The sequence below is a fragment of the Dipteris shenzhenensis genome, chromosome 23 (genome assembly GCF_047967505.1).
Source record: "Dipteris shenzhenensis isolate YYH24624 ecotype China chromosome 23, Dip_SZ_1.0, whole genome shotgun sequence".
In the NCBI taxonomy this organism is placed as follows: Eukaryota; Viridiplantae; Streptophyta; class Polypodiopsida; order Gleicheniales; family Dipteridaceae; genus Dipteris; species Dipteris shenzhenensis.
In genome coordinates this window covers 40,341,989-40,414,077 of record NC_141618.1, presented here as the reverse complement: position 1 = coordinate 40,414,077, position 72,089 = coordinate 40,341,989, and the positions used below count along the sequence as shown (strand labels likewise).

At 40.0% G+C, this 72,089-nt stretch overlaps 1 protein-coding gene and 1 pseudogene across 1 annotated transcript; both read left to right on the top strand.

Annotated features, from left to right (window-relative positions):
* Nucleotides 1-2,120: 2,120 nt before the first annotated feature.
* LOC147887373 (aldehyde oxidase GLOX pseudogene) lies at nt 2,121-3,637 on the top strand (annotated as a pseudogene).
* Nucleotides 3,638-36,487: 32,850 nt separating this feature from the next.
* LOC147887372 (fe(II)/2-oxoglutarate-dependent dioxygenase 1-like) lies at nt 36,488-65,341 on the top strand. The gene is made up of 3 exons (XM_087394637.1): nt 36,488-36,932; nt 37,034-37,358; nt 64,868-65,341. The coding sequence occupies exons 1-3, from the start codon at nt 36,490-36,492 to the stop codon at nt 65,138-65,140; spliced, it is 1,041 nt and encodes a 346-aa protein (XP_087250763.1). The 5' UTR covers nt 36,488-36,489; the 3' UTR covers nt 65,141-65,341.
* Nucleotides 65,342-72,089: the final 6,748 nt, after the last annotated feature.

The window sequence follows — 72,089 nt, the reverse complement described above, 5'->3', positions numbered from 1 at the left end:
GAGGTCGCCCATCAAGTAGGCAGCTGGAAAATTTCATCCGCGAATAGTGCTGAGTGGGGATTGAACCCACATAGCCTGGCACAAAATATTTCAACTATCCACTCCATCAATCAGGCGTTGGTGTAATCGAATGGAGCCCTCTCATAAAACTTGACCATTGGATCGTGTGAGCTAGCTCACTTGATGGCCATCCTCCAAAAAAGTTTCTTTCTCCATGGGCGAGTGGGTGGCCTAAACCCACCCTTATTGTGTTTGGAGGGTATCAAAGGATCGTAAAGGTTTGCAGTCGCATGTAAGACAAGGTGAACCGTACGATATCAAGAAGTCTCCACCTGCATATTTGCAAGTGGCTATCTCCCAATTGAACATCACTATGAAAATTAATGCAAAGGTGTTGCCTAAAAGATTGGTCTCAAGTCGCTTTCATACAACAGCAACCTCTTATGGGACCTAAACATCCTAGAAATGCATCTCCCTATGGAGTGAGGGGGGGGGTCACACCACGCGTCCGGCTGTCCATAAAAGGAGATGGGGAGGGTCATCGCCAGACGTGGACCAATAGAAACTGTGGGCTCGAGTTAAGTCTTGAAAGAAATCCGTTCGACATGTAGAGGCTGCCCATCTGATTGGGCGGGTGGACATTTTGCCGCAGCGAATTGCAGCGATGGCCATGGAACCCAAGGTGCGTGACATGGAATGAGTCATCCATCCACTCCATTAGTGCAAATAAATGCGAGCAATTCTACTATAATATGTTAGCAGAGTGGTATGAACCAAAGAGAACCGTTAGCACTGTTGGCAAGTGATGCAAAGGAGCTATCATCTACGCCCAGGAGCCGGGTCTTCGGAGGCAACCTCCGAGTCTCCCGAGGCAAGGTTTCTTGGGAATACATGATCACGATTGCTGCCTTATCATTCCGTTGCCTTATCATTATGTTGCCTTATCATTCCGTCACATTACGTTCTTCATCTGCTTGCAACTTCACTACTGCTTGCTTGAACCACTTCCGCTGCCTTATAAGTGAGCTGCCTGCTGCAACATTAGTTCCTTCGAATTACGTGCTCCATCTCCTTGCAACATCAATTCAAGTCCAATGCGCTTCGACCTCGTGATATATTTATCGTGCAAGGCATTCGTCCTCCACACTTACATGCAGTGTCCATGATGATCTATCCGTCCATCTCGACATATTTTTTTTTATTTTTATTGAAAGTGGTTTGCTCTTGTATTACATAAAAGATCCCAAAGGATATCTCATACAAAGTGCTCTGTAAGCGACATCTGGCAACTTTATCAGGCCAACACACCAGTAACCAACCAACTTGTGAGGAAATCTCCAAAGTAGCTGTTTTACATGGTAGATCAAAAACATTAGGACTGGTAATCGACGCCTCATATCGGGCAGCCCAGATCCGGTGAAGAGTAGCATATCTAATGATATCCCATAGGACAGACATATCTGAGCCAAGGTCGTGTCCAAAGATGGCAGCACCTTTGGATATGTACTCCATTCCCAAGCTCTTAGCAGGGTCCATCTCGACAGATTTTCACTGCTGCTTCATCGACGTCAGTTGCCTTACAATTCCGTCATTGCACCTTCACCTGCATTAATTCCACGATCCATCCATCTGATCTCCGATTTTCAGCACGGCTTGATCAACGTCTGTTGCCTTTGTTCTGTCCAATTACGTGCATGATCTGCTTGCAACGTCCGTTCCATCGAATTACGTGCTTGATATGCTTGCAGATCAGTTGCTTAATTCAAGTCCAATAGCCTCGACGTGAAATTTTACCGTCATTTGGATGCGTCTATGATCCATCCATCTTTCACATTTTCACTACTGTTTGAACAACGTCAATTGCATTAAATCCGTCTAATTACGTGCAGCTTGTTCCGTGATCCATCTCTCCCATTTTCAGTACTGCCTGATCAACGTCAGGTCCTGCCTTAATTCCGCCCAATTTTAAGTGCTGGATCTGCTTGCGACATCAGTTGCCTTAATTCAATGTCAGCTGCCTTAAATCTGTCAAATTACGTGCTTAATCTGCATGCAACCCCATTTGTCTTGATTCAAGTCCAATAGGTGGAATTATGGAAAGACAGAGATATATCTTGGCTATGGCTACTCCTTCCATGAATCAACGCCTTCGTTCCTTAGTCATCGTCTTTGTCTTCTTAGTCATCCTCTTCATCTGTCATTTCTTCTTCCATCTTGTCACTCCCAAGACCATCTCATCCGGAACCTGGCACCTTCTTGTCCGGTGTCTCTGCCATGCACATGACTCTCACTCACCAAAACACTGTTATTATGTTTGATCGCACTGACTATGGGCCTTCTCAGCTCAAGCTCCCCAACGGTACATGTCGCCTTGACTCCAAAGACTTGGCTCTCACGGTCGACTGCTATGCTCATGCTATCGAGTACACCATCGCTACCAATACCATCCGGCCACTGGAGCTGCTCACCGATGCCTGGTGCTCTTCCGGAGCCTTCTTAGCAAACGGGACGCTCGTTTCCACCGGTGGATACAACGATGGCAAGAAAGCAGCTCCACACTTTGTTCCCTGCTCGAATAACGCCTGTGATTGGAACGAGTCCCATCCCAGCCTGTCTCGCATGATCGTGGTCGGTGGTAGACGTGCCTTCAGCTATGAATTCGTACCACCCCGCGTTCGTGCTACCGCTTTTAGATTTCTTTTCGAGACTAATGTCCCCAAAGTGGAGAACAATCTATATCCGTTTCTACATCTTTGCTCGGACGGTAACTTGCTCATCTTCGCGAACAACCGAACCATTCTCTTCGATTACAGATACGACAAGGTCCTCAAGACTTTCCCAAATCTACTTGGTGGTGGCCGGAAGTATCCGTCATCAGGCTCCTCTATCTTGCTAGCTCTCTCTGCCTCAGATGGTTTTTTGAGAACAGAGATACTCATTTGTGGCGGATCCCCTGATGGTGCATTCTTGCAAGCCCAAAATTACAACGTCCAAGTAACGGCTCTTCAAACTTGCGAGAGGATGGTGATAACAGATGCTAATCCCAGCTGGGCGTTAGAGAACATGCCGTCGCCCAGAGTGCTGGGTGACATGTTGATCCTTCCTACTGGTGAAGTCCTCCTTATAAACGGAGCTCATACGGGAACAGCAGGATGGCACAAAGCAGCCAATCCCAACCTTGCTCCTCTCCTGTACAGACTGCCTAATGGACGCATTCTCGTCGGTGGAAGTAATCCTAATGTTGGCTATGTCTTCTCTGGCGTGCCTTTCCCGACCGAGCTAAGACTTGAGGCCTACTATCTCGATGATGCATATATCCCTCGACGCCCTAAGATCACTTACCTCTCCAACAATTCCATTGGCTATAGCTCCAATTTCAGAGTTGAATTTTCTGTGAGCACCACTCCCACAAATGTTCAATACAGAATCTATTCTCCACCCTTCACCACACACAGCTTCTCTATGCATCAACGGCAGTTGATCCTTGGGGCAACCACAGTGCAATGTTTTGGGCCGCGATATTATTCCACAGTGATAGCCCCTCCAAGCTCCATTACTGCTCCAGCAGGGCTATTATCTTCTATTCGTTGTGAATACAGGTATTCCAAGCGTAGGCACTTGGGTGCGATTCGGCTAATCTCTTAAGTACCGTCACCGCAGTATCACCATGCGTAACTATCCCTACCCTTCGCATCACTTTCCCTTAGCTGCCCATCTTCTCTCACTTCGGTGCAGCTCCTCCTTCCAATTCAACAGAAGAGTAGTGGCCTTGGGACGTCTTCCCGTCTTTTCCAAAACCCCTAAATCTATTATAATCTTCTTGGGATTTGTTGTGATCACCTAAGGTCTCCCAACTTTGTTGTTTGTCTTGGTCTTTGTTAAGGATTGGTTAGCAATATGCCACCCTTGGTTAGTGTTGTGATTTGATGGACACTCGGCAAGTCTATAGAGATAGGATTATGTCTTGGAGCTAGATGGGCCCAAGAGGATGGTAAAAGAATGAGAAGAGAGAGTGGTATAAAGAAATTAGGATTGGCCCTCCCTTCAAAAGGTGGCATGCATAAAAGGCTAAGTGGTTGACTTTGGTCTTCATTATTGGATGCACAAGTTTGGAATACAAGCTCTCTCTTCTCTTTCAAGAGTGTTTTTGGGTGTACTCTTGTTTCTCTTGCAGTGCCTTTGTGTCTTCCACTCCATCTCCCTTTCTTCTCCTCTTCTCCTCCCTTTCTCCCTCTCTTCTCCCATCTCCCCTTTCCCTCTTTCTCTTGTGGAAACACATTGCAAAAATCTGAGAGTTGCTTCAGTGACACTTGTGGATGGCTCATGCTTTGTATTGCTCTCACAAGGAGTAGCTTGGGATGGAGGCTCCATCGGCATTCCTTCAAGATCCCCACAACAAGTGAGTCACCATTGAGACTACACATCTTTGGCGCCATTGTTGGGGAGTTCAAGGTATGCTTTTACATTGCACTTGCCTTCTCTTGTCATCTACCCATTGCTTATTGTTTCAAGCTTAACTTGAGCTTTATTAGTGGAGTTGTAAGAGTGGAATGAGTGAAGAAGTGTGAGTTTTGGAAGGCAAAAGAAGAAGCTATCAATTTCTGATAGAAAGCATTTTGGATCATCTGAAGCTAGCTTTTTATGTTTTTTAGTGTTTTGAGTTGATAGGAAGATAGTTTGGAAGATTTCTAAGGAGTGAAGGCATGGTTTTCACTATGGTTTCCCCTAGTTTTGTGGAGGACATTCCTTGGTAGCTCCAAAAAAATCTCGCTATGATTGTTGCTCAATTGTCTCTCTTCTGTCACACTTATAGCTAATGTCTCATTACCAAAGTACAGAGAAGAGCTCTCGTTCCTTCCTTGGTTTCTTTTGTGAAGCATTGAAGCATGCCTTACTTTTGTAAGATCCTCTAAGAAGCCGTGTAGGGATGAGGAGGATCTTTGATTCTTGATATCCTTTCTTGTCAATATGCTATAATAGATTCTAGCTTATTCCATCTTTTTATTGCTCTCGGCTGTTTTTTTGGGTACTTCGTGTGTGCGTGTAGTGTACAAAATAATTTCAACAACACTTACCATAGTAGTACTCCCTTTATATCACCATGTGTGCTTTAATATCATTTTGCATTAAGTAACATGAAGGCATTCCTAGTTAACTAGATATGCCACAAACCTATCCTTTTTAAATAATGAAAGAATAATAAGTATTGCTTTGGGTTATCTAGCCCATTTGGAACCTTGCTAAAAGCCCAGTATTTAACCTTTGTAGGCCTATCAAATCAATAGACTATAGACGCAAGAAATGAAATCCCACACATTCTTTGCCATCGAACATGAAATGAAAAGATGTGCATAGGTTTCCAAGCATGTAGTACAAACACACAATCACTAGAAGAATATGTTGCATTTGCAACTATGTCCCACAATAGGAGGCCTTAACATGTTCTAAACAGATACCTTCCCTTCATATGGAATCTTTTTTTCCCAAAAAAAGGAAGCTTCTATTAATGCTTGAAAAACAACATACAACTCAGCTGCCAAAAGGAGATAAGGGAGCTAAGAATAAGAGAAACAACTAGGTACCAGAAGGAGCTGAGGAAAGTAAGTATAAGAGAAACAACTGGCTATCATAAAATAAAATATTATGATGTTTAGGGAATCTTCGAAATAGGGGCTAACAACCAGGGTGGTGGTCTATACATCCAGTAGATATCCATCATGAAAAGACTATAGAAGATACCTATTGGCCAAGCCTTATAGAACCACTCCTGTCTTTCAACAATCGCTCTCGATCTTGGAGTATAAAGGGTGTGATGCAACATAAAGATAATGTCCTACCAGGTGGAAACAAGGATAGCCAATGGACTAATTTGTTGACCTCCCATCAGCAGACTGCACCGCCCGACCCATATGTTCTAGGCAGTGATGTTGGATACCATCTCCCAAACATTGTCCTCTAGTGAGTGTGTCGAGCTGACAGGAGAAGGCAGTGATGCATCATTAGTCTCTATCTAGAAGACCTACTAGCCTTAGACCCTATACACTGGTGAGACTAGGTCAATCAAGAAGGCATGCCCTCCTTCCATGAGCCATGCGACCATCCCCCAAATGAAGTATCACTTCAGGAGGGTTGCTATGTATAAACCCTCTATATCACATGCGTTCAAGGCCTATTTGTAAAATTTCTTATCTGTAAAAAAATTCTTAATAAAAAGTACCCTTTTTTTATACAAATCTATAATTAGATTTTCCAAAATTATTTTAAATATTCCCTTATGTAGATTAACTTTTGTAAGATTTAGGAAGTTAAAATAACCTTTTGTTGAACTCACGTGATAGGGTTACATATGATGAGTGACCCCCCCAAGAGCCTCACTATATCCGCTACATGTGGGCCACGATCCTAAAGGCCAGTAGCCAAATCCTCTAAGCTATACGACATCCCATAGGGAACTCGGGGGGGTCACTCATAATATGTAACCCTATCACGTGAGTTCAATAGAAGGATATTTTCTATTTCTAAAATTTACAAAAATAAATATACATAAGGGACTATTTAAAATAGTTTTGGAAAAAATTTACAGATTTGTATAGAAAAGGGGTACATTTTATTAATGAAAAATTTACAGATAAGGGATTTTAGAAATAGGCCTTGAATGCATGTGATATAGAGGGTTTATACATAGTGACCCCCCTGAGATAGGGAATGGGGTGTCATCTCCAGAACTCCCTCTTTGCAACAAAACCATCTATCATCTACATGCATCTACTCTAGCCAAGGGCTGATAGGCAATCCCCTATATGCCAAAAACTAGAAGAAATAGGAGATCATGGTAGTCTAGAGAGGAGCCAGAACCAAGAGATGACCTCCAGAGGAAGCTCTTGCTTGACCCAATGGAACTCCCTCGAGGGTATCCTAGTAGCTGTCTCCTAATAGGTGGATAATATTTGAATAGTATTTTAATATGTTTTAGTATAACTGAATGCTTACAGACACGAGGGGTGACCACATGTCACGTGTGCCCCTTTAATTAATTCTTAAGAATGTAAGAGAATTAGGAATGTATTGTTCCGAAAAGAGATGATTCTGGAGAGAGTTTTTGAATCTGCTATTGTAGGCATTTTGTAGTCTAAAATGTCTATTAGAGTCTTTTGTCTCTGTTGATCTATTTCGAGCAGTTCAAATGGTGTTGTGAGTTTTTTATTTTCATAATGTATTCCTAGCATTATCCGCAATGATATTTTGCATTCTGTATATGAACTATACATTGCACTTTAAGTTTTTGTTATTCTAGAATACTTTTGCGGGTTTTGAATGAACCCAAAAACACTGGCAATCCTATTGTACGTGTACGCTACCAACTCCAAGACCGTAGTGATGAAAGAAATAAATGTTTTGGGCAAATGAGGAAGGATAACAGGCAAAGTTCTGTGGCAGAATCATTTCTACTCTAGAATTGATCAATGAAGATTTCATATGAAAAAAAAGGAGGAGAATTCATGAAAAGAAGTTCAAAAACAGGTGGAATGGAAAGTAACAGGCAACAGTCTGCATGTTAGATTTCATGGATCCAATCAAGACCCATTATGTCCCCTACATGGATATGGCAGTAGCAGTTGCAAGAACTAGATGTAGAACTGTTACTACTGAAACAACAGTAAGAGTAGAACCCTCCATGGCAGATGGTAATGTCCCAATGGCCCTCTTAGGATGATGCTAGTATGGCTTTGCTAGACGAAAAGTTGCAATGCTCTTTGATTTTGGTTATTGAAACTATGGCATTGGCATAGTGGCAAACCAACCGTCGCTAATGGTATGACCCATTTAGAGTCAAAGGGACTAGACAAAGGAATTTGACCATAGAATTTGAAGATAAGGAAAATCATATGCCGGTAGTAGTAGAGGGATTGGAAACCATGGTCAAGGAAGTAGCCAAAGAATCTGATGATGATCAATAGTTTAGTAGCACTCACGGTAGTTCGCAATACCCAAATCTAGCATTAGCCACTGGAACTAGGCTAGTACAAAAGCCAACATATGCGATACCAGAAGACTTGGCAAGACCCAATATCGAACTGAACCTACTTAAGGAGTCCACTTCAAAATTTTCAAGTTTATTCAATTCGAATAACCAGAAAGATCTGGTAAGTCAATTCTTCTCACCAAAAAATTTTAATCCGCTACTAGTAATCCTAGTGGGCCAGGAAAACCTAGCTGCTCCATGGAATTATATGAAAGATTTCATAAATCCAACAATACCAATCAATCCAGTATCATCACAAGCGGCGCCAGTAGTGCTAGCACTGCCACAAGTGCCAGTAGTGCCAGTAGTTCCAGCAGTGCCACAAGTGCCAATAGTACCAGTAGTACCACCAATTCCACTAGCTAACCCAATAAATCCGAATGTAGCAATTTGAAGTGCAAGTTTGCTGAGTTTAGGGGTCGAAAAAAGCACAACCCGGATAACCACGTAGCACAATTTGAGACCTGATGGTGGGAGAGTGGTTTTAACACAATGTTTGGGGATTTAGGGAAATTACAATAGTTTGTAGGTACCCTGAGTGGCAGGGCGATGAGTTGGTTCAGCCCGTATGGCCTTCCACAATTCATGGATTATTTGGATCTAAAGACAGCTTTCGTGCATAGGTTTCCTGATATCCACAAAAATTTTTGGAAACTCCAATAGAAGAAAATGATGGTAAAGGATTACGCACGAAAATTTTGGAACCTCAATGCCAGGTTAGACGCATAGAAAGGACCCACAACTGAGACATTGGCAGAATATTTTGGCAAAGAAATAAGACAAGAGATATGTAGTGCAATAAGTGAACTAGAAATCCAAGGTGTTAACGGCTTCAATGATTTGATAGACACCACAAAGAGAAGAACGGTGGTCCAAGTGTGATGATTCAAATAGTGAGACTAATTCTAACACAGATGAATCCAGAAGTGATATGGACGAGGATACAGAATTCGAAAGTGAAGATTTAGAAAGTGATTCAGAGGATGAGGATGAAAAGTCCATTGGAAACATAAGAAAAATAAGTCCAGCAAGAAAGATACAAACAAGTAAATTAGAAAGGAGAAGAAGAACTCAAAAATGAAAACAAGTGATATAAACTCTTGGATGAGAAACTGAAGGGTTTGGGTGCATTGAAGTTAGCAGGGCTTAGCCAAAGTGTGAGATATACACAAAGAATCACCCAACTAGGGTATGGTTGTATAACCCCAATGCTCAACTGAATCTGACACAATAGGTATGCCAACCACCAACAATAATCAAGTAGCTATCGACCACCAACAATCAAGTATGGTTGTATAACCCCAATGTTCAAATGAATCCGACACAATAGGTACACCGACCACCAACAATCGATGCTAATCAAGTAGCTATCAACCCAGCAGTGGCACAGAACATGATCCAAACTCAGTAAAGGAATAATTGGAATCAAAGATGAAACTGGAACCATATAGGAAATTGGAACCCGCGGGTGGTTTGGGGCCAACAAAATTTTGGCATAGATAAAGATTTTAGGCATTGTTTAGAGAGCAAACACAAAAAAGGCTCGGACTGCCCACTATGGTGTGAACATAGAATGGAGCAAGGTTTCGAGATTACACAATGGCCACCAAGGTGAGGACCACCTGGACAAGACCAACCATCGGCACACAAAAATGTAGTACTTATTAAAGAATGGGGGGATAGCTTCATATGTCGAATGAAATCCACAGCACAAGTTTATGAATGGCAACAGTGCGACTACTCAACATGCATGAAGCAAGGAAGATTTCCATAGAAGGAAATAGAGAATACGTACCTTTGGAAGGCATCTTGAATGATTTACCAAATGCAGAGTTGTTTGCAATTGAGCCTATTTGAGGAATATATTAGTATGATAACATGATACAGTTTTTAATGGATGGGGTTTTCTTGAAAGAAATGTCTCAATATCAGAGGAAGAGGATGGCATTAAAGAGCTTGAACATCATCAACTTCAATGTGAAAGATATGATGATCCCTCTTCTTTGTGTGGGTAGACTTCAGCTGTACTTGTTTGGAAGGCTTTGGAAAGGAGGTACAATGCCAACAACACGTCACATATTCTTTTGTTGAAGAATCAACTAAACAACAATTTGATAGTTCCAAATGAATCAGGTCCTGACTTCTTACTTAGATTGAATGACCTTGGCAATCAGCTCACATCACTTGGGCACAAGGTCAAACTAGAGAGAGACAACCATCATCAATGGTAATCTGCCCACCATGCCTATGATGAAGACAACTCTCAAGACTATCAACACAAAGTTCTCATATTGCAATCTACATCTCAGACTCAAAAGGATTACACATGGTGGTTTGACTTTGGTGCGAGCAACCACATGATGCCTAAGAAAGAATGGTTCTCTTATCTTCATCCCAATCGAAACCCAAGAGAGAATGTTGTGATGGGAGATGACACACCCCACAAAATCGAAGGGATCAGTAGCATACCATTACACAGTAATGCAAGCACCGTAGGGAGCATTGGAGACACATTCTACAATGGCAAAGAACCTTGTCCTCGTTGGACAGATGAGACTGCGAGTGATATGGAAGTCATCTTCAACAAGTATGGACGCACCATGAGAGAGCTCAAGGGTCTCGAATCCATCATTTCTTAAGGTGTCAAGATTGGAAGAATGTTCAAGATTTCTTCTATCATTTCGATCCAGAGAGCCCTAGCAGCTCATCATCAAAATCAAGATGCTTATTTGAGTACCTTGTGGCACAAAATGTATGGTCACCTCAACTTCATATGCCTTGTATCCCTCAAAAAGACAAACATGGTATAGGGACATCCACAATTGTATTTTGAAAAAGATGTATGTGAGCACTGAGGCTTGTTGCATGGGTAAGCAACACAGATGGCCCTTTTTGACATCTTCAACTCAAAGTACTCACATTCTTCAGATCATTCATTTAGATCTATGGGGTGACACTACTATATCATCTCTTGGTAAGGCTTTGTACTTCATGACCTTCATCGATGATTACTCATGGAATACTTGGATCTAGTTCCTAAAACAGAAATCTGATGCATTTAACACTTTCAAAGTCTTCAAAGCCTAGGTATAAAAGCAGATTGGAAAGTGCCTAAAGATCCTCCATTGTGACAATGTAGGTGAATACAAGTCCATATAGTTTAATGCCTTTTCCAGACATCATGGCATCACACATCCGTTCACATGCAGATATACTCCTCACCAAAATGGGGTTGGTGAACAAAAGAATAGGGTGATTGCAGAGTCATCTAGATGCATGCTCAATGAGAAGAATGTTCCAAGATAGTATTGGGAGGCATGTGACACAGCTATGTACTTGATCAACAAGAGTCCCACTACTTCATTGCAGTGGATTAGCAACCACCACAGTCACCATCGAGATTCTTGAAAGTTCCACTTCTAATCTCAAAAGATGTGCTCATGATCGACAGACACCCGAGAGGTGGACCTACAAGAGCAACTATGCTTTCATGGCCAAAGTGATGGAGCCAAGCTCCTTCAAAGATGAAATGCTAGTCACTAAGTGGCAACATGCCATGGATGAAGAATGCAATGCTCTGCTCAAAAACTAGACTTGGACCTTAATAGATCTTCCTGCAAAGAATCCCATAGGATGCAAATGGGTTTACAAAGTCAAACTCAACTTAAATGCTGGTGAAGTTGACAAATACAAGGCTAGGTTGGCAGCCAAGGGATGTTCCAAAGATTATGGTATAGATTGTGAGGAGATGTTTGCACCAGCTGCAAAGATGGCTATCATCAAGATAACCATAGCTCTTGCGCATCTCACTTTGATTGGCCCATCCACCAAATGGATGTAAAGAATTTCTTCCTCAATAATTTTCTAGATGAGGATAATACGGCAACTAGCACAACAAAGTTTATATATATAAATATCATCACAAGATTTGGGTGCCCAATTGAATAGTATCAGATCAAGGAACTCATTTTCTGAACACCACAACAAAGCAATTAACAAAGGTGCACATGGTAGTGCATAAATGGCCATGATTCATCAAGAAACAGAGAGGTGGAGAGTAGCAACAAGACCATGAAGCAGATTTTGAATAGTGACTGTATCAAAAAACTGGAAGGACTAGGATACAAAGCTTGATTCAACACTATGGGCATACATAATGGCATTTAAAGTAACTACAGGCATGACACCATTTCGGTTTCAGAGGCAATTGTCTTAATTGAGTTTATCGCATCAAGTTTGTGGATTTCCGTGGAAAAAATGACCCCAGAGGAATCCATACAATTTCAGTAAGAACAATACTTTGCTTGGAGGAAGACTGGATTCAGATTCAATATATGGTTCAAGTCATTTAATAACGGTGTAAGGCATGGGTAAACTAGAACATTCTATTTGCAATATTGGTACCATTCACATAATACTCTGTAGGTGGTGGGCTCAAGGATTCCTATTCCATGTATTTTTGCAATTTTAGAGTGGGAGATCTGGTCTTGGTGTATAATTCTAGATTGGGAAGATTCTCGGGCAAACTTAAATTGAGGTATTAGGGCCCATACCGGATTGTGAAGGACCTCAAACAAGGGACTTTCCAGATCATGGATCTACATGGCAAGAGGTTTCCAACAATGGTTAATGGATTCCACATGAAGCCATTTATGAGGGTATGGGAATCGATGAATTAATTGGAGGATCTGAAAGCAAAAGTCTTGCATGGGGCAGTATCTAGGTATAATACAAAAGAGGCAACAGCATGTATTTACTAGAGTGATAGTTTGCACGTGTGGGTCAAATCACACAATTGATTCCTTGTATCAATTTACCATCATCTCAGTCCTTCAAATCAGTGGGAACGTTGCACAATCAACTTCAATAAATAGAAATGCAACATGTGAGGCCTATTATGCACAAATAAACCATTTCCTACAACAGACACTACAAGTGCTACTTCAAAAGCTCAGGCAAACTTAGATTCTCAGATGCAATCAGAAAGTATGGGAAAGACAAAGGTGTCTTTTGGACCATCTAGAACACTACATTCTTAAGCCCAAAGGTTGGAAGACCTCAAGGAGCAAGAGGTGGAGTTGGACCTGAAGTAGACAAAGAGAGTAAGTCAATATGTTGTCATTGATTCATCTCCATTTGTGGATTTCAAATTTTATATAGATGAAGATGTCTCCAAAAAGTTAGTATGGTTAAAGAAGATGGATCTAGAAGGGTACCACAACTACCATTAGTGGAGGTGGCAATTAATACACATGCCGACACTTGCAGTTTGCTCAATTAAAAGAATCAAGGGTTATGTAGCACCAAGAGTACAGGTGACTGAGTAGGTGGTGTTATAGGTATTTAACTTACCATGGTACCTACTACAAGGCTAGAATGAAATGCACTTCACAACAGATGGTTATGGAATTCCGGATGCCTGAGACCACTAGATTTTAATATATGATTTAAAATTATAGAAACAGAGTTCAATAGATTAAAATTTTATGGTTTCTAGAGCGCATTATGTTTCTTACAAAATATGACTACATGTTGGAATCAAATTATTCACTCATTCTTTTAGCAAAAAGTGGATCTAAGTATAACTGGGCAGGGATAGTACATGCCAAAATAATGGGAGGAGCTTTGGGAAAGGAAAAATGCAAAAGTGTTACACACAATTAAAGCTCAGACAGATGTTGGCAAGAATTTTTGAGTATGCAAACATAGTTACACATCCAGAACAACCTTTTGAAAGGAGGGGATGATACTACCAACCTAGACAGGGTTCCACTCATACAAGAGGAAAGGGCCAAGTTGAAAGAAACTAGATACATGGACAAGGATATTGAGGAGTCCTATAAGAGGGTTAAATTTGTTGAGGATATGTTGCCATCTCTACCCCGGAGTACTAATCCTACAAGAAGATTAATGAAGTTGAGATTCAACAGGGAAATGCTAAATCAAAAACAAAGGAGGACAAGGGATTGGAAATCCCTGATTCAGTAACTAAAGAAAAGGAGGTATCATTATTAGAGCAAGGAAATGATAAAGAAAATGCAAATCAATAGGAAGAGAAACCAATTGGAGTAATGGGATAGAGGAACCATTTAATAAATGCAAAGAGTTTATCTTAATACCATCACCAGGAAGGGAAGAAGGATAGCATCATCAAATTCCTATTTTGAATTGTCCAGTATGCCTTTAGCATCATGGGCACCTGAAGAAATTTTTGAGCAGCAAGCCAACTAGGCAGTAAATCAAATTATATCTTCTATTAATATTTTGACTAAATTCCATCAACAACAAAGGCTAAGATCTCAAAATGAATAGATGTTGCTAGAGGAATTGGAAATAGAAAAATAGATGCATAAGAGCTACAGGGAAGGTCATGAGAAATCTACAATTCATATGCATATTAAGGTGACAAGATTAAACACGGGTTAAATAGCTTATAGATGAAAAGGCAAGGTTGATTCAAGAGAAAGATCATTTGCTACAATAGCAAAAGGAGGTGCAAGAAAGAGAAACAACTAATATGTTGATGATGGAAAAATTGCCAAAAAAAATTGTACAAATTAAGGAGAAGACTGAGAAGTTGCAAAGTTTATTAGTTGCCAAAACCACTATGGTTGAATCTATAAAAATATGGCTAGTGGATGTCGAAATCACCCTGACTGAAGAGTCAAATATTTTGATGAAGGGAAATTCAAAACTATCCACAAAGAATACAATATTATAGGCAAGGGTGGATGCTTTAACAAAGGTTGAGGCCCAGATTAAAGTTATGAATGATGAGAACACTCTTGAGGTAGAAGGCATGTTCATGAGCCACGAGAGTGTAGAAGAGTTGTAGAGAAGATTGTTTAACTACATGACTAAAATGTGGATGAACATCAAACCAAAACTATTTATGACACTTGAACAGCCATTTGGTGAGCATATCAAAACTATAGAATCAATCAGGGTGAATATACTACAAGAGCAATTGGAGGTATTGCAAAGAGACTTGTATGAAGAGAAAAAGTCAAAACAAATAATATTAGTAGCCTCTAATTTTGAGGTGGGAGAGAACCAATTCACAGAAGAAATAGAGAGAATGTCTAAGGAACATGAGGTGGTTAGTGCACTAGTTACTACAGTGGGATTAGACATGGCCACTGAAGAAGAGGAATGGGATGACCAAACTGAGCTAACCATGCATACTCGATTCAATGATGAGTAGGAAGAGATGGATCTACACTCATTTGCAACACAAACTCTTTCAAAGTTGGTGGACAGGATTTGTGACATATCAAAACAAAGGAAGTAGTAAGAATACTGGATTACAGGGAAGGTTGGAAAGAGATGCATATCATGGGCCAGTTCCTTTGAGTAAATAATTTAAAAATTAGCAGCTTGAGCTATAGAACCATGTTCAGCACCCACATTTTCATCCAAACTAGTCTTTTAGAGATCAGTATATATTTTCTTCTTTCAAACCATTACCAATTGTGTCTTTAACACAACACAAGAAAAAGCAGCTGTGTTTTTCAACACAAAAATAGATTTATAGTAATGTTTATATTTCATATATAGTTTCAATTTTTTCTATCAAATAGAATAAAATTGGATTCAGAATATTTGTTCATACACTGGTGGAAGCTATGTGTACTCTATTTCCAGCAGTCTTGGATTGATGTGATGGTGGTTAAATCATGAAGGGAGATTCTATGGGAAGCACCAAGATATTATGATGAAAACATTTCGGTGGGTTTAGGTCCAAAAATTTGTTCCAAATCCCTACCCATTGGGTGTGCTACTGATAGGTAGATATTATTCCGATAATATTTGGATAATTTTGGTGGGTTTAGGTCCAGAAATTTGTTCCAAATTCCTACCCACTGGGTGTACCAGTAATAGGTGAATATTATCTGAATCATATTTTAGATATATTTTAGTAACTTAATGCTTACAAATATGAGGGGTCACCACCTATCACGTGTGCCTCTTCAATCCATGCTTAAAAATGTAAAAGAACCAGGAATGTCTTATTCTGGAGAGAGATGATTGTGGAGAGACTTTATGAATCTGCTATTGTAAGCATTTTGCATTCTGAAATGTCTATCACTTCTTTTGTCTCTATTGATCTATTTCGAATAGTTCAAATGGTGTTGTGAGTTTTTAATTTCCATAATGTATTCCATGCATTATCCACAATGATGTTCTGCATTCTCTATATGAATTGTAAATTGTGCTTTGAGATTCTTTTATTCTGGAATTCTTTTTCGGGTATCGGATGAACCCCAAAACACCTCCACCTGAAGACGATGGCCAATGTGAGCGAGCGGGTGGTCTAAACCCACCCTTATTGTGTTTGAGGTGACCATACATTTTCCCGAAAATGTATGGTCACCTCAACTTCATATGCCTTGTATCCCTCAAAAAGACAAACATGGTATAGGGACATCCACAATTGTACTTTGAAAAAGATGTATGTGAGCACTGAGGCTTGTTGCATGGGTAAGCAACACAGATGGCCCTTTTTGACATCTTCGACTCAAAGTACTCACATTCTTCAGATCATTCATTCAGATCTATGGGGTGAGACTACTATATCATCTCTTGGTAAGGCTTTGTACTTCATGACCTTCATCGATGATTACTCATGGAATACTTGGATCTAGTTCCTAAAACAGAAATCTGATGCATTTAACACTTTCAAAGTCTTCAAAGCCTTGGTATAAAAGCAGACTGGCAAGTGCCTAAAGATCCTCCATTGTGACAATGTAGGTGAATACAAGTCCATATAGTTTAATGCCTTTTCCAGACATCATGGCATCACACATCCGTTCACATGCAGATATACTCCTCACCAAAATGGGGTTGGTGAACAAAAGAATAGGGTGATTGCAGAGTCATCTAGATGCATGCTCAATGAGAAGAATGTTCCAAGATAGTATTGGGCCATCGAGGCATGTGACACAGCTATGTACTTGATGAACAAGAGTCCCACTACTTCATTGCAGTGGATTAGCAACCACCACAGTCACCATCGAGATTCTTGAAAGTTCCACTTCTAATCTCAAAAGATGTGCTCATGATCGAAAGACACCCGAGAGGTGGACCTACAAGAGCAACTATGCTTTCATGGCCAAAGTGATGGAGCCAACCTCCTTCAAAGATGAAATGCTAGTCACTAAGTGGCTCCTAAGTGGCAACATGCCATGGATAAAGAATGCAATGCTCTACTCAAAAACTAGACTTGGAACTTGATAGATCTTCCTGCAAAGAATCCCATAGTGTGCAAATGGGTTTACAAAGTCAAACTCAACTCAGTTCCTGGTGAAGTTGACAAATACAAGGCTGGGTTGGCAGCCAAGGCGTGTTCCAAAGATTATGGTATAGATTGTGAGGAGATGTTTGCACCAGCTGCAAAGATGACTATCATCAAGATAACCATAGCTCTTGCGCATCTCACTTTGATTGGCCCATCCACCAAATGGATGTAAAGAATTTCTTCCTCAATAATTTTCTAGATGAGGATAATACGGCAACTAGCACAACAAAGTTTATATATATAAATATCATCACAACATTCGGGTGCCCAATTGAATAGTATCAGATCAAGGAACTTATTTTCTGAACACCACAACAAAGCAATTAACAGAGGTGCACATGGTAGTGCATAAATGGCCATGATTCATCAAGAAACAGAGAGGTGGAGAGTAGCAACAAGACCATGAAGCAGATTTTGAATAGTGAATGTATCAAAAAACTGGAAGGACTAGGATACAAAGCTTGATTCAACACTATGGGCATACATAATGGCATTTAAAGTAACTACAGGCATGACACCATTCCGGTTTCAGAGGCAATTTTCTTAATTGAGTTTATCGCATCAAGTTTGTGGATTTTTGTGGAAAAAATGACCCCAAAGGAATCCATACAATTTCGGTAAGAACAATACTTTGCTTGGAGGAAGACTGGATTCAGATTCAATATATGGTTCAAGTCATTTAATAACGGTGTAAGGCATGGGTAAACTGGAACATTCTATTTGCAATATTGGTACCATTCACATAATACTCTGTAGGTGGTGGGCTCAAGGATTCCTATTCCATGTATTTTTGCAATTTTAGAGTGGGAGATCTGGTCTTGGTGTATAATTCTAGATTGGGAAGATTCTTGGACAAACTTAAATTGAGGTATTAGGGCCCATACCGGATTGTGAGGGACCTCAAACAAGGGACTTTCCAGATCATGGATCTACATGGCAAGAGGTTTCCAACAATGGTTAATGGATTCCACATGAAGCCATTTATGAGGGTATGGGAATCGATGAATTAATTGGAGGATCTGAAAGCAAAAGTCTTGCATCGGTCAGTAATACAAAAGAGGCAACAGCATGTATTTACTAGATTGATAGTTTGCACGTGTGGGTCAAATCACACAATTGATTCCTGTATCAATTTACCATCATCTCAGTCCTTCAAATCGGTGGGAACATGTGCACAATCAACTTCAATAATTAGAAATGCAACATGTGAGGCCTATTATGCACAAATAAACCATTTCCTACAACAGACACTGCAAGTGCTACTTCAAAAGCTCAGGCAAACTTAGATTCTCAGATGCAATCGAAAAGTATGGGAAAGACAAAGGTGTCTTTTGGACCATCTAGAACACTACATTCTTAAGCCCAAAGGTTGGAAGACCTCAAGGAGCAAGTGGTGGAGTTGGACTTGAAGTAGACAAAGAGAGTAAGTCAATATGTTGTCGTTGATTCATCTTCATTTGTGGATTTCAAATTTTATATAGATGAAGATGTCTCCAAAAAGTTAGTATGGTTAAACAAGATGGATCTAGAAGGGTACCACAACTACCATTGGTGGAGGTGGCAATTAATACACATGCCGACACTTGCAGTTTGCTCAATTAAAAGAATCAAGGGTTATGTAGCACCAAGAGTACAGGTGACTGAGTAGGTGGTGTTGTAGGTATTTAACTTACCATGGTACCTACTACAAGGCTAGAAATGAAATGCACTTCACAATAGATGGTTATGGAATTCGGGATGCCTGAGACCACTAGATTTTAATATATGATTTAAAATTATAGAAACGCAGTTCAACAGAAGAAAATTTTATGGTTTCTAGAGCGCATTATGTTTCTTACAAAATATGACTACATGTTGGAATCAAATTATTCACTCATTCTTTTAGCAAAAAGTGGATCTAAGTATAACTGGGCAGGGATAGTACATGCCAAAATAATGGGAGGAGCTTTGGGAAAGGAAAAATGCAAAAGTGTTACACAATTAAAGCTCAGACAGATGTTGGCAAGAATTTTTGAGTATGCAAACATAGTTACACATCCAGAACAACCTTTTGAAAGGAGGGGATGATACTACCAACCTAGACAGGGTTCCACTCATACAAGAGGAAAGGGCCAAGTTGAAAGAAACTAGATACATGGACAAGGATATTGAGGAGTCCTATAAGAGGGTTAAATTTGTTGAGGATATGTTGCCATCTCCACCCCGGAGTACTAATCCTACAAGAAGATTAATGAAGTTGAGATTCAACAAGGAAATGCTAAATCAAAAACAAAGGAGGACAAGGGATTGGAAATCCCTGATTCACTAACTAAAGAAAAGGAGGTATTGTTATTAGAGCAAGGAAATGATAAAGAAAATGCAAATCAAAAGGAAGAGAAACCAATTGGAGTAATGGGATAGAGGAACCATTTAATAAATGCAAAGAGTTTATCTTAATACCATCACCAGGAAGGGAAGAAGGATAGCATCATCAAATTGCTATTTTGAATCGTCCTAAGGTGAATGATCTGAGTACGCCTTTAGCATCATGGACACCTGAAGAAATTTTTGAGCAACAAGCCAACTAGGCAGTAAATCAAATTATATCTTCTATTAATATTTTGACTAAATTTCATCAACAACAAAGGCTAAGATCTCAAAATGAATAGATGTTGCTAGAGGAATTGGAAATAGAAAAATAGATGCGTAAGAGCTACAGGGAAGGTCATGAGAAATCTACAATTCATATGCATATTAAGGTGACAAGATTAAACACGGGTTAAATAGCTTATAGATGAAAAGGCAAGGTTGATTCAAGAGAAAGATCATTTGCTACAATAGCAAAAGGAGGTGCACGAAAGAGAAACAACTAATATGTTGATGATCGAAAAATTGCAAAAAAAAATTGTACAAATTAAGGAGAAGACTGAGAAGTTGCAAAGTTTATTAGTTGCCAAAACCACTATGGTTGAATATATAAAAATATGGCTAGTGGATGTCGAAATCACCCTGACTGAAGAGTCAAATATTTTGATGAAGGGAAATTCAAAACTATCCACAAAGAATACAATATTATAGGCAAGGGTGGATGCTTTAACAAAGGTTGAGGCCCAGATTAAAGTTATGAATGATGAGAACACTCTTGAGGTAGAAGGCATGTTCATGAGCCACGAGAGTGTAGAAGAGTTGTAGAGAAGATTGTTTAACTACATGACTAAAATGTGGATGAACATCAAACCAAAACTATTTATGACACTTGAACAGCCATTTGGTGAGCATATCAAAACTATAGAATCAATCAGGGTGAATATACTACAAGAGCAATTGGAGGTATTGCAAAGAGGCTTGTATGAAGAGAAAAAGTCAAAACAAATAATATTAGTAGCCTCTAATTTTGAGGTGGGAGAGAACCAATTCACAGAAGAAATAGAGAGAATGTCTGAGGAACATGAGGTGGTTAGTGCACTAGTTACTACAGTGGGATGGGATTAGACAGTGGGATTAGACATGGCCACTGAAGAAGAGGAATGGGATGACCAAACTGAGCTAACCATGCATACTCGATTCAATGATGAGTAGGAAGAGATGGATCTACACTCATGGATCTACACTCATTTGCAACACAAACTCTTTCAAAGTTGGTGGACAGGATTTGTGACATATCAAAACAAAGGAAGTAGTAAGAATACTGGATTACAGGGAAGGCTGGAAAGAGATGCATATCATGGGCCAGTTCCTTTGAGTAAATAATTTAAAAATTAGCAGCTTGAGCTGTAGAACCATGTTTAGCACCCACATTTTCATCCAAACTAGTCTTTTAGAGATCAATATATATTTTCTTCTTCCAAACCATTACCAATTGTGTCTTTAACACAACATAAGAAAAACCAGCTGTGTTTTTCAACACAAAAATAGATTTATAGTAATGTTTATATTTCATATATAGTTTCAATTTTTGCTATCAAATAGAATAAAACTGGATTCAGAATATTTGTTCATACACCAGTGGAAGCTATGTGTACTCTATTTCTAGCATAGTCTTGGATTTATGTGATGGTGGTTAAATCATGAAGGGAGATTCTATGGGAAGCACCAAGGTATTATGATGAAAACATTTCGGTGGGTTTAGGTCCAAAAATTTGTTCCAAATCCCTACCCATTGGGTGTGCTACTGATAGGCGGATATTATTTCGATAATATTTGGATAATTTTGGTGGGTTTAGGTCCAGAAATTTGTTCCAAATTCCTACCCACTGGGTGTACCAGTAATAGGTGAATATTATCTAAATCATATTTTAGATATATTTTAGTAACTTAATGCTTACAAATATGAGGGGTCACCACCTATCACGTGTGCCTCTTCAATCCATGCTTAAAAATGTAAAAGAACCAGGAATGTCTTGTTCTAGAGAGAGATGATTGTGGAGAGACTTTTTGAATCTGCTATTGTAAGCATTTTGCATTCTGAAATGTCTATCACTTCTTTGTTCTCTATTGATCTATTTCGAATAGTTCAAATGGTGTTGTGAGTTTTTAATTTCCATAATGTGTTCCATGCATTATCCACAATGATGTTCTGCATTATGGAGTCCATAGGGACCCTCTCTTTTCCATATGTCCACATCCTCCTTATTCCACATAGGAATTCTAGAAGGATTCCTTTTAACTCCACACTCCTCCACATGCCTTCCACACGCTTGGCATGTGGCCTCTCTTAAATTATTGGAAAACATGGACATGAGCCCACCTCTTTATATGACTCACTCTTCCTATTTTCTAAAAACCCCATAATATCCCATACACAAATAACTCTCACCCCATACCAGGGTATTTATCATTCATACACATGGTATTTACAATGATCCATTCCATTCATCCTCTTAATCCCATACAATATCTTAGAAAATAGAAATAAGTGAGAGCTGCTAGGCTATCACCTGATACTCAAACTCTTATCAAACATAGAGAAAAACAATACCAATGCCAAATAAGAAATATCAATTTTTGGCATCACAATATCACAAAGGGGCCACGCCACCCAGAGCCACATATGCCGAACTGCTCCCTCCGAGGAAAACAAAATTGTGTTTGGATTGATGTGCCATCCCTTGCCTAAGCAGCCCACTATTCTGATCTTCTTCCACTCGAAACTATTCAAGGCCGCTTCATCTAGACCATCTCTTGCTGTCTAAACTTGCAAATAGCCTTTAGGCCTCACCTTGTAAAACATGTGGTGAAAGGAAACAAGGGTCTCCCAAAAAAAGCAAACCGAGGGGAGGGAGAGGGAGAGGGAGAGGGAGAGGGAGAGTAAGGAGAGGAAAAAGGGGGAGTGGAGAGGAGGGGAGAGGGAAGATGAGGGAGGGGAAGTACGCAAGGAGGGGAAGCCGAGCTGAGAGGAGGGGAGGGAGAGGTTGACTTGAGAGAGGTGGGGTGGGGTGACATGAGAGAGGGGAGGGCGACTTGCCTGGCCTATGCAAAACATCCTTGTGGCATTTTGGGACTTGTCGCTTTCATACTTTTTGCTTCTTTTTTTGAATTGTTTTTGCATCTTGTCCTCTTACCATCCATGCATCTCACTCTGTGCTCCTAAGACTCTTTAAGCTCTCTTTGCATGAGAGAGGGGAGAGGGGTGGTGAGGGGTGATGTGAGAAACAGGAGTGAGGGGAGGATAAAGATTTCTACAAAAAATTTCCCACCATCCGTGTCTTCCCTAATTTGAAACCTATGGCAGGATAAGGAGAAAGGGGAGGACAGTCAAGGAGAGGGAACACATATATATAGGGAAGGGAGGATAATCATTTCAAAAACTATTTTTAAAAATTTCCCACCATACCTCTCTTCTCTCTCCTTGACTTCCCTCCCCTCTCTCCTTTGTCCTCCCTCCTTGCCTCTCTCTCAACTCCCATCACTCACCTCTCCTCTCCTCCTCCTCCCCTCTCCCCTCCCATCCTCTCCCCTCCTCTCTCTCATGTCACACGTCCCCTCTCCCCTCCCCTCTTCTCCTCCCTTCCTCTCTCTCATGTAGTTCACCTCTCCCCTCTTTCTCATGTCGCTCACCTCTCCCCTCCTCTCTTTCCCTTTGCTCACCTCTCTCCTCCTCTCATGTCACCCCTCCCCTATCCCCTCCTCTCTCTCGCATTTCCCCTCGCCTCCCCTCATCTCCTCCCCTCCTCTCTCTCATGTCACCCACCTCTCCCATCCTCTCTCTCACATCACTCACCTCTCCACCCTCTCTCATGTCAATCACCTTTGCCCTCCTCTCTCTCACGTCGCCCCTCCCCTCTCTCACATTGCTCCTCCCCTCTCCCCTCCCCTCCTCTCTCTCATTTCGCTCACCCCTCCCCTGCTCTCCCTCTTATGTTGCCTCTCCCTTCCCCTCCTCTCGCTCCTCCTCTCTCTCGTTGCCTCTCCTCTCCCCTCATCTCCCCTACCCACCTCTCTCTCTCTCTCTCATCGCCAATCCCCTCCCCTCCTCTCTCTCACGTCGCTCACCTCTCCCCTCCCCCCCTCTCCCTTTTTCTCCACCTCCTCTTGCGACATCTGGTGTTGGTGAGGGGGAGAGGGAGGGAGTGAGGGGCGAGTAGGGATAGGGAGAGAGGAAGGAGGGGAGGGGGTAGAAATAAAGGGGAGAGGGAGGGAGTGAGGGGGGGTAGAGAGGGAGAGGGAGAGTGGATAACGGAGAGGAGGGGAGAGGGAAGGTGAGGGAGTGGGGAGTTGGGAGAGGGAGAGGGAGAGGGAGAGGGGAAGTGAGGGGGGGGGGTTTCAACTAGAGAGAGAGAGAGAGAGAGAGAGAAACCCTCCCCACACTTCCCTCCTGTTAAGTTGAGAGTTTTATATTGCATGCAGATATTTCTTTGTAATTACAAGACACATACAAAATATATGCACATATTATCAAAACTTCAAGCTCAAATACTCTGCGACTAAGGCTACAAGATATATGAGGAAGAGAACCTCTCGACACTTCAATTTATCATGACCAAAATGAAAACGACTCAAAGCTTTAGACAATGGACCTCCTACTCATAGTGACTGGTTTTGTCTCACAGGTTACAAGACTTTGGACTCTCTACCGACCCTATAGAGCAGCTACTCTAATTGACACTTGATAGACTAAGCCTTGAATGCTTGGACAAAGAGATAGATTTCTTTACATCTTTGTGTTTAAATAGAATGTCGATTAGCCGCTTCATTATGCATTCCAACCTCCAACCACATACATAAGTACTACATTCACTTGTCTAGGTTCATATAAAAAAGACGTTCAAAATTGAAACTCCCTAAAACATGAAACTTAAGTGGCTTTTCAATCGACTCAGGCAGTTCTACAACACTCTATATCTTTGTTTAGGATCACATCACTTGGTCCCTTACATGTTCTACATCATTCACAGTTCATTTCTACAAAATCATTGGCTATGGCAAGCAATGGAAGCTCAAAAATGGAGGTGAGAAGGAGAAAAACGAGATGTTGTATTGAAAATGCTACAACTACAAGTGGAGGCTCAAGAGAGAGCAAATATGACAAACCCTAGGGCTAAATGCCCTAACCATATTCACATAAAAATGTGTTTTGTCCTGTCGAAACGTGATGAAATGTTTCATCACGAAACCTTTCAAAACAAGACAAAACGCTCTGCACGAAACATTGTTTCGCCCAAATCTCACACCGCCATGTATACGGGAAATTGCTAGAACTGCGCATGTAGAAGAGCTTGGTCGAAGGATATAGAGGCATCATGTGTCGCCCATGTACTCACACCACCACAGAGTCACACCCTCATACATATCTCGGCCAATCAGCTTCTTTGGCTTTGCATGGATCAATCACAAACCATGCTAGATAACCCTTAGGTCATGAAAATCCACTCCCCTTTGAGTATGTGCCCCTAATGAACATTCCAACAATCCCCCCCTTAGCCGAATGGGGAGGAAACATAAAGGAATATCAATAAAGAGAGACTTCTATCGACCAAATGGAGAACAAGAACTTTTGAACAAACTAATATGATCTACTTTATGAAAAGCCTAGATCATCTAAATCAATTGCATGCTTACGAAAAGCCTACGCAATTCTGAGTTCTGTTCGTGACTTAAAATGCTCATTCCTATCTCCAAAGTCCGTCTCCACCAAGCCCCCCATCTCCTCCTTAGATGAAGAGTCTTCAGCTATGCATGCTTTATCAACTTTGGAATTACCTTTCAAAAGATCATGGCATAACAATGAATTTGTAGTGATGACTGGTTTGGGTCCTAAAACCAATCTTGAAAATATAGGGTTCGGTCACTCTCACTTATGATATCCTAACTTAAGATTGATTTTGCTAAGTATTGTGGCTCCTTTCAACTTGTCAAGAAGGTCATCTACTCTTGGAGTCGGGTATCAATTCTTCAATGTTATTTTATTTAAGGCACAGTGATCAATGCACATCCGAAAAGTCCCATTTTTCTTCTTGACAAGAAGAATAGTTGGATTATGTCTATATGGTGCTTTGCATGGTGGAGCACTACCTCGGATAAGATCAATCTTATGGTCCTCAGGTCTAGACTAAGAAAGGCTAGGGTAATTCTTCCATAAAACAATCAGCATAGGTAGCTAGAAAAGGATCAAGAGGCTCTTGTTTAGGTTTTTCCGTCGCGGGACTAGCCTCGACCTTGTTGACCATAACAAGATATGTTTTTTCATGTTTGCGCATAGCTCTTTTAGCTTGGTTATGCGATAATAAAGGCCAAGAGGGAAGGCTCTTGTTGCATTCCAAAATCATGGACTCAGCATCCTGAGTCATGGTAATACTATGCTTAAGATAACTAGGTTTGGCATTGTGATCGATTCACCAAGGCATCCCAAGAATAAGATCTTGCTCATGCAAAGGAGCAACTAAAAAATCATGCCTATCAGCTAATGGCCCTATAATCACCTCAAGATCCTTCACCATTTGCAAACAATTGTTATAATGTGATCCTTGAAAAGCTAATTTGACTTTGTATTTTGCTTTTTGTAACAGTGTTTTTCAATATGACCTCGTCCACAGTAATGACAAACGCGTGTATCCTTCTTTGACATCTCTTTCTTGTCCTTGATTACATATGTTGTATCACCATAGGAGTGTAGCAAATCCTCACGTTTTTCCTTGCTTAACAATAGGCCCACACACTCGAGATAATCTGCATCATCATTAAGTCTGAGTATGCGTTTAGTTTCTCCATACCTCAATGGTAGAGCCTTCAGGAGGATAGCCTTTTTGTCTTTTGCCTCTTCACCAGAGCCAAGATCATGTAGCTGTTTTAGAATAGACTGCATCCGATAAAGAAAGACGCCAAGGCTCTCACCTTCTCCCATCTTTAGATCAAAGAGATCCTACTTCAGAATTGCCTTGGAATGCTTCATTCATAGATCGAACAAGGTCTCCAAATGATGAAAATAATCAGATCCCAAAGCTCTACCAAACAATAAACCCAATCGCAAGTTATCATTCTTTTGCGACCATGTCATTAGATCCCGTTCATTATCTAGCTTTTTTTCTGTCCCATCGATTAAACTTTAGAGGCCTTTTTGCATGAGATAAAGTCGGGTTGATAACTGCCACGACAGAAAATTACGACTGGTAAACGTTACGAGAGAGTTGTCAGTCGACTTTGCCTTCTTCTCCATGATGGCGTCCATGAACCTTCCACAATTGCTCTAAAGCAAGCTTCCGCCAACCAATCTATTGCTTCGCATCTTCTTCTGTGCACTCGACTGCGAGGACGTCGACAAGCTCGAGGAAAGAAACTCCTTGTGTGCTTGAGGGAAGAAGTTTCTTTCGACATGAAAACTCTACACACTCACTAAACCACCTCCCACGATCTTCTAAACCTAGCTCTGATACCACTATTAGGTTGAGGGTTTTATATTGCATGCACAGATTTCTTCGTAATCACAAGCCACATATGAAATATATGCACATATTATCAAAACTTCAAGCTCAAATAATCTATGACTAAGGCTACAAGATATATGAGAAAGAGAACCTCTCGACACTTCAATTTATCGACCAAAATGAAAACGACTCAAAGCTTCAAACAATGACACTCCTACTCACACCGATTGGTTTTGTCACAGGTTACAAGACTTTCGACTCTCTACCAACCCCTATAGAGCAACTGCTCTAATGGACACTAGATAGACTAAGCCTTGAACGCTTGGAAAAAGAGATGGATCTCTTTACATCTTTGTGTATTAATAGAATGTCGATTAACCACTTTAGAACACTGCCATGCATACAGGAACTCGCTAGAACTGCACATGTAGAAGAGCCTGGTGGAAGTATATAGAGGCATCACGTGTCGCCCATGTACTCACACCACCACAGAGTCACACCCTCATACGTATCTTAGCCAATCAACTTCTTTGGCTTTGCATGGACTAATCACAAACCATGCTAGATAACCCTTAGGTCAAAATCATGCTTCATGAAAATCCACTCCCCTATGAAAATGTGCCCCTAATGAACATTCTAACACCTCCCCCCTCCTCTTCGCTCCCCCCTCTCCCTCTCCTACTCCCTAGTACTCCCCCTCTCCCTCTCCCTCTTCCCCCTCCCTCCCACTTCCCCTTCCCTCCTCTCTAAATTTTTTTAAAATATCACATTTCTACTTTTAAATCAAATACATACCATAAAAAGAGAGTTTTTAAAACATGTCCCATTTTGGATTTTTTTTCAAATTATAGCAAAAAAGTAGGGTTTTTCAAAATAGATTTTTATTTTTTTTTTATTTCCTCAAAAAACATATTTCCACATTTGATTTTTTTTCATTTTGTATCTCAAAATGGGGGTTTTTTAGAAATATTGTTCACGTTTTGATTTTTTTTATAAATTAACACAAAAAAATGGGGGTTTTCTTAAAAAATGCTTGTAGAATTTGATTTTTTTCCCTAAATTTTTACCATTACATTTGGGTTTAGGGTTTAGATCTTATACAAAGTAATGTGTTTTATATTTAAGGTCCTAGGGTTTGGCATTTTAGGATTTAGGGTTTATCATTTAGGGTTTAGGGTTTAACGTTTAGGATTTAGGGTTCAGGTACAACCATGAAAATGGTATCCGATGGGTATGATGCCTTGCACAGGCCTTAATATAACTTAGATTAAGGCTTGTGTAAAGTATTATGCCCAACAAAGATGGATACATATGCTAGAAGTACACTGATGCATATTTTTTTAAAACTCATGCATGATTCATGGTACGAAACTAGGAAATATGCACGTCCAACCAACAAATAACAATGGATATGATACTTTGTACAAACCTTAATCTCACTTACATTAATGCTTATGCAAAGTATCATGCCCATTAGAGACACACACATAAGCCATGAATATTTTGTTTTGTTTCCTATTTTGAGGGACCTTTGCTTGTCAAGTAAATTATTTTAGAAGCAATTAAACTCTACTTTCCATTTCCATTGCTAATATTTGTTTCTTTGAATACAAGATTTCACTTTACATGAGGGTTTAGGTGTGCATCAATGGGTTGTTAAGTTTCCAATTGTGCATCCACAGGCTGCAACAAAGTCTAATGACTATGGAAGAGCTTTAGAGGCATAAGAAAAGTTACCTTAGGCATCGTTTTTGAAAAAATGGTGATGTTTACACCACTTGTATGTTGATACCAACAATCCTTGGATTATCATATACAAGTTATCTAATTTATTTACTATTCAATAAATAAATAATAATAAATTCATTAAAAAATAGTTAAGATTTATTTAATATAATTATGGAGGCATTTAGCAATAAAATTTGTATAACAACTATTTTGACAATTAATTAACAATTCATAAAATTTTGTAAAGAAGTTGAGTAGTAAATATTATTAATTAGAAAATTGATTGATAATTAATTAAAATTTTAATGAGAAAATAAAATTGATTGAAACTTATGCTTCTCTTTGAGCTTATTTACTTTGTGGTTAAATAGGACATCCCATTCAATTTGGTTTCAAATGATGGATGACAATTTTGGCTGCATGTGGGACGTGCCAATCTATGAATGCGCAATCAATGCATTTGATGACAAAATATTGAAGTTGGCAGCCAGACAACAGTAGGCTTTTATATCACAAAGGAGTGCCATCGCCCATCACTTGATCAATAACCCACCTGAACTACCCTCTCATTCTGCTCAACTCCTATGATTCATGGAATGGCTTCTCAAGAATGCCCTGTTAGAGGCCAAGACATTTTCATCATATAGAGTCCCTATGGTATCCGTCTTATGCCAAGTGGATTATGCTCCAAGTGTAAGTTTTATGCCAATATAATACTATGTTCGAATTTAGAACTTGGATGTGCCTAGAACTTAGATAATTATTGCATGATAGGACAGATCCTTGGAAAAGATCATTAGTACATGACTAGATAGATGTTGAATATATAACACTATGCTCGAATCTAGAACTTGAACAACTAGTGCATGATTGGATAGATGCTTGGGAAAGGCCCCTTGAAGCTCATCCAATCAACATTAAAGGCATTTATACTTGGTACTCAAGTCTCCATCTTGGCAATGTGAGGCTGGATGGTGAATCTCGGGAGTGTCCCCATGGGGCATAGACTCGCCCTTTATTGATGAGTTCAGTCAGCCCAAGATTACCCCATCGGTTGTAGCTAAAGAACTTGAGGTCAAAGGTTAGGCAATGTTGGTCACTACAAAGGAACTCCTCCCTCAAATTTTTAACTTCCCCTTTCTTTCATCATAACTTTCACTTGAAATTTGAGAATGTAGTCATGTTTGTAGTCAAAATGATTGGAAAAGGGACAATGAGTCCATTCATGATGTCAAATGTGCATAATACTATACTAGAAAAGAAATTTCCTTTCCCTCACATTCTGTTCCTACCCATTTTTGTTTAGTAGGCTAGTTCCAAACACACCCATTTTTTAGTGTACTAGGAGGCAGCGAGAGAGAAAATAAAAGGATAGAGGGGGGAAGGGGGTGGGGTGGATAGAAAAGGGGGTTGGGAGTGGACAAAAATGGGGGTAGAAGGGGGGGATGAGAAGGGGGGAGAGAGAGTGGAAGGGGTGGAGGGCGAAAGGGGTGGGATGGATGGAGAAAAGAGGGGGACAATCGACAGAAAACAAAATAAGTTATAAAAAGAAGGGAGAGTATACCTTAATTGGATGGAAACTGAGGTGGTGCTAGAGGAGATCAATGGAAAAAAGGGTGGTCAAGGGGAGGAGATTGACAAAAAAAGTGGTGGTGGATGGCATGGAAATGATGGATAGTGGTGGAGATGATGGACAAAAAGTGGAAGTGGGAGAAAGGACACTGATAGAAAAAATAATGGTGGAGGGGGTGAGGTGATGAACTAAAATTAGAGGATGGACAAAAATTAGAGGTGGAGGAGCAAAAGTGAATGGGGAAGGATTGAGGGCTAGGGGTGTTGCTTGTGGGGGTTTAGAGGTTAACTTTTGGGATTAGTTGTTAATTTTCTAATGCAAGTCACCATTGTAATTAAGACAAAATCACATAATTTAGCAAGCATTTTGGCACTCCTTTGCCTTGAGAGATGTACCATTGATAGTTTTCAAAGGGTGTTTTTTCTCATGCCAGCAAACATGTGATTTGCTTTTGCATTAGGTGCTAATCTCCCAGCAGACAACGCCACCAAAATATTGTCCTTTTTCTCTCATTTCCAAATTTGAGGGTGTTGGTCACTTATAGTTATGTCATTGCTCATTGTAGCATAGGTGTTCATGAATGATAGCTTAAGTCCTCAGATTGTATTTTAGCGAGAGGCGTAGGCCAAGGCATGGAAAGCATTTCCGGGTTACAATTGGGTAAAAAAGAGGGGTTGATCACAAAGTTTGATGGAGAATTTACCTTCATTGGGGTTCAAGGGTTTAGGAAAGGTTTATAGGGTTGACAAGGAGCATAGGGTTGATAAATCTACCTAGGGGTTTAAGGTTGAGAGAGGGTTACAAGTTGACGACTAGAGAGCTACTCTCCTTCCCGCATTCATGAGGTTAAGGGTTGTGAAGGAGTGAACAATGTTGAGGAGGAGGACAGACATCAATATGTGAGGAACTCCTTCCATTCACAGTGTTAATGTTGACTACAAGAATTTCTAGTAGCCAAGCTATGATGCCATGTTAGAAGAACTATTCTTGAAACATGGAACAAAATCTTTGCTGATGGTATGAATGTCAAAACCTCTTGATACCATGACAAAATAGACAATGCAATTCACACTGAGAACTTTGTTGGATTCAATGAACCAAGAGATCATACCAAACCAATACTTAACTATACACAACTCGATGAGGAGATTTAAAATCCAAGGAACGCCAAGCTATCCCCTATCACAAATTGGTTGCACTCTATGACTACTCAAGAGGGAATGGGTGAAGATCATGCATGCCTCCTATGGGCGGTTCACAATGGAATCCTTGTGCCTTGCTTCTTTGCCTTATAACCATGACCCTCTAGTGTGTCACCTTGCCACCTCTTACCTTGTGACTACTTTTCATTGCCTTAGCCTTGTGTATCGTTACTCACTTTATTGTGACTCACCTTGCAATTTACCCCTTTGCATGAACTTCCAATGTTTTTTGGGCCCTGCATGGGTCCTAAGGGATGTATGCGCTTATTTTTTGCTAATCAGGTCCAAGTTGTAAATGTTAGCTCATTTGATCAAGTTGACCATCTTAAATGTTGCGTAATCATAGGGTTAGTGGTTGTTTTTGGCTTTCTAATGTGTTGTTAGGGTCAAATTTTTGTCCTTGTGTGAAGGTCCTAAATGCTTTTGTCTTTTTGTTGGGTATTTCTCTCTAGAGATGGAAGGTCTCTTTGTCTCATTGCTATGCTGGATTATTGTTAGTTTAGGTCATTGTAATGAGTTTTAAGTTTAGGTTTTTGTCTCTTTGTGAGGGTCTTAAGTGACTTTGCCACTTTGTGTGGCTTAAGGTTTTGACTTTACATGAGGGGTACTGAATTATTTAGTCTTTTGGCTTGTATGTCACCACCTTTATTAAACATTATTTAAATGAGGGTCTCTAGCCAAAATGGCCACATCCCCACTCATATTTAATGGCCCATCCCCTCTTTCACCTCTTTTCTCCCGTCTCTTTTCAGGCATCACCTTTCCTCATATTCATTCACCTTCACTTGCTTTTTTCTCTTTCCCTTTCCTTCCAATTTACACCTTTTGTTTCCCTTTGACAAGTTATTGGAAATATTTATCCAGCTATTTTACACCTTGTTTAAAAGGTAATTTTAGAGAATTAGGCACTACTTTAGGTTTCGGACAAAAAGCTAGGTGACCATGGCATTTGTCGTATTTTAAAAGATCTATGTGGATTGCCAAAAATAGCCACATTTTGACAACCTATATCTTTATATTATTGAAATCCAAATCGGTTCATGTAGCATATCAAATAAAATGGCAAGACATGGTTTAGATATTTATCATTTTTTTGCGTCATTTAGTAAAGTTACATTCGTAGAAATAAGCATTTTACGAAATTATAGCTAGATTTCTTGACCAAGTTTAGAGCATAGTGTTGCCCATTTTAGGCTATCATTTCTCAAGGGCGAAAATGTTACAATACCCAAGGATACCCCACTCAGGTTCTCTTTTTGTAAGGGGGGTCTCCCAAATATTTGCAAGGCTAAATTGAGAATAAGGTGTTGCATTTTATCAAGGGGAGAATGGTAGGATAGCCCACTTAAATGCCCCTTTTCCAAGGTGAGAATGGTAGGATAGCCCACTTAGATGCTCCTTTTTCAAGGGTGAGAATGGTAGGACAGCCCAGTTAGGTGCTTCTTTTTCAAGGATAGCCCACTTAAGTGGTCCTTTTTCATCGAGAAGTAGTTGGTCCATACTATTCTTTAGAATCCTATCTGGGCTATCACTTAAAATCCAATCTAGCCTAGTATCAAAAAACTACTCCAGTTACCATCTAGAATCCGACTTCATTGAAAACTCTGGATCCAATTTATTCCATCATCTTCCTCATTATCCTCCTCATATGGGGCTCCAATTTATTCCATCATCTTCCTCATTATCCTCCTCATATGGGGCTCACATGGGGGCAGGTTAACTTAATGTAATTGAAGGATTTGTTAAGTTTACTAACATGACATATTAGTAGGTTGGAAAAGGCTATAACTAAGCTTTCTTGTTATTAAGTTCTCAAAGTAAGAAGTGCAAGTTTAGTTTTTTCCCTCCTTGTTAAATAGTTGGATCTAAAGGATCCATAGGTATTAAGTAGTGCATAATGATTTGTTGAATCGGGAGATATGGAAGACTTGTATAGTAAGTGTAGTCAATGGATCCATAGGCATCAAAGTAAAACTAACAACAATAAACTAGTTGACCATGGGATGATCTTCTATGTTTTGTAATTTGGTCACTCCAAATAAATGCATTGTACAAGTTTAGAAGCGATAGATATAGCAAAGGAGAAAACTTGTTTGGCATCAAGTGCCACGTGAAGATATTTTCAAGTACCAACAATTTCTTGTGTTTCAGTGCTACAACAAATATAAGTAGATGAAGATATATTATGCACCTACTTCTCATTCCCCAAAAATTGAAGAGAATCTTTTAGATCGCTCTTTTGTACTTTTCTTTCTTTGTACTCGATTCAAGTCTATTTACAAAATATAAACTCCTTTCAAGGCACATTGAAGATATCTAAACTTATTAAGATCTCCCACATGCATAAGTTGTCAAGCAAGAGCTTGCCCCGTGAGAAAATGCTTAAGCCTAACTGCACTTAAACTAACCACAAGTTTAAAACTTTCCTTGGAAAAAAATGACATGTATTTCCTAAGACCCCTTGGTAGGGTAAAAAAGGTTTCAGATTTTCCTTAAGTAAACCTTGCAAAAGAAGAAGGATATATTGATTAACGGCGATGGTGGTTAGCCCATATTTATACAAGTTAAATGGGGTTGACTGCATGTGGCCGGATGTGCACACTTTCCAAGCAAAAACCTACGAGCAGAAAAGTCCGAGCGATAATTTTTGACACCAACCATGCTTGTATATTTCTCAAAGGAATATATAATTCTTTCTTAATTTCTCATTTATGGAAGCATATACTTACTTATTTTTCATTATAACCCTCCTTTTAGAGAACATCATCTATATATGAACAAATAGTGAACACTTTAGAAACTCCTTTAAATACCTCCCTACCATACTCTCTTTTGAGGATTATGGTAATTAAATCAATTTAAAAGAGTTTCCCTAATCTTTAGCAATCCCATATTTGAAGGTCTCATATAACAATGTATACCGTATTCCTTGGATGAGTAGGAAAAAGATATTGGAAACCTCATACTTGAGGCCATTATAATCGATCATAAATTAATCTCTAATACATTATCAAATATGGGAAGGCAAGGAATGGATTTTTAAAATATTCCCAATTCTCTAAACCTAAGTACTTTTAAGGAAATGTGGTCTCTACTGAACTCCTTCCTACCATAATATGAATTAGGGAGAAGTTGTAACTCTCATATACATCTTGAAATTTTTACTTTTTCTCTTTTATAATTATAAAAAGTATAATTTTAAGCCTACCTTTGCATAGATCATGAAATTTTGAACATTTTTCCTTTTTACAGCTCCTCAATCTTAGATAAGGAGCAAAAGTTATGACCCCTTCTGCGTAGGCTCTCCAAGGGTATTCTGCCGGCGGAATAGGGTTGGGGCAAGCTCTTCAAACCATATTCCTCTGAAAAAACACTTAGAGGGTCTATTAAAAAAGTATTATATTATTTTCTTAGGTCGTCCTAAGGAACTATAAAGAGGATATTTGCTCAAATTTTCATGATCCAACCAATGGTGAAAGGAAAAGAATGGACTTTTGAAAGTGATAAAATAAGTCACCACTTGGACATTATATATGTATATTATATAAGGTATATTTATATCTATATCGATTTATCAGTATTTCATATTTACTTACATATTCCTTGACATAATTTGGATTTTTTTGCTCCCCAAAACTGACTTGAGCCTATATATTTTGACTCCTCCTACCTTTTGTCCGCTCGTCGCTCGGGGGTTTTTGCTCGAAAAATGGAAACCCCCCATGTGACCTACACTGTAAATTAGGATTTGATATATTTGTTAAGATGGAGGGCTAGCCCTTTAAATATATATGTTTATTAATTAGTTCTTAAAAAGGAAGAAGAAGGATATATTTATTAAGGGGGATGGTCAGCCCATAAAAAATAGCAAATAGAAGGTACAAATGGGGTGGACTGCACATGGCCTACACTACACAGTAGTAGTGCTTAGGGTCTTATGCATTAGGAAATAGGTATTTTAGTTATGTTGTGCAAAAGCACATGGGAAATAGAGTGAAAATACTTTGTTGTGCAAAAGCACATGGGAAATAGGTATTTTAGTTATGTTGTGCAAAAGCACATGGGAAATAGAGCGAAAATATATGGAAGATGGGAGGGGTCATGGAAATGGTGGTGCATCGCTACATCTTGGCATGGCGGTCTCCATGGCAACAAAGGGAAAGAGTATAAGCATTCCAAATTATTGCCAAAAAGTGGCATTTCTGCTCGGCAAGTACTCTAAGAGGATGTTCCCACCTTCCGCCAGTCCAGTGGAAATGCTCACTCAAGTCTCACTACTGGACAGGCGTGGGAATGATCTGAAAGGAGGTGTAAATGCTCACACAACTGACACAAGCATGGCTCAATTCTTACAGCAGAAGAGAAAAAATAGGACCTTACGATTGGCAGGAGCAAAGGTACGACCAAGGTTCTAGAACGATCCAACGGGGGCGGTGGAATGCTAGGTTGAGATGTAGCTTTTCAGCTGTGGTGGCGATTCGTGGCAAAGGATGTTTTTCTGGCGAGGTTGGGTGTTGGCATCGACGGTGGGGGACGTTAGCAAGTCTGACAAAAAAATTTTGTCTGGCGATGGTGGGTGGTCGAGTGTTCATAGAAAACATTTTTCTCAACAAATCACAGAACTTGGGGTTTCAAATTTTGAAGATTATTCTTGAGAATTTATCGATTTTTTAGCTAAAATATAACTAGATTGCCTAAAATTTTGCAGATTTTACAAAATTGAGAGAATATTTTTTAAAGGTGGTTCATTGTTGTGAACATTGGGGCAAAACCACGAGTGAGGCTTGAGAAATCAAAAGTGGTCCTTAAACTCTTTATTGGTAGTGATGGAAATGGAAGCTTCATTTTTGCCACAAAATCTCACTGTGGACGATTTCGTTTTGCCTCACCATCAGCTTCCTCACTCTCCTGCTGGCTATGGCGATCATCCCTTCCCCGACATCGACCTCTCCCTTCCTCACTCTCTCCTCTTGCCCCTCATCCGCTCTGCTGCCTCCTCTTTCGGATTCTTTCGCGCCTTCAATCACTCCGTCCCCCAGTCCCTCCTCGACAAGATCTCCTCCCATTCCCTTCGCTTCTTCCAGCTCCCCCTCGCGCACAAGCTTGGCCTCTCCAAGACCTCTGACTTGCCTCTGGGGTACGTCGGCAGCCCCCAGAATGCCGCTATCAAGGCCTGGAGCGAGTCGTTGAACGTGATGCCCCGCGCAGACAGGTTCCGCAACTTGATGGAACGGATCTGGTCCTGCGACGAGGAACGTGAGGAAATCAGGTGAGAAAATGCTCCGCTTGAAAAGGATTTTCCTGATGGCCTGTCGAAAATTGCATTGGGATTGCTGAACGATAGCCCTTCGTTCTTGTCCATGAAAACAGTGCAGATCTGAACGAGTACCTGAGCCGGATGCGCGACTTAGCACACCGTATTCTGGGGATTTTGTTCAGTGCACTTGGCGTTGATCCTGACGAGGTGACGAGGCTTTTTGAGGCGAACGATTCGTCGGTTTTAAGGATGAACTATTATCCTCGTTGCTCAGCGGCAGATCTCACATGGGGTTTGCCTCCCCATAAAGATTACGGAGGGTTGGCTATCCTCTATCAGGATGATGTAGGAGGCTTGCAGGTATTCAAGGATGGGCAGTGGGTCGGTGTGAAACCTGAAAAAGGGTACTTGGTTGTGAACGTGGGAGATATCATACAGGTATGCACGTACCTTCTTTGCTATGTCTCGAAAGATCCCATTAGCATGTCTTTAGTTAATTGTTTAGATGTGTACAAGGTTTCATGACTACCCTCTTTGGGGCTCATTGACTCCTCACGGGTTTGGGCCTTAAGAGAAAACTCACAATAGAGAAACAGAGGACTGAACTGCGAACCGAAAGGCAGCAATCATAGACCCCTGGGCCCTAGCAAAGGTGGTAAGTCACGAGAGTCCATGCAAAGGTGAATTTTTCAAAATAGAAGGAATTAAGCTATATTATTAGGAATCAATAAAAACTTTTGGACCATTTAAGAGGATGAAGAAAATAGTGTTCCTTGAATTTGAAGGGAAATACAAAACTTGCTTTGAATGAACCCATAGATCCTTAGTAGAGTCGAAAAATAGTATGGTATGACATATTAGCCCTTCTCGGCTCCCCTTTATGATTGGACTTCTTCGTTGGAAAAGATGTGGTTCTCCACTGGGAAAAGTTCTTGTTAGAGATCGCTGCCTCAAATGTGAGCCCTCATATGAGGAGGACAAAGAGGCAAGTGATAGAGTAGGCCGGATATCGACTCCTTTGTGAAACCAAATTTTGGATAGGTGATGGAATCTTGAAGGTAAGAGTCTGGGGTTGGACCCAGATTACACATAAATATAATCCGGATGTGATCTGGATAGAAACTTAGACTTGGTTCCGGTAGGTAGCTCGGATGTGGTGTAGAAGTCAAGAGTCTTGGGTTGATTCAAGGGTTGACCAACCCACTAGAAATGAGGAGCTATCTCCATGATTGCGGGGACTTATTTGAGGCCTCTATCATGGACTAACACCATGGCCATTTGCAGGACGGTAGGCAAGGGAAGGAATTTGACTCTAACCAAGCATGCTCAAGGAGCTATCGGTAGTAGCTAGGGAGATGAGGCTTGGCAGCATGGATGAGTCCTAAGTCTGAGTAGAGCCAAGAAGTAGGAGCTGCATGGAGAAGTTGCACTCTTGGTGCAAGAAGAGTGTGAAGAAGGCAGATTTTGAGATCCCTTGTGGAGGCGAGCATGAGCGAGCACACAGGATTCCATGGAAGCCCTCTGAGGTAGCATGCAGGCTCCACACCTTTGCAGAAAAGTTGTTTCTGCTGCATGTTTGGAGGTAGGTATGGCCATGATCTTTCCTAGGATTTTCGATTATCCTACACTAGAAAATCCTCACATAAAAGGGCGGCTGGTCACCCTATGACTTGCATATATTCCCACCTAATCTCTAAGCACAAGCTGCAAGCAACATGTCATCAATCGTGGTCAATTGACGGAACGGGCCCTTCTGTTGCTTTTGACAATTCAAAGCCAGTATGTCCACCTACTAAACAAATAATGAGTTAGCCAATATAGATGATGTCTACCCATACATTGACGATTGTGGCTGTAGGCCGAATCTGCTGCCCCCCTTCACTTACTGCAATGTGCTACTCAAATCCCATGTATACATTGATAAACACAATCACACATATAAAGTGCTTGCATACATTATGTTTGTATACGACATAGGCATGCACGCATATGCTCCCATGCACACTTGTTGGCCTATTTTTCATGCTATTTGTTCAGGATATATTTGCGTATGTATTTTGGGCCTCATACATGTAAATGCTATCTTAACTGACATCACTATTCATTATGGTGTGAATGTGCTTATAATCTTCATGTAGAGGACATGCATTAAAATATATGATGTTAGGTATTTATGACAAGGCTTAGGGTATTGTTAGTCTCCATTTTTCTAGACTTAAACATGCATTGCAAAGGTACTGTGCACATTTCACTTTATGGGCCCGTATATGGTAGTGAAACCATAGTGCCAACTAAGTATGAGATACAATTTGTTTGAGCTCAATTACAATCTTATATGGGACCTCCTCCAGATTGTGTAACTACATCAACTGGAGAGAACTTGAATAACCATGAGTCAATAGATGGAGAAGGCTCGGATAAAGATTAATGAAACTTTTGAGTTGAAGCTAAAAAAGAGAAATCGATGCAGATACACTATTTTCAATTCTTTAAGTGTGACATTTATCGGGAATACGCATTTGAAATTCTCAGTAGTTATAATGAATCTAGCCTCCATAAGTTTTTGTACCATCTTAGGGGCCTCGCATTACATGAAAGCCAAGTATTGTCACTTCTTGTCTTTCTTTTGAAGTCAATTCTAATCATAGCAGCTTGTCTTTCAAGTCAAGAAGTGGAAGATCCACAATTTCCATAAGCCAATGTTTTGTACAAGGAATGGAATTCCTCCACTCGTAGGGACATAAATTTGGCTTTGATGTTTCATTCTTCAATGGTGCGCTCTATTATGTTTGTGAAGTCTATAAATTCATAGGTTAGATCTTTCACTTCAGTTTTTATTATCTGGAGTTGTATTGGAATGTTCACTCAAGTGTCTAATGAAGCCATATGCCCATTGACCCAATAGCTTACAAAATTTATTTTACGTAGCTAAGGTTCACCTAAGACAAGGGAGTAATCACTAGAGGCTTCATTCAGGTCAAGCACTTCTACTTGAGCTATTACCCCACTTACAGGATTGATACATCTTTGACACCCTCGTGGGTGGTATAGGATGACCATCAATGATGCTAATTTTAAGCTATCTTTTTGTTGAAATGGAGGTCCGAGTAGTGTTGGCATGACATTGTAGGAGGCCCCTCCATCCAAACATGCGATTAATTTTGGCATCCATCGAGGAAGCAATTCACCTTAAAAGGTAATTGCTTGTCTTCAACATCCTTTGTTCATTTTTTACGACAAGGTAGGTGGTGTAAGATCCCTTAACATCTTCCATTGTGGTTGGGGTGTAAGACCCCCTTAACATTTTTCATTGTATTGATGGATTTAGTGCCATTAAATAAAGAAAATATATTGAAACTTGACAACTCTTCAAATATGCAAGATCAGCTTTGTTACTTTTTTAGGTTTGTATTATGAATCATTGTATTAGACCTTTGAGTCAACCCTCATCTTTTTGGAGAAGTATTAGTATGTCATGCTATTTTTGTAGTAAACACTCGTAGGTCAATATTTGGATCTTCTTGAAACTCCAAGGGGTGTAGTCAGGATTCTAGTGTGGTGCATGCATGCCAATAATATTTGTTCTTGCCACTTTTGTGGCAAGTGACATTAGCTATAGGAGGATTAGATACATCTCTCTTAGCCCTTACAGCTCAATTAATTGAGCTTGCAATGATGAAATTGAGTAGCTAAGCATAAAATTTATTTCTCGATAGTTGTTGAATGCAAGTACATGTGTTAACATGGACGAAACACACCTTCCCATGTCTTCGTAAGCTTAATGGTCGTTAGCAAATAAAAAAGGACTTCAATATTTAAGCGCTACTTTAAATGTGCCATTAGAGTATATAGATGAAATTGTTTTTAATAAGAGGCTTGGTCAACTCTTCCATAGGAAACCTTTTGCTTAAAATAGAGTAGTTTAGGGTTTTGATCACCACATTACACTGCTATCTTAATGGACAATTCCTTCATTGTAATCACTAAATCTACCACTCTTTGGTATCTTTCTTTATTTTGAAATTTCTTATGATTTGGTGAGTCAGCTAATTCTAGTTATCTTTCACTAATCCTCCAAGTATATACTAAGAGCATCTCTTAACTAAGTTAACGTGATCTTGTATTTTCAAAGGAGTCAAAGATATTGTTTAGGTTCTTGTTCATCCTACCTCATGAACACACGAAATTTGGTCATGTTGTCCTCTTGACTAGCTTGCAAATGGACGAGTAGGGAGACTCTAGGATTTTAAGAAGTTGAGTGGGCTCATAATTTGCTATTGGGAAATTTATTTTGCAATTATAGATAAGTGCATGCATTTCATGAAGTGAGACATAAGGAAAATTGAAAGGGAAGGGTTATCATGGTCAAAGCATGTTAATCATTACAAAGGCGCGACAATTGTTCCTAAATTCTTGAGATAACAATAGCTTAAAGTGATGGAAACAAGCATACAATCCTTAAAATGAATGAGAGCTACTCCATGTGAAACACATGAAACACACATAATTGATGAAACTTAAGTTAGAAAATAGTTCAATGAAGCTATAAGATGGGTGTAACATTAAAATTATTGCCAATTAATCTCAATAACTTTATCAACACATGAATAGAGTCCATGGTTGAAGAGGTCAAGCCATGATGAGAGTTCTTGCATGAAAAATGGCTTTTCTAGAAGGATATTTTTTTCATTAAAAACACAATGTTTTTATTGGGCTGAAAAGTAGATCGAGCATCTAGGAGAGTCTCCATGAAAAACACTATTTTTGAAAAGTAGGCAGCCCGAATATTGCACCTAATGAATTCTACTAATTTGTTAGAGAAAATCTAGAAGGGGCCACAAAAAACAATGTTGTGGATAGCAAAAATGAAAAGAGGGTACTCATACCTACCCCTTGATTTGTGAAACCTCAAGTTGATTATGACATTGATCTTTTTTGAGGTGCACGGACATTGGAAACCATTCTCTTGATCTTGAATATATTCAATGGTCTCACCTTGAAGATCTACTGGTAATTCTAAGAAGAAATGTCTTCATATTGTTATACAAGTGCTATTGATAAATTGAGTGAGCCTTTGAAGATAAGGGATATGGTGACAATCGTTGAACAACGTAATGAATGAATATAATGATCCCTCCACACCTTCATTCATAGGAACTATAACATTGGTGGAAAGGTGTTGAGGTCGACATTATTTGAGGTGCACGAAAACCATTCTCTTGATCTTCAATATGTTCAATGGTTTCTCCTTGAAGATATCTACTAAAAATAAGTGTCTTCACATGGGTTCTACAAATGCTTTTGATAAATTGGGTGAGCCTTTGAAGGGAAGGGATATGGTGACGACCTTTGAACAACATAATGAGTGAATATAATGGTCCCTCCACACCTTCATTCATAGTAACTATAACATTGGTAGAAAGGTGTTGAGCTTGAAGAACAAAAAAAGACTTGTTGGTATAATGTGTTGGATATCAATTGCTTACTATAATGTGAGTATGAATTTCCTTTTTTGTTTAAGAGAGATTTATATGGAATTAATATCCTTTTACAAAATAAACATTTCTTTCTCCCTTTTCTAGTTGATTTAAATGAAGGTCTTGATCTACCAAGTCTTTATGAACTAAGGGATGAGACCAAGAGAGGGGGAAGAGTTATACAAGAAGAAAGTTTTCAATTTGTATTCGTTTTTCCACATGGTCTAAATGCCGCATCAAAAGTAAGGGGGAGGGACCTTCTTAACTTTTCAGATATTGGGTTGATGAGATCTGTGAAAGGAGGTGATATTTCAAGATTAACATCTAGAGAGAGGAGAAATGGTTGGTGAGGGGACTCTTTGAATAGCTTGGTCAATAATGCCTTAGAATGTCCTCTCATTCTCAATCTTCTCAAAGTAGCAATAGAGATATAGTAAGGCTCTCAACATCAGAGTGTGGGAGAGTCCTCAAACCTTGTGGCTTCCACATTAGGAGTCTTGGAGCACGGGATCGAGAGCGAGTGGAGCATAGGATTGGACCCCTCTTGGGAAAAACCTCTTGTCATACATTTAGGGATGTTCATGCTCGCCTTGAAACACTATGTAGATGAAGAGTTATATGAGACCACGATTTAGGTCCATTTGGATGAGGACCTCATACCATTGTAGGTAGAGGTGAGACACACCCTTATACACCAGTGGGACATAGCCTGTAAGGAGGAAAAGTGGGAAACATTTAGAGTGGGTGACTTTTGATAGGTCCTTGATGGGCATGTGTTGGTCTCCCTATATCGAGGTCTATGAGATTTAGTTCCTAACTTGCAATGTTTTGAATCATAATGGTGCCTTATGGTCAGATCCACGGAATTTCTTGAAACGTTATATAGCACAAGACCATCATGACCTAGAGTGGCCCTTGACTACAAGGGAATTTCTTGAAACATTATATAGCACAAAACCATCATAGCCTAGAGTGGCCCTTGCCTGTTGTCATTGGATACACATGGGAGACAGCATACCAAGATGAGACCGGGAGACAAGTTGAGTGCTTGGATTGCGAGGAGTGGTAGTACTATACATATCATCTCATCATTATGATCATTCTTGAGACGTGACCCATTCTAGATCTATGCGGATTCAGATCGAACACTCCTCTTGGTAGGACCTCTTCATCACATCATTTTAAGGCCTCACATGTTAGAGATATATGTGAGGGGGTGGTTGAAATCATCCTACTAAAACAATTTAAAGTTGGCCAAATGTCAAGGATTGGCACACTATACAAGATCATTGCTAAATTTATGATTATTTAAATTAGGAAATTTAGATTAGTTATGGTTTATGGGATGCAAAATGGATTCATTAAAGAAATGGATATCTTTGAGAATATCTTGAATGTCTTGTTCATGTTGGACTTCATGTGCAACTCTAGGTAGAGGGTTCCTTGTTTGGGATTCGGATAGAATGTATGATAAAATGAGATGGGACTACTTTGTTGGATGCTGGAATAATTAGGATTCAACAAAGAGTTTTTGAGATGGCCAAGGATTTGTTTGCCAATGTGTCCACCATACTTTGCTCAAATGAGGTTCTCGTAGGGAGTGTTTAGGTTGAAGCAGTCTATCAAGCAAGGCTACTTGTTGTTGGCTCATCACCTCTTCACTTTGGGTACAATGCCATTAGTTAGGAGGGGGTGTGGTAGGGAGATTTGGGTTGGAGCAGTCTATCAAGCAAAAGCTATCTACTAGATTCTCTCCTCTTTGTTGATCTAGGAGTAGCGCCATTTAATTGGGCAAATCAAGAAGGGGGTGGAGGAAAGTTGCATTGAGGATCGAAGGTTGCCCCTACCCTAAGAAAAACGGTTTGTCTTTGCCTCTTGGTCATACAACTTATAGGCTTTCTTCTCATCACAATAGCCTAAGAAGATACAATTGGTGCTTTTTGGTTGTAGCTTGTTTCTCTCTTTGTTTGTTGGTACATGCACATAGCATTTACACCCAAACGTTCTGAAGTGGGAGACAGATGGCTTCTTACCATTGTAAGCCTCATGTGGTGTTTTACCTTTGAGTGCCTTTGTATAGCTGCGATTAAGGATGTAAACCGCAGTATCGACAGTCTGAACCCAAAAGTGGTTTGGCAGTCTAGCACCTTTCAACATACACCTCCCCATCTCCATGGTGGTTCGCATTCGGCATTCAACAACCGAATTTTGCTAAGGCATATGTGGTGTCGTCGTTTGTCGCTTGATCCCTTTGCTCTTACAAAAATCTCCAAACTCTGTAGAAACAAACTCACCAGCACCATCCGATCTGATTTTCTTCTTTTTTCTCCCTGTTTCATTTTCAACAAGCTGTAGCCATTCTTTAAATTTACCAAAAGCTTGAGCCTTTTCGCAAAGAAAGTACACCCACATCTTTCTACTATAGTAGGTGAAGAGCTACTAGCTGGAAGACCAGATCTGATTTGAATTGATTTGATACAATGGACTAGGGAGGTCGCCTCTTTATAGCTATGAGGGCAGTAGTCGGATCAACGTAGTCGATGGAGTCGACCAATCGACCTAGTCGATGGAGCCGACCAATCAACCTAGTCAGTGGAACCAACTAGTCGTCCATGGAATATGCAAGGAATATTCTCTATACCAGTTAGACCCCAGGCCCCAGTAAGAATAAGAGGCTCCCACACAATCACATTTCTACCATCAATAGTCTCATTGATAGACCTCATCTGACATGCAAGTTAGGTCCCGAGCTTACACATGGCTTCTCATCATATGGGGGCCTATAACTTGAGCACCTTGGACCACTGGTGGTTACCAGGAGAGTGGGGCATTGAGCATATCTAACAGCAGCCACCACCAGGTGTTCATATGGTGTACTTGGCTCCTATCAATGAGGATTACAATCAACAAAATCAAAGAAATTAGAGGAACATATAGGCACTAGCAATTACAAGATCTAAAGGTACAAAGCCAATGCCCGGCCTTGGAGATGCACCAAGATAGACGAAAAAGCCAATGAACTGGTCCAATCGAGCACAGGTTCAAAATAAAGTCTATAGCAAGTACTTAGAGTAATGCAGCAACAGATGCAAGAACATCACAGATCCAAAACAAGGGTAAAGCTAAGCTCAACCTCAGACAACTCTGGATACAATCCGACAGTCTTCCACAATGGAAAACGTCCGATATAAAAATACAAATAATAAACTGTAGCAAGCAGCATTCAACAACCTAACAGGGTTCTAGATACACACACTGCAGGACAAGCTTCTTCTAACCCGAAATATATTCCCAAAGAAAAAATTCATTTGCTAGGCAAGCTCGGACTCAGCAGAGTAGAAAAACTGACCAAGTCAAGCTGACGGAAATCAAAGAGAAGCAAGCCATTCCAATTACAGACCACATTGAAGAACAGAAGTCAAATGCAAGAAAAGGAAAAATATGAAAAGTTCATGTCACATTAAATCAATTTTTGAATCTTGTTCCAGTATTCAATAACCAATTATGTCAGAATTTGCATTCTAAGGACATTCCTCAAACAAAAGATCATCGACGAAGTGAAGATGAAGATGAAACACTCCACATTTACGTATCCACCATTGAAGATGTGGATTACCAAGTCCCACTCATAGGAATTGTTGGTCTTAGCTTAAATCCAACCAAATGTGCATTTGATGTGAGTAGAGCAATTCTCCTAGGGCATATTATCTCACAAGAGGGAATGTATATAGATCCCAATAAAGTATCAGCCATACAACATGCCAAACCACCCAGCTAAGCGCATATGTCACTATAATTTATGCTTTTGGACAGGCAACATCGAAAATGTCCGAAATGCAGAGATGCTTTTGGACAGGCAGGAGAAATAACAAAGGACGTTCAAACATGCATTGCGATTACAGAGAGTGGATGTTTTTCTGAATGTTTTTCGGAATGAGATGCTTTGTAACTCTTGTGTATCGAGTGAAGGGTGAGATATAACTTACTGCACCTAGTTCTCTGTCGAGGCTATGCCTAAAATGATTGTTGCACATACACTTTGCACCATGTAAGGCATCTGACTTCAGTTCCGGGATGTGCGTGTGGTTCGCACAGTCCACCATGAGTGCCATGTGTTATTGCATAACCATGCGGTTTAGCAACAGTGACCTAGAGGGGTGTGTGAGGGTAGGTTGGCCGCAAGGGTTAATGGTTTGAATCTCCAAGCGATTCGGTCTTCAATGGTGGTTGCTTCTCTAACCGTCGGAGGTTCTGTATGCATGCTATTACTAGCATTCCGAGGTCATTCTGTACATAGATGTTGTGCGAGCTATTGCTTCGGAATATAGTGTTCAACGTTTTGTCATTCTCTTACATATCTGTATTTCGTTCTTGTGGATGTTACACATATCGTTTGTCTATTGTTCCCCATAGCATCTGCGTGCATTCATGACGCTACAAAGATCATGAGAAGAAGGCTATCCTAGCTAAAGCCCCATGGAGAGAACCAATAGGAGGACACTTCTCTGGAGATATTACAGGTAAAAAGTTTTGCAAGCTGGTTTGTGGTGGCCTACAATTTTAAAAGATGCTCATAATCGATCCAAAGCATGATGATAGGCCACTTGACAATGGATGCCCCATCAACCAATTCTCCCCTTGGGACCTTTTCAGAAATGGGGACTATATTTTATTGGACCCATCAACCCTCTAGCAAAGCTTTTAGGTAATCAATATATTTTGGGTGCCACTTACTATTGTACAAAATGAGTTGAAGCTATAGCACTCAAAACATGCAAGGCTAGGACTATGGCACATTTTCTTTATCACAACATTGTCACTAGATTTGGTGTTCCTATTGAAATAGTGTCTGACAGAGGAACCTATTTCATCAACAAAACAATTAGGAAGATTAATAAAATACACATGATGTTGCATAAAAAGTCTACAGCCTATTACCCCCACAAGCCAATGGGCAGGCTAAGAGCTCCAACAAACTGATGGAAAAGGTATATAGAAGAACACTAGTAGTTGATCACCTAGAGGATTGGGATTGACACTTGGATTCAGTGCTACTTAGAACAGCACACAAGGTTGCAACAAGGTTGCAACTAGATTAACACCTTTTAGATTTGTATTGGCTATGAGCCAGTAGTGCCTATGGAATTTCTTGCAAGTATCTTGAGAGTGGCAATAGGTAAGAGACTATCACCAAAAGATATGCCAGATTAGAACAACTTCTACAATTGGATGAGGATAGGCTCAAAAGTTCACATACTGTTGATATTATTAAAAAAAGGAGGGTAGGATAGATTAATAGAAACATAAAGCTCAAGTTGTTCAAGAAGGGAGATCTAGTGTTAATGTTCAACACAAAGTTAGGAAAAGTGCCAGGAAAGTTTAAGCTGAGATATGATGGCCCATTCAAGGTACTTGAGGTTTTTGATCAAGGCACCTTCCAATTAGCTTACCTTCATGGCAATGTATTTGACAAACCAATGACTAGTTTCAACCTAAAACCTTACATTAGGCTTGACCCCACTCAAGTGAAGATAAATACAATCTCTCTACAGCTCTCTTCTGACATCAATCAAGATGATGTGTATGTTTTAGTTATTTAGGTTGAAGGATTTGTGTACAACACTCCGAAAGAAATCCGACGCTAGTCTGACAAACACAAAAGTAACGAGTTGTCTCATCTCCAACCAAACTCAGGTATGCTCTAAACCATAGAGATCCAATCACATAAGTGGTGAAGGTGCACGTGAATTGGTAGACGCGACCAGAGTGGAAATCCTAGACCCAACAGCGATTCAACACCAGTTCGACCATGAAGGGTACGATTCCAATCCAACTGTTATGACACCCACGACTAAGAACTCCGAGTATGATCCGAGTCCAATCAATGTGTCCGACTCTTACTCCAATCTGATGGGCACGCTCGAGTGGACAAATGACTCTTTGTCGACATGTGCGACATGAATCCTACCGTCCAACCCGACTTTGACTCACATTTGATGAGTCTTTTCGAGTTTGCTCAGATAATACACTAGTCCCTCCCAATTGCCAAAAAGCACTGCTAGTTCCTTGCATGCCGAACTTACGGACCGTCCATCACAATGACACATCGACACAAGCTTCTCTCAGTGCCTTAGCACAACCAGAGCTATTGGCTCACACTTCTTAATGCCTCAGAACAGCCAAAGCCAAACCTTGAGCTCTTAAGCGCTACAGTGCTCCTCGATGCAACCATGGGTCCTAAGAAGTCTCTCACCCCTACTAGCAAAAGCCCGACCGTGGAAAAGGCTATACACATAGCAGACCCTCGGAGGAGACTAAATCGGATGGAGAACCACCCCTTTCTCCACAAAAGAAGTAGATGATCACGGCCAGCTTTGCGAATTTCAAGGTATCATTGGATCTCTCCAAACATCAGATGTGGCTAAAGAAAATTGGTTTATTGCAGTATGCGAACTTGCCTTGGGTGTCGGAAGGCTTCCTCGCATGCACTAGCACAATACGAGAGCTTCCAGAGAACTGGAGGTATGCTTGCAGAGAATGTCATGGTTTCCCTTAAAATTATAGCGTAGGTCTTTTAGCTTCCCATCATCAACGAGGAGGTTGTATACAAGAAGGATGTTGATTCCAACATGTAGAAAGAATTCGAGCCACTAGAGACACTGAAGAATTATTTTTTCATCAATAATGTTCAGGATTTGAGAAGGCACCAGCAGCTTGTTTGGTGTCTCAAAAGGATGAGGTTGCTCTAGTAAAGACAAATACTATGAGCAGAGATTCTTATGCTATGCTAAGTAGAGCCAAGAAGGGAACAAAGATATCATGAGCACATCTGCTCCACTCACAGCTTATGAGCGAGATAGCCAAAAAGGATTTGAGCGCTTCAAATGCTCATTCCAAGATAGGACTGTTTATTGCTGCCTTATTTGAATTTTCCACGGCTAGATAGATACAAAGACCCTGGAGGTAATCCTTTAGTATAGAGAAGAGCACACCAAAGCAATGCACGACAGTCAGCATGAGGAGGAAAAGACAAAGCAAGACATGCTTTGACCATTGGAAGATGCTCAGTACTCCAAAGAGGAAGCCACTATGGTTGTGTATGGCCAATCTTTGGCAGAATGCCTGTGGGATACACCCTTAGTAGGAGAAGAGCTGTTAGCTATCCCGGGAGAGCCCAAATCTTCCAAGAAGATTAAATAATCCATGCTTCAAAAGACAGAGACCTAAAAAAAACCAAGGAGAACTAGTATATTGCTTACAATGCCTCCCAGAAGCTCCTTCAAAGCCTTCTCCCCTATCCACAACATGACAAACTTGTAGCAATTCCCAAAACAAGATATGACCAGTCCCCGACTGTAGTAGGAATAGACTCCAGCATGGAGCTAGACATGTTCTCAAATTCTTGCGGAACTATTTTGCTAAGGAGAGAAAGGTACAGAAGCAACTGGAAAAGAAAGTGTAAGAATTGACAGAAGATAAGAAGGCGGGACACGAATATATGCTTAAGCAGTCAGAAATGTAGAAGAAGTTCCATGCCACTCAGTTGGAACTCAAGGCAATCAAGAAAGAATATGCCCAATACAGATAAGTGTAGGATAAGCAAATCTCAAAGCTCACTGTCCAAGTGAGAGTACAGAAGGAATGCCTACCAACTGTAACAAATTGGCTAGAGGAAATGAAAGCAAATTCTTTTCTGCAATTAGATCGAATGGGTCATTAGGAAAAAAGGGAGCTCATTTTGGGGCCCTGAGAGAAATTCACGATTTCTTGATTTTTCTTTCCTTGAAAACAATAAAATATGACATAACCCCACTGACTTACTTTGCAGAATTTGATATATCTGACATCACCGACGCATTCGGGTCTAGGTTGTGAAATCGCTTTCATTTGTATGGGTTGCTTTTTGGGCCTTTTTGGTTGTTTTCGGTACAGATACGAAGAATCTCAGGACCTATGGTCAAATCTCAAAAAACGCATGTTCATAATTGCTCAAAGACCTTATGGTGTTCATAATTGCTCAAAGACCTTATGGTGCCTTTGTGTCTATTGCATATGCATATGATATCATGGCACATGAATTAGAGACACCCCGATCTAAAGCAAAGGGTGCAAAATAGAGGTAGATGCCCATGAATGATGACATATCATTGTTTGATTTGAAAGCAGAGCTTGAGAAGCCGACTGCAACACACCACCAGAATCTGTCAACAAAATTAGATGCAAAGCATACCACATTCATGGATGCCACATATGAGAACACAGAAAACACAGCAACCCCAAGCCATGCCTTAGCCCCCGGTGCACATATTATAGAAGAACAAACAACATTTGAGAAGTCAGAACTAAATGAAACCTGCAAAGAAGATGCAGATGAGGTAGACCCAATTGTTGCTAAGGGAACAGTAATAGAAATGAACTCCACCCACAGTGCCATAAAGTTCAGTTGATGGATTACTTCCAGTGAAGGGTTGGAGTCCTTCACTTTTTTTGCAAAAAAGTTTTACCACCAGGTGCCAGGTGTTGAGGATGACTCCTCCACCCAAGTGGACCTCAACCAAGGAGAGTTAGTAGACCTATAGTAAAGGAGGGTTACAATAGCAAGTAGGGACACTTTTATAACTGTAGGTACAGTTATAACTGTCCCTAACAACATGTAGTAGTGGCCTTATCCACCACATCATTTTTGGGACTAGGTCTATTTTTTGACTATTATCCGACTAAGGTTGGAATACAATCGGATGTTGTTATAAGCGGGTCATCACCTTGTGGATGGGGGTTGTTGTTGCTATTTGCTGTAATACAAACTATGCATAATATTTCTACTCTACAAATGATTGTCTTGGGTATTTGTATGCTTTACACTCTCTTTCTTTTTCGACATTCGTCAAATTTAAATCCGGTGCTAGGAGTAGATATGTGTAGGTGTTTTTCAGTCTTTTGGAGACACTAGTAACAAATGTCTACTTTGTTAGTTGTAATGTCAATTTTCTTTGTGCCCTTGTCATAGAGCCCCAAACCTTTATACATTAAGACATGCTTGACTTGGGTCTAATAAGTATGAAAATCTTCCCCATCCAACGATTAAATATGCATAATAGAAATTTTCTTTGTCACCATTATTTCAAAGGAATACAATTACTTATGTGGTAAATATGCAAGAACTAATGTTGAAAAAATATAGCAACAAAACTCCTCCAGTTTTGAAAGCTATATGGTGGAAACATATCCCATCAATAGAAAACTATGTTAGTGCTACTAAGAAATTGCGAGTGTCCTTTCCATGTGAAATGTGGAAGCTGCCTTCATCATACTAAATCTTAGAAAAGGGTTATGGACCAACAAGTCACAAAATTGAAGACATGAAACACAAGCTTAAGCCAATGAGCTTAAGGATGCTTGTAGTCCTTCATAGTTACATCCCTTCATAGATTTCATCAGCTTTTATAGAAGGTTCATCAAGGATTTTTCTTGGCATGTTGCCTGCTAGAGAGAACTCAGTTCATATGAGCAAAGGAGGGAGATCAAGCTTTTCAAGAACTCAAGTTGCACACAATGTCCTCACCAATACTTAAGCCACTAAGGTGGGATCCAATTTTCATGTGCATGTGGATGTCTCAAGGCCTTCCCTCAATGTTATACTAATGCAACCAAAAGGAATGGTAGACTAAACCATTCATTATGACAAAGGATGCTCCTTCCCCTTGAAGAATGGTAGTACTATGATGCACAAAGTCCATTATGTGGTGTAAAATAAATTTTTAGCACTACCTACTTGGTAGTCCTTTTGTTTTCTATGTGGATAAACAAGAATTACTCTACTTAAATGAGACTTAAACAAAAAAATAGTAATACAAGATCACTTGGTATTATAGATGCTGCTCTTACAAGGGTTTAATGTTTGGAGCATACATAAAATCCAAATAAATCATCATGGTGTCAATAAAGTGGACATCATAGGTATTGGGTACTACAATACTCTCCACGTCTACCTTTTGAAACGAGATGCCTTAGGATCAACATAGGTAGTTTTGCATTGAAAGCTTGAAAGCTTATTCTCATTGCATAATAGAACTACAAACAAGGAGTAACTAGTCACACTATGCAACTATATCTTGATAAACCAAGCCCCACTGGTATTAGAAGAATCTTATGAGGAATTGTTGGTGGACATTTTAGAGTTAAGCTAATAGGACAGAAGTTATATGTGAGGAGAGTTATGCTAGGAGACTCTTTTGCGATGGAGCTCACTTTTGCAAGCAATATGATGGGTTCCAATGAGTATAAAAATGGCTCTATATTCCTCTTTAATAATGTAGACCTTGGGAACCTTTTAAATGTGAAGAGTTGACTACATAGGGGACTTCAAGCATGTTACTCTAGCCTAGAAGAAATACATCATGGAACATTGCCTATTACAAAAAATTGATAGAGGACAAGGAATTACAAGATAACTCAACTTGTAATGCCATGGAATTCATAATTTTTGATATCATCTACCACTTTCTATCAATTGCTCTGACCACCCTGACCTGGTAGGCGTTTCAATAACATCCGACCATTGAGTCCTGACCTAGGCATGCCTTTGCGAAAGACTTTAAGGTGCAATCAAGAGGGTGGCTACTTTAAGGTGCAATCAAGTGGGTAGTGTGGTGGTGCCCCTAGTTATTACGGCATTGCTTACGTGACCATAGCCATTTTAAGATACATTAGTTAAGCCAAACCCCACAGCACCTTACCATGACCGTTGTTGGGAAGTAGACTTTACAAGGGTCACCTTGCTTCTCTTCGTAAGTTGTTGTAAGTTGTTGATTCTAGAAATACAAGTGAAATTGCTCAATCAAGACCCATCGATTAAGTCATAGCACTCCATGCGACGCGGGTACTTTGAGCGCTGTATTCTTCAAGGTTCTACATTCTTGCTTCCAAGATTGTTTCTCTTTATTTGTTCTTGATGTATTTATTTTAAGTACTATATCAACGTGTTTGATTGAAGCAACCCATTTTGATTGTGTACGGCTTAACACTTGATCTGCTTGCTTCTTTCTTGGCTTGTGTTCATAGTTTAGAGGAACATTGTATCGATACGACTGGTTAGTGTGGCAAAAAAATCCCCATCAACACTTTAGTGACCACAATCATTAACCCTTCCTATTACGCATTCATGTATGCATTGTTATGCTTTCTTATGGTACATGTTTGCACAAGAAGCTCGATATAGAAACTACAAACTACGTTGCTCTTAGGATTCCATCAGGTCAGTGGACTTCGAGGAAGTCAATAGCAATGCTCTCCTTGTTGATGAGCATTCTAACAACTCTAGTTCTCTTCCCCCACATTTTCCTACATCTACGTCAAGTTTTATCCCCGTTTGCACCTTCATACCCTCCACAGATCGTCTTTCATATTCTACACATTCATGTTCATGCTCGATACCCAAGCATGATGGTCAAGTGACCCAAGTTCTCTAACTTCCTTGAAGAGGATGCCGATGTGCACATAATGTTGTTTGGAAATGTGTGGCAGGCGGATTTTCCAGTGGTGTAGCAAATGGAAGCTATCAAAATTATGATATACCTAGCTTTGCTCCATACTAGAGTTATGATTTGGGCTATGCGGTCTGCCATTACCCCATTTCCAAACTTTGATATGCTTTGCGTAGCCTTTTTGCTTCACTACCACATAGAAAAGATGGTGCTTCAAGTCCTTGCAAAGCTTGGATGCATGGACCAAAGAGATCTCACATAGGATGACTATGCTGCCAAGTTCTGCACCCTTGCCAGTTGCCTACCACAACCACAATGTCCTACCCCAAAGGTATTAAATTCATACTTTGTGTATGGGATCGATCGTGAATTCAAACAAGCGGTTGCCTCTTTAGACATGGCAACATTGAACTTCCACAAGCTTATCGATGGTGCTCCGTCGTGCAGAACACATTTTGATCCACAAGCATAAAGCTTCAATGCAAAGAGCGGACCATAGCTTGGTACAGACTCTGATGATAGTAGCATAGAAGAAAGAGCCTGCAAACATCATGAGTGTAGAAGATCGCTCAAGAAAACTGAGACATCGTCCATAGAATATGGTCTCATTAACCCCCGCTTACTTGAAGATGGCACTAAAGCTTTGCCACACATTCACCATGGTGTCTGGTGTTCCAAATTAATTAACAACATTCATGGAGCAGACAAGTGTGGCCTCAACCAGTTATGGTGCACAATATGCCAGATGACAACTAATACCATTGATGCCTGTAGGTACAATGCCCATCAAATGCCACCCCTATCTCAGGAAATTCTTGTCTAGACCATGGCTATAGCTCCAATTCAACCAATGACAATAGCTACATAGCCCATTGTTGATGCTAGACCCTATTTTCCTTGCCAAAGACTGTCTCATGGTCCTCTAAGCCAGATCATTTGTTACTATTGTGATGTGCTTGGTCACATAAAGAGCAAGTGTGAGGTGTTCAAGAAACACCAGACAAAAATAGTCATGTATGCGCACATTCCCGTGTCTATGCTTGCAACACCCCATATTACAATGTATAAATTGTGGAGCTTGATGATCCGGTAGCTCCATGTGTTGTCACTGGCTTCACTACCAATGTGGTGACAAGGGCGATGAAGATTCCAATAAAATCCCCAATAAGGGTGAGCAAGCATCATCCAAGGATAAATTCAACATATGGAGCACATTCAAGGACCTGTATATCAATATGTCTGTGAAACAACTATTGGATTTGGGGCCAACCTTTTGCCAACAACTTTGCCAATCCGACAGTACTAGTTGAGCCAGTATTCGTTGCAAGACCATTTGGAACCAATCCAATGGTCTACGATGTTGAGCCCAAACTGCTAAGGTCACAACCAAAACCACCGATTTACAATGAGAATGTCGAAAAGATTATAGTGACACTGAAGGGATCAACAATTTCGAGTGCATTGCACGATGAGTTCAGGGGTCAATATTATATTTGATGACATATGCCAACAATTGGGATTCTTTGATTAGGAGCCAGTATTGTTTGCAATAAGGATGGTGGATCAATGATGTGTACAACCAATGGGCCTCCTTCGTAGTGTCCAATCATAGTGTTGTTTTTGCCATAGCCATCCTTCATATGGAAGATATCAGCTATGCCTACCCAATATTACATGGCATGTTGTGGCTGCAGGCATGTGAAAAATATGATTGGAAATATAACTGGATCATAATTTGATGGGCAAAAATAAGGAGAAGTTATCTGTGAAACCCTAGAGGTCGATTCTCATATGCATCTGCCCATGGGTAGCTAAAGGAGGAATACCTTTGAAACAACCCCAATATTGTGACTCTCTTCAAGTATTCATTCCGCGATGGGTTCAATCGGATATAATTAGGTCCAGATGACCAAAGAAGACCAGGAAAAGATGACATTTATCATCATAGAATGGGGAGTCTTTGCATCCAATGTCATGACATTTGGCTTTAAAGATGTAGTAGTGGCATTTCAATGCGTGGTTTAGGAACAAATATCTCAATTTTTTCATGAGGATATTCTTGGATGATTTCATTGTCTTTGGGGAGTAGAGCTTGCATATCCACCGTCTCCAAATGTGCCTAACCAAATGTCCTGCTGTGTAGCAATCTCTCAATCTAGTAAAGTGTGCCTTCGTGACCAACAATGAACATCTTCTTGGACATATCATTTCAAAGGATGGCATCGTATTGGATCCGCATAAGGTTGAGCACATCTACAAGGTAGAACGACCTGCAAAACGAGTTCCACGTCTTTGTCGGTGCCTCCAACACAACTATTGGCATGGTCCTAATGTAGGAAAGGAAGAAGAGTTGGTTCCATCTAGTGTACTACTCAAGGCACTAACCATTGAAGCTGGAGAATAACTACTCTACAACAAAGAAATAAGCGCTCGGAATGAACTACTCCATCAACACATTTTGGCACTACTTACTCGAAAACCCCTTCATCTTCCACCCGAACCATTTAGTGTTATTATTTCTCATCAGCAAGCCTAAGTTGGTAGGTAAGCTTGCTCATGGATGTTGCTATTACAAGAAGTTGACTTTATTATTGTTTATACTCCATGAAGTTCATATGCGGTGGCTGATTACCTATCCCTATTGGACGATTGGTGAGAAACCTAACCTCTTCATCGATAAATTCTCAGCTCCAGATCTAATCAAGGCAGGAGTGATTTGAGACATCTCTTCTCTGCTATTACATGCATTACAGACTTGGTTAAGTACAACATCCAAGTGCGTGCGCTTGGGTGGGATCCTCACCATAGGCATGTGGAGCAAGGGTGACTGAGGAACACACAACACAACCTATGGGATCTCTATACGTTTTGGATAGATCACCACGACTGCTAGAGCTCAAAGGATGAATGTATAAAGTACATAATGGGTTGTGTAGAGGCCTTCATGGAGAGCAAGTACGTAATCCTTGAAGAGTATGACCTCATATTAGAAGAAGTGGAAGATGAGGTTCTGAGTGACCCACCTAGTAGCTCGGAGCTACTGTTGCAAAAAAGCCTAAGCTTTTTATTTGGCAATATGGAACAAGTTCATTCTAGGCAATCATACTTGTCACTAATTTTCGCTGTTTCAACAACGCCAAGGTGGCACATGCCCACAATGACCAAGATATATCTCTTGCAAAGGTACATATCCCATGGAAGTGCCCTACATTCAAAAAAAGTCCTCTCTTTCTCAGCATCATAATGCAATTAAGGGTATCCCTTAACCATGTGCTCAGTTATGTTATGAGTCACACCCTCAAAGTGTCCGCTAAGAGCTTGGCACTGGTACAGGACTAGGGAGACATGCAAGACAACGTCCTGTTTATACTGACGTGGTGTATCAGTTTCTTGAAACCAATGTACCAAGACGTTACTTATCCCGAGACAGGCACAAGCAACTTTCTTTATGGAGCTGAAATTTTGAAATAATCCATGAATCCTTGTACCATTTTGTCCAAGAAGGTGCTTTGTAGATGTGTTCCCTCACATGAGAAACAATCGATGTTGCGGGAAGCACACCAAGTTCTAACCCAAGGTCATTTTGCTAGAGATACCATCGGTTGCAAAGTCCTTCAAGTCGGCCTATGGTGGCCCACAGTTATAGGTGACATCTTTGCCCATGTAAAGAAATATGATGCATGCCAGAGATTGGGACATACCACTATAAGGGACGACCTACTGCACAGCCTAGTTATTGTGAAGAGAGTGGGAAAGAAGGAAGGAGTCTCACTTGCAGCTTTCTCACATACACAATGGGGGAATACACACAAAGGTGGAGGCTGAAAACAGTTTTCCTCTTCTTAGTTGTGAAAGCCAAAAGAACTCTAAGTACAAAAGAATAAGTAAACCCTATATGTGGGTCTCAAACCAAACTCAGCTAACTAAGGTGACATACTAATTGAGCCACTAACTAGAGTATATAAAGATAGCTGTCATCTAGCTATTATTCATGGGTGGTGTACCAACTACATCTGCAGCTAACAAGTCGGTGACATAAATGCATAACGGTCACCCTGGCATATCAGGAGTGGAGCTCGATATCTCAACACTCCTCCTCGAGCTCAATCCCAATTTTTGCACACCAAGCAGGTCTCTGAACTTACGCAACTTCTCTACACCCAATGCCTTCGTGAATATGTCAGCAACCTGATCCTCTGTGCTGACATAAACTAGATCAATAAAATCTACTAGAACCTTCTTCCGCACATAGTAATAATGCACCTCAATGTGCTTTGTTCTAGTATGATAGATTGGGTTATTTGCCAAGTGTATACTGCTCATGTTGTCATAATAAATGACAACTGGCACATGTGTAGACTGATGCATATCATAAAGCAGCTTATGCAACCAAGCTACCTCACATGCAGCCATTGCTACACCCTTGTACTCAGCCTTTGTGCTCGACAAGGCAACTATAGGCTGTTTCTTGCTGCTCCAAGTGACTGCAGTACTCTCAAAAAGGAACACATCCACTCACCTGCATCTGCACTCAACTTCACATTCTACTCCAAAGGAACTGAAATAGGCTTACAGCTTGTCATCCCATATTTGGACAACATATCCAGTCCATACTATCTTTGCAAGAGCCATCTCACTTGTGAATTTAATCATCTCAATGCCCAAGAAGTAACGCAGCTCTCCCAAATCCTTCATCTCAAACTTTTGCTTTAATAGCATTCACATGACGAATATCATCACTATCACCTGTAATGATCAAATCATTAACATAAATGACAAGCAACATAATACCTTTCTTTATTTTTCTCACATAAAGTGAGAAATTTGCCTTGGAAATCTGAAAGCCAATAGTGACAAGATATTATCCTATCTTGTCAGACCATGCTCTAGGTGCTTGCTTCAAGCCATACAAGGCTTTCTTCAACCTACAAACTAACTCAGGATGAACAACCTGAATATAACTTGGTGGTTGTTCCATATAGACCTCTTCTTGCAAATCACCATGCAAGAAAGTATTCTTTACATCCATCTAATATAAAGACCATCCCTTTGATGCAGCCATAGCAATGACTGCTCTTACGGTTGTCATCCTTGCAACCGGAGTGAATGTTTCTTCATAATCAATGCCATATGTCTGTGCACACCCCTTGGTAACTAATCTTGCCTTGTATCTATTCACAGAACCATTTGCATTGTGCTTCACCTTATAAACCCACTTCCAACCAATTGCATTCTTTTTTTTAGGCAAAGGCATCAATTCCCATGTAGCATTTGCTTCCAAGGCATCCATTTCTTCATCCATGGCTTTTTCTCATTTTTCTTTTCCATGGCTTGCTCAAAAAAAGTGGGTTTTGGTTCATGTATCACTTTGACCATATAGGCATAGTGAATGGCTGTAAATCCATCATATTTCAGTCTATCCACAGGATACCTAGCTCTAGTAGACCTGTGCAAAATAGGGTCATTACCAGGTACTCTCAAAACATCCCTTGTCTTTCTTACTCCAGGTGTAACAACAAAAGGAATACCCAACTCATCATCAAGGCTCTGTTTTGAGCCACTGGATTCACCATCCACATAAGAGTGACCTGCATTCACATCAACCATGGGCTGATCTACTTTCTCTTTTTCTTTTTGTGATACTTGCATACCACTATCTGCATTGCTTTGAGGAGATCCTCTTGATCTTAATCTACCTGTCCATGGTAAAGTATATGAACCATGCTAGAGGACACTATAAGTTCACTAATATTTTGTGATTATTGTGAATTTTGTGCAACATTACCATTTTGTACATCTACATCATCAATCATATTTACTGATTTATACCAGTTGCTCATCTCATCAAAAACATCTTTGCTCACTGTAAACTTACGAGTAGAAGGGTTATAGCATCTATATCCTTTCTGCTGCAGAGAATAACCAATAAAGATGCACTTCTCAGCTTTTGGATCCAACTTGGATCTCAACTCATCTGGCACATGAACATAGGCAATGCAACCAAAAACTTTCAAATGACAAATATTTGGTTTTCTACCAGCATACCTCTCCTTTAGCATCATGCCATGTATTGCTGTAGTGGGAGTCCTATTCATTATATAGACTGCTGTAGCAACTACTTCAACCCAATAATAATCTGACAGGTCTTTTTCGTTGAGCATGGCATGAGATATCTTTTCAATATGTATGTTTTTCCTTCTGCAAGTCCATTTTGCTGTGGGGTATGACTGCATGAATATTGCTGCTTTATGTCATGTCTTTGTAGGAAACTTGCAAACTCATTTGAGAGGTACTCTCCCTTTTCATCTGACCTTAGGCATTTTATTTGCAGGCTTGTTTCTTTTTCAATCATAGCTTTAAAAGCTTTGAAATGTCCAACACTTCACTTTCTTTTTCATAAAATACACTCAAACTTTTCTACTATAGTCATCAATAAAAGTGACAAAATAATGACAGCCTCCAATAGATGCAACTTTACTAGTCCACACATCAGAGTGGAGTAATTCCAATAGCCTCTTACTCTCTTAAACATGTCTAGGAAATGATTTCCTTGCCTATTTTTCAAATTGATAGGTTTCACATATGTTATGCATTTCTACAACCTTGAATTTAGGCAATCTTGCAACAATATTTTGGGCTTGCATTAATTTAAGTCGCTATACGTTAACATGACCAATGCGTTTATGCCAGATATCAATATCTGCAACTACACCAGTCCCATGTGCAAACATTACTGCACTCAATTCAAGCATGTCTGCATCCAACGTAAACATCCTGCCCTTCTTCCCTTTTACTATCAAGCGATCTTTATTTTTCATATCCTCAACAAAGCATCCATGAGAATTAAATCTGATCTGCAAGTCTTGCTCAACCATTTAACCAACAGAAATCAGGTTCTTGGTGATATTTGGGACATAAAATGCACCAGACAGGTATTTCTTTTTTCCATCTTGCATAAACAAAGGAATTTTATCAATTTACACAATAGGATGTGCAGTATCATCACCAGTCTCCACAAATTCTAGTCTTTCTATTTTTCTTGCATTTTGTATCCATTTTACATGATCTGTCATATGGTTTGATGCACTTGAGTTAACATACCACACATCATTGCTTTCTTCTGCACTTGTCACAGAATTGGTCATGTATTGCACCATAAATAGATGCTCATTTTTGTCATCACCCTGTCTACTAGAGGATGCATAATTGCCTTGCTGTAATTTTTCGGTCATGATGTCATTTTGCTTTTTATAGCAGTCTTTAGCCATATGATCCATTTTACCATAGTAGTAGCATTCAACATTGTTTGCATTTTGGCCTCTCTGCCATCCACCATGACCTCTTTAGCTCCCCCTGTCTCTAAGGTTACCACGTCCTCCTCCATAGGACTAGTTTTCTTAAATTTGCTGCATATTTTGATTTCTACCACAGTCTCCAGATCGACCTACTCTACCTCTTCCAACATTTGAGTAGAAGACAGTTTCTTTTGAAGAAGATACACCACCATTTCTCTGCTCTTCAGAAATTAGAAGAGCAATCAACTCCCTAAAATCAGGAAGATTCTCACAGATGGCAATGGATGTCCGGAACTATGCATAAACCTTTCGTAGACCATTCAAGGTCACAGAAACTAAATCATCATCTTCCACTGGCGACCCAATGGAAGCAAGTGCATCTGTAATCTTCTTCACCTTCATGTGGTAGTCATTGATGCTCATATTTTCTCTCTGCTCATTATGCAACTCCTGCTTGAGCTGCATCTTCCTGGCTTATGTATTTGTGCTATACATTTTTATCAAAGTATCCCATGCCTCCTTCGGCGTGCTCACATCTTGAATATGCACAATCATAGAATCTGAAATACTGATTAACAGCCAATACATAACTTTTCTAGCTCTCTCATGCCAACCTTCAAATGCATGTAACTCCTATTGATTGGGAACATTAGGAATAACTGGTTCTTGTTCAGCTCTAGTAATGAACTCCCAATAGTCTTTTCCCTTAAGGAAATTCATCATTCTAAACTTCCATGCTTGGAAGTTGTTCTTGTCAAGCTTTTCAGTAACTATCTATGAAAGAGCATTAGACGCCATTACAGAACAATGTAAAAATATTCTGTCACTGCAAAAAAACACACAAGGGCAAATCTGTAAAACTGACGAAAGTGGTATTTGACCACACAGTCACTTCCTAGTGACGATTTTGCATCAACAGGCAATAAGAATGATTCTATCACTCCCAATATCTCTACGCACAGGCATACGATGTAATTTGTGTGGTAACTTTTTACCGACCTATAGAACAGTGGTCGCACAGCAAAAACATGATACTTTTTTGAGTGCCTATGAAAAACTTCTGCCACCAAAACAGGCCCTGAAATGGCCTCGAATCAAAAAATAATAATGTCACCGAAGGCTTAGTCCTCTCTCGTAGCATATACTGCCCTTTCGTCACACCGCGAAGGGTGTCCCAATCTAAGACAGTGCACTCTTGCACTTTTCGGATGTGCTACCTACAGAGATTTGCTCCCAAACTCGAAAAAGGAAAGCAACACTGATCCTCTTACCAAGACACCGTAAACTTGGTTTGCTTTCTTGAGCTCCTTACCATGAACCGGGCTATGACACCATGTAAAGAGAGTGGGAGAAAAGGAAGAAGTCTCACTTGTGGCTTTCTCACATACACAATGGAGGAATACACACAAAGGTGGAGGCTGAAAATAGTTTTCCTCTTCTTAGTTGTGAAAGCCAAAAGAACTCTAAGTACAAAAGAATAGGGGAACCCTATATGTGGTCTCAAACCAAACTCAACTAACTAAGGTGGCATACTAACTGAGCCACTAATTAGAGTACATAAAGATAGCTATTATTCATGGGCGGTGTACCAACCGCATCTGCAGCTAACAAGTCGGTGACATAAATGCACAACGGTCACCCTAGCATATCATGAGTGGAGCTCAATATCTCAACAGTTATCCCTTTGGAGCCATTCCAAAAGTGGGACCTCGATTTCACTAGCCCATTCAAGCCCGTTGCTCACCCATCTAGTAATTGCTATAGCCCACTGCACTAAGTGGATTGTGGCGAGGCCTTAAAAGACAATTCGCCTACATTGACTGCCAAATTTATTTATGGATAGATTATCATGCAGTTTGGTTGTCTGATTGAGATCATCAATGAGTAAGGAGGCTACTTCATCAATGAAATGATGAAGAAGATAATGAGGCGGCACATGATTATCCAAAAGCTATCCACCATTTACTATGCGTAGGTAAATGGCCAAGCAAAATCCTCCAACAATATCATGACAAGAAGCATGAAGAAAATCATCACAAGAACCACATAGATTGGGACCAAAAGCTATATTCAGTCATATGGGCTATTTCGATAGCTTACAAGGTAGTAGACCTCACACCTTTTAAGATGGTTTATGGAATTGAAGCGGTGTTACCCATGGAGTACTTGGTTCCAAGCCTCTGAATCATAGTCATGAAATGATTTAGCTCATACGAGTCACTTACATAGTTCTTGGAACAGTTGCAGTAGCTTGACAAGATGAGATTCATCATGGTCCATACTGCAGAGATAATGAAGCATCACTGAAAGAAATGGGTTGACTGCCATGCGAAGAATCGGATCTTCAAAGAGAAAGATGTAGTAGTATTTTTCTGATCCAAATACAGCCCCTACCTCAGCAAGCTGAAGTTCCAGTGGGCCGGATCATAGTGGCTTGTGCATCACTATTATGATGGCACATTTTTTCTTGGCACACTTAAGGGAAAAAATTTTTTTAAGCCAGTTAATGAGTTTGAACTTAAGTAAAGATAAGAAGGCCAACCTAATTATGTATATAGACTTTTGATGGAGTGGAATGTTCCTTTCATTATATTCACTTATGGTCACATTCTCACCCAAGCTACATAATATAAATTTATGTTGTCGAGTTGAGAAATATGGCAAATTGTACGAGACACCAAATGCTCCATTGTATGGTGATATGGCAATTCTTTCTTTAAATAGTTGATTCATTTCTTTTGTATTCAATAAGTTGTCATTCAATATAGTTTTATTTAAATAAGGTAATTGGAGAATAAGGGATATAGTATAGTTGCTCATCAATATTTCTAAATTGTAGGAATATCTCAATGTGGATGGTGTGTTAAGCTCCTGATAACTTATAGATAAATCACACATACGAAGCATTACCTACTTACCAATATCTCACCATACAATTCTATTAGACCCCCACTTGTTTTTTTTCCCCTTTGACTCTCTTGAGATGAGGCAATAATAATCCAGGTGTTAAGAAACTTCTTAAAGCTTAGACCTACATTCTAGGTGGTGGAATAAGGGCACTAATAGTTTTTCAATCAAGAAACTTGATAAACCAAAATAGTAAAGATATTTAATGACTAACTCTTTAAAAAAAGAAAAACTTTTCTTAAACTCGATGACATTTATATACCTTGTTAATATCTTATGGAAACAAGGCTGAACGTGTATGGCTTTAAGGCATATAAATCATTTAAATTAGCTCCACTAATGGTCGCTCTGTTATGTGGCCACACCTATAATGTCTTTATTGAGGCAATACATTTATAAGAGGCATAGTCAAATTCCAATGAAAACAATACATAAGTGTGTATTCTAGGGAATACAAGGCTAGATAGGTTGAGTTATAAATGATTATACATAAGATAAAGCATACAAGGATGATGTATCTATATATTAATTTCTACTGCCTTTCAAGGCGTGTGATTCTAAAACAAATATAACACCATTTAGTTTACAATGGCATCATTCATGGTTTGTATGCTTATGATTGAAGGCTTCAATTCAAGTGTATAACAAAGTATAAACAACACAATGTACAATGTGTCATGAGCTTGTGATATTGCTACATACCTTATATGACATTATGCACTTTGTATGAGAGTATTAACATTGATTATGCATCAACTTAATAAGGATTGTGTACTCATTTGCAGGTTTTGAGCAATGCAAAATACAAGAGTGTTTTGCATCGTTCTCTAGTAAATAGTCGAGAGCCTCGCCATTCATTTGTTTTCTTTTACAATCCCTCTGAGGGTACCATGATTTCCCCACTAGAAGGCGTTGTGACAACTAATGATCCAAAAAAGTACGTGCCCTTTTTATGGGAAGAGTATCGATCAACTTTTCAAAAAGCAAAGGTTGGTAATCATAGTCCCACTCAATTTTTTGAGGTGAGTAACCCTTCAATAATTGAAGCAAGTGAGTAAATTGCTCTCTCCATGGTGGGATACCTTTTCATTGTTTTCCAATTATTGAAACAAATTAGTAAATTCCTCCCTCGATGTGGGGTACATATTTAACATCAAGGTAGGGAGACATTGGTCCATGATATTCATGATATTATTTATTAAGTACATGAAATATTGTTATGAAGACATATAACACTTTTATAGAAATTGATACACTTGTTTTGGAGTATTGGGGGTCCACCAACCATGTAGAAAAATTTTACAAACCAATGATCAGTAAGCATTGTGCTTCTAAAATACAACATGATAAAATTCCAAGTGCTATCTTCTTCATGAAAATCATCACATGTGCCTCCATAAGTTTTATTTATTCAAATAAATTTTTAATAAATGGAAATGAAATCCAAAATTAGGCAAATAATTCTACAAGTACTTAATCGAGATATATTATGTATGAAAAGTATTTTCATACAATATAAATTTATACAAATAAAATTGACATCTTATTGATTTTTTCTATTTGGAAAGAGGGATTTTTTTTGTTGAAATTTAAAAATAAAATATATGTGAATAAAAGGAAATTGCTAGAATTGGAAATAGTTTTGGGTTTTATCAAATTATTCATGATAATAGCATGCCGCATCAATGAATTTTATTCCTCCTCCAAAATACTTTCTCAAATTTTTTGAATCATGCAAAGGTTGTTGGCCTTGTATGAAACATATACCTAGAATGAGTTTTTTTTAATGCAAGGAAAATATGAACTTCTAATTGGAATGAAACTTTGACAAGCACTTTTCTTCATTTTACTTTATATTATAGTTTATACATACATACATACATACATACAAAGAGAGAGAGAGAGAGAGAGATGAGTAGAGATGCTACATGCAAAACACACTCTAAAATTCATCATGCATAGATGCTCAAATTGATGTCATCTTTAAGCAACTTGTGATCTAAATTTGTGGTGATCAGCTTTGTAGAGACATTGTTTGTAAGACTTTTCTTTTTCAAGAAATTAAGTATACGTCATGTAACTAAAGGCTTTTAAGATCTATCGTATCCTAATACAACAATAAGTAAAAGCATCACAATAGAAAAATAATAGGTGTATTAAACCTTTTGTGTCATAGAACACTAAAACCAAATAAGAGATATGTATTACTTTCTAGTGATTTTTTTCAAAACAAACCATTTCTATTCCAAGGAAAAAAATGCAAAATCATTGATCCATAAGAAAAAATAATCCATGGGAAAGAGTAGCTATGAATTATTGCTAACATGTGAATCCATTTTCTCATATGTGTATTTAGCTCATGTAGGACTTGGGCTTTGTGTGGGTAAATTTTCTTTTCCAAATGGCCTTTAAAAAACATTTGTTCATAGCAACATGGGCTTAATATGTTCTAAAATCCATATGCACAATGCTCACTCATTTGTGAGTAAGTGGCATGATGAAAGAATATGAAATGGCATGATGCAAAAATTGCTCAAAGATTATGCATTGTATTGGAGAATATGTGACATTCCATGCATTACTTCATTGTAGACAAGGCAATATAACCATCTTCTTGCCATGCTTGATGTGCCCTTTATATTTTTAATTCACTTTTTTTCCCACCTTGCACAAATATAAGACACTAAAGCTCCTCTGCTTAATCACAACAATACTTGAGTCCTTACAATAGCACCTATTGTTCCTTAAATATGCTAAACACATACATTAATGGCACATACTCACTATTGCATATAGGTGATTTTAAGAATTCCATTGAGCATCTTGCCTTGGGGATCCAAAGCTTTTGCAATATTTTCCAACAGAGTTGTTCAATTGTTCGCCCTACCACCTCCCTTACCTTTTTAGCCTTCACATATTCACAATTTCGACCTTGAGCACCAAGATTTGTGAATTTTCATCGGGACTTTAAATGAAATGGGGAAATCATCCCCCACATTTATGCCTCTAAGTTCCTTGCTTAATGGCCTTAAATGAAGTTTGTTGCCTTGTGTGAGGTATCATAATTGGAACCTCCATCTTGGTTTCATAGTTATCCTTAAGTTCAATAATGACATTTTGGTAGGGTATTTGGTTAGCCTCCTATGCTCCTAGTTTGAAAACTCATATTTACTCTATTATAGGCTCAATGGCCTCTTTATGTGCCTAAATGGAGCTTTTTTAAACTTCCCTTATTGAGTTGACTAGGTGCTACTAGGAGTTTGTTCAATTAGAGTGACTTTCACTGTAGAAGCTTCAAGGGTCATTGTTGCAGTTGATGAACCTTTGATTTTCAGAACATGAATCCTTATTATCCTTGCACTAGAGAGGGCTTAGTGGAAAGCTATGGAAACTCATCCACCTTAGCCTAGAGCTCATCCCTTTGCTAATGACACACAAATTCTTTTAAAAATTATGGATGCCTCATCTATGAACTTTGCTTGTACTTCTTTTGCTTCATTTGTGAAAAGAGTAAGTTGCCTCATTTGTGAGCTTTGCTTGTACTTCTTTTACGTCATTACTGAGAAGGGTACTGATCGATGGAGCAGGGTATAGCCAGTTAACTATTTCAAGGGCTCAAGGGAGCCTATAAAAGACAACCCCCTTGGCCCTCATTTCCCATCCCCTCAAGAAGCTCTAGCAATTTGTCCAACAGTAACATTTGAGCTCAGATCAAGCTCGAGAAGACTACAGTAGACTAGTAGCTCGCCCACCCTTTAGTTAGTCAGATAGTAGTTCTCCTAGTTATCTCTTTTGTAGTGAGGGATTCCACTCTATACAGTTCTTTTCTATTCTATAGTTGTATTCAGCCCTGTTGAGAGTTCACGCTCAACATCATGTGATCATGTGTGCATAGCACCATCACGTGATCATATGTGCATAGCGCTAACCTTATAGAGTGCTATAAAGGAAAGGGTTAGATCCCCTAACCCTAACCCTAAAAGGGTTTGTATATATTATATTTTTTCAACTAAATCTAGTGTACAGTTAGTCATTTGTGGTGTGCTCTCTAGCTGTGCCCTCTCTCCTCATCTCCACTCTTCTCCTCTCCCCTCTTCATATTTTGTCATGGTATCAGAGCTCCCTTGTCTTTCGCTGAGACATTGAGTTTCTTGAGAGTGTGAGACAGATTGTGAGATTGAGAGTTCTCTTAAGTGATTGTGAGATCCTTCCCTTCACTTCCGTTGAGAGAAAATTCCATCCATTTGGTGAGATATTTCCGTTCATCTCCTTCAAGAGTTTGTGAGAGATTTGATTCTTCTTCTTAAGAGAAATAGAGAGAAAGTTTCCATCCACTATTCTTGAGGTGTGAGAAAGAGATAGATTTCTTGTTTGAGAGAGAGAGAGATACATAGAGTTCTTCACAAGGCCACCGACTCGATTCCTGGCTCTCCACAGCCAGCAACATCAACAATGGGCTCTATTCTTCACCTCCTTCGTGCAGCGCCAACGAGCCCCTCGTAAGCCATCTGTAGCCTCCTACGAGAAGGCTGCGCCAAGCTTCTGACAACACCAAGCACCTCCTTTCACAAGCCTCACAGTCGACTCAAGGCACCCCTGCAGTAGCGAAGCCCAAGCCTCCTACAGTTTAGCCTTTTCTCTGAAGCCCAATGCCTTCATAAGTCAGCCGCACCACCGACTGTAGCCTCCTACAGCCTCAAAGGCCACAGAGCGCACGGCCAGATCTAAGGCCATCGCGACGAGCCTCCAGTGATTTAAGGCCATCGCCTCTCCATCGCTCTCAAAGCACAAGCTCAGTTGCATGACCGACCATGCTCTCGGTCCTTCTCCACTGCACACTACTCGAATGCCACCCGCGACCTGCAGCACCGACGGCCATCGACTTGCAACAAGGCTCCTCCACTCAAGTCTGCAAGAAGCACAGCCTCAACGGATGACAACCCTTCAAGCCCCTGTGGCGGGCAACAACTCCTTGAGCTTCATCTCCATCCTCCAGCGACGACTCGACAGAATTTTTTTAAACAGATGGAATCTTCGACAGATTCCGGTAGTGGTATAATCCGACACGTGGTAGATTTTGATCTCCACGAAGGAGACACATGGAGGATAGCTTATCATCAGGTCAAGGCCACCACATCCAAAGGCTTGATCACAATTGTGACACGTGGCAGATAGGCTTTGACCAGGGTTAGGTTAGTGGACCCTGGGTTTGTTCTTTGGTTAAAATTTTACCATGTGGCAATCCTTATCTGCCACCTAAGCAGTGCCACATCATCACTGACTGCCACATCACCTGCCACATCATCATAGCCATGTCACTAGGCCACATCACCAGGCCATGTCATCAGGCCACATCATCAAGCCATGTCATCAGTGCCACATCACCAGGACACGTCAGCATTGCCACGTCACCCTACTGACATCATCTGTGCCACCTCAGCAGTCCAATCAGCACTGACACTTTGCAGGCACAGTCCCTTGCCAGGCACACTGCATGTGCACACTCCTGCCACCTCAGCATAGAGCTTCACTGGCACACCTCTTACTAAGCACAGTGCCACATCATCACTGCATGTGACTCACAGTGACACATCATCATTGAGCACCATTTGCACTCCTTTTGCCCCTCCACCTAGATCAAGTCATATCTCTTGATCCAGCAAGAATTTGAGGGTGCTCCAAAAAGGAAAGTCGCTCGTTTTTTTGTGCTCTACGTGCTCGTTACATCATGTGCACATTTCGATGCAAGTTACACTCACATTTGAGCCTCGCCGACAAAACCACTTCCTTCACGCACATTTGCCTCTACATCGACGCATCTGACCCAGCACTTAAAAGAACAAAAGAAAAGGAATTATTTGCTGCTCTTTCATCGATCGACGGTTGGTTTAGATCTAGATCAGAGTAGACTAGATCGCCATAGAGGGGACGCTTTGAATTCCCCAAGTTGCCAATCTAAGCCATGCCCGAAATTCCCGACTAGTACCTACTCGGAGTCAGTCCATATGCTCACATCCGATTTCACATCATTACATCACCTGAAACCTTACGTTCATCAGTTCAGTGAGCAGACTTCAGAGTTCAGAGGCATTGCAGATTAATTCAGTGGGCAGATAGCACTTAATTTCACACACACATGCCACCATTGTAAAGCCTATTTGGCTATCTCATGGCATCGTGCACATCATTTTTCAGCCTTGTAAAGCCTCTTGGCTATTCCCGGCATCATTGCCACAAGCCTTGTAATACAGATCAGATCTTATATACTGCAGTTCTATCTTCACCGACGGTACAGAGATTTCACTTGGCATCTTCAGTGTATTTGCAGTTGATTCATACAGAGTTTTTCAGGACACTTTTGAGTACATTGTTTGCACCATGTCGACTAGCAACCTCAATCTGGAGGCATCTGCTAAGTTAGACAACTCCAATTATGGTACATGGAAATACCGAATGGAGACCATTCTTGTGCTTCAGGACAAATGGGAGTATGTTGATGGATCTATACCTAGACCATTGGCCGATCCAGCCACCAGTAGCTCTACTCCATCTGTTGTCACAGCACCAGTAACGGGATCTACATCGGGATCTACATCTACACAAACAGTTTCTGCACCAATAGCAGATCCTGCCATTGCCCGAGCGCAAGCAGAATGGGATAAGAAAGACAAGTATGCCTATCACCTGATCAAGCAGAATGTGCAAGATGTCATGCTAGGACAGCTCAACACAGTCAAGACATCAAAAGAAGCATGGGATATGTTCGCAGCTCTCTATGAGTCCAAGAACACATCCAGGATTCTCACCCTGAGAAACCAGATCAACCAGAGTTTCCGCAATAGCAATGAAACCGGTCATGCTTATGTACTCCGCATCAAAGACTACAACAATCAACTTGCAGCAGCAGGAGAGACTATGAATCCCGCAGAAATGGTTCAAGTAATCCTAAATGGACTAGGAGAAGGATATGAGAATCTAGTCCAGAGTATTGCCATCCAACGGCAAATTCCAACACTGGAAGAACTTCAGTCAGTTCTACTTCGTGAAGAACTCAGGACTCAGGCCATTCAAGCACGTAAAGGTCATTCTAATGATCAGGCATTCATAGCTTCAGACAGAAGCAGAGGCAAAGATAGAAACAGAGGTAGATCATATCAGAAAAGTTGTCATCATCAACAAAGTCAAAATCAGCATCAGCATCAGCATCATCCTCAGCAACATCAGAATCAGCAAAGAGGAAATCATTCCAACCGAGGAAGATTTCAAGGACGAGGGAATGCATCCACCAATGTGTCAAACGTTCAATGCAACTATTGTCACAAGTTTGGACACTATGAAAGAGATTGCCGCAAGAAGCAGTATGACCAAGGCAGTCAATCCAGCAGTAATCGAGGGAATTCCCGAGGAAGAGGAAATCATCGTGGTGGACATTCTAGTCACAGTCATTTTGCAAATGAACATGGCAATATGGTGAGGAATTGCATCAGACTGATACAATGCACCTAGACACTAATTTCAATCCCAAAGAGGATTTCAGCTATCAAGTCGACCAAGTGGAACAGGATCCTTGGTACATCGACAGCGGTGCATCATCTCATATGACAAATCACCAGGAATGGTTCACAGAAATGAAGCCATTAGAAGGTCAAAAGAATGTCATCTACACAGCAGACAATACACCGAATCCGGTTCAAGGAACAGGTGTTATCCCTATGAACAATTTCACTGGTACAAAAGGATTAGTCAAAGATGTGCTCTATGTTCCGAAGCTCAGCAAGAACCTTTTGTTAGTAGGTCAAATGATGGAACACAACTACAAAGTCATCTTCGACGGTGATGAATGCACTATCAGAGACAAATCCAAAAGAGGTCAGCTAGTAGCAAAAGGTGTCAAGGAAGGACGCTTATACAGGATGCTAGCTACAGTACCAGATAAGCATGCCATGTCAGCTCAAATGCAACAGATGCCACTATCTGCAAAATGGCACAAGAGATATGGTCATGTCA

What these genes read in the sequence shown, in the direction of transcription:
- LOC147887372 (XM_087394637.1), top strand. Translation starts at nt 36,490, where the DNA reads ATGGAAATGGAAGCTTCATTTTTGCCACAAAATCTCACTGTGGACGAT. An exon ending in GAGGAACGTGAGGAAATCAG is followed by an intron (nt 36,933 to 37,033) that starts GTGAGAAAATGC and finishes CCATGAAAACAG; the next exon opens with TGCAGATCTGAACGAGTACC. An exon ending in ACGTGGGAGATATCATACAG is followed by an intron (nt 37,359 to 64,867) that starts GTATGCACGTAC and finishes ACTCATTTGCAG; the next exon opens with GTTTTGAGCAATGCAAAATA.